General features: G+C 61.9%; 1 protein-coding gene across 1 annotated transcript; it reads right to left on the bottom strand.

Annotated features, from left to right (window-relative positions):
- Nucleotides 1–14880: 14880 nt before the first annotated feature.
- FOXO6 (forkhead box O6) lies at nucleotides 14881–51694 on the bottom strand. The gene is made up of 2 exons (XM_039564599.1): nucleotides 50582–51694; nucleotides 14881–19530 (listed from the first exon to the last, which is right to left on the bottom strand). The coding sequence occupies exons 1-2, from the start codon at nucleotides 51008–51010 to the stop codon at nucleotides 18118–18120; spliced, it is 1842 nt and encodes a 613-aa protein (XP_039420533.1). The 5' UTR covers nucleotides 51011–51694; the 3' UTR covers nucleotides 14881–18117.
- Nucleotides 51695–69573: the final 17879 nt, after the last annotated feature.

A 69573-nucleotide genomic window follows, 5' to 3' on the forward strand; every position in this document is an offset into this window, starting at 1 on the left:
GAGCTCAGCCCAGCCTCATTGTCCATCCTGAGACACTCAAGCAGCCACTTTAGGGACCATCTCTGGTCACTCAGCCCCCGGGATCACCCTCCAGACCTGCCCCCAGCTCTGCTGGACACCTGAGCATGGACACTGGGAGCTCTTTCTTCTCCAGCCAAGGAGAGCCCAGATTCACCCCTGCCGGACAGCAGGAGAGCAAGGACCTACAAAGGGCTACAGCAGCTCCCATGGACCTCCAGACACCCCTGAAATAGCAATTTTTTCCACCTGAACGCCTTCATTTCAGGGCTGTGGGTGCACAATGTGGAAAGGAGCCTGTCCCTACCCCACCAAAGTGTTGAGAACGTTGGGCTTCCAACACAAGACATCCAAACATGACATTTTTAGGGACTCGGATGCAGGTGCTCAATTAGTCATTGCACACATAAGCAAAATGTCTGAATACGGTTTTTTGGAGGAGGGAGAGACTCAGCAGCCAGGGATCAGAGACAGGTGAGCCGAGGAGAGGGGGCGGGCGGGGACAGAGGTTGGCTCTGGCTGAAGGAGGGGATGCTGGCCGGGCCTGGAGGAGAGCAGCAGATGCTGGACAGGGCTGGGAAGTGGCTGTGTCCCCTCAGCTGTCCTCATCCCAGCAAGGCTGAGGGCTCAGGCCTTCTCCCAGCTCTCCCTTCCCTCCCCTTGCTCACCCGAGCCTCAGCGGGGTGGCAGCCGTCACCCACCCTGTCAGATCCATTTCAGTGCCTCTCCTCCTCGGTTCCGGTGAAGGGTGCCTTGCTCGTGGCCGCATGATTGACTCTGAATGGAAGGCGGCAAAACAACCAAAGGCCACCCATGGAAAGCCGAGTGCCAGCTCCTGACAGCTCCCACGTCCTCCCGCCAGCTCATCAGCACGGCACAGCTCCCCCTGATGTGACACTTCTCTGTCTCTGTCAGCTGGCACGAGTCACCCTGCCAGGTCCCCACAGGAGGGGGGCAGGATGCAGGCGGGGCGGTGCCAGCTCGGATGCTGCTCTGCAGATGAGCATCTCGCTGGCTCAGGCTGCCTGGTCCCAAACCCGGCGAGGGGCAGCTGCCCCGGCTGTGCTCCAGCACCTCAGGGGTGGCTGGGGATGAGCCTCCTCTGACAGACACGAGGGTGGGCGCTGCTGTCACACAGGGAGAGAGCAGGGATGGAGGGAGAGGGACTGTGGGTATCTCATGAATGAGCGTCCCAGGCACCGCCAGAAAGAAACACAAGGTGCTGGGAGGGGATCTCGTGGGGCTTTTGGGGATTTTGCGAGGCAAAGCAGTGACAGGGGAAGGGGGAGCAGCTTCAAGATGAAAGATGGTAGATTTAGATTAAATATCAGAAAGGAATTCTTCCCTGTGAGGGTGGGGAGGCCCTGGCACAGGGTGCCCAGGGAGGCTTTGGCTGCCCCATCCCTGGCAGTGTCCAAGGCCAGGTTGGATGGGGCTTGGAGCAGCCTGGGACAGTGGGAGGTGTCCCTGCCCATGGCAGGGGTGGGATGAGCTTCGAGATCCATTCCAACCCAAGCCGCTCTGTGATTCTGTGATGCTGAGATGGAGGCATGGGGGCAGGGAAGCAGTGGGAAGTCAGAGTGAAGTGCAGTGCTCCTGGAAAGGAAAATCATTTCCTTCAAACTCACAGGTGACCTTAGCTCTGCCCCTGGGCTGCAGTGGCACGGCCGTGGTTCTGTGGCTGTGTGTCTGCAGGCCGAGGTCACACTCACAGTGACAGGAGATGTCCCCAGGGAAGCCACAGGGCCAGGGAGCCCTCAGGAGCCCTCAGGTGTCTCTGTGGTGCGGCACTGCCTGCAGGGGTTTCCCCATGGGCGTGACAGTGTCCACAGGGAGCAGCAGCTGGTGGGCACCTCTGCCCTCACTCCTGCTGCCGTCAGTGGTCCCTGCACAGCAAAGGGCCCCTGCCTGGCTGTCACCTCACCCAGGGCACCAGGGGATACACGCTGGGCACAGCAGTGCCCCAGAGACCTCCCTGAGCTCCCCAAATGCCGCTTTTCCCCGCAGTTCACTGGAGCAGCTGGGGCTTGTGGGGTGGCTTTGGAGCACCTGAGTCCTGGTGCCTCACCCAGGCCAGGATGAGCCTCCAGTGTCAGCTAGAGCAGGACATGGGCAATGTCTCAGGTGAGGAGAAGCTTCTGCAGGGACAGGGAGGACCTGAGACACCTGATCTTGTGAGTGGCACCCCTGCCCATGGCGGGGGGTTGGAATTAGATGATATTTAAAGTTGCTTCCCACACAAATTATTCCATGATTCCATGACCTGCACCTGCTTTCTGCAGAGAGGAGGTCTTGCTTTGGCTGCAGGTTCTGGATGATCATCCTTAGCCCCCCTTGGCCAGCGTGGGGCTCCCTGGGCTCTTCTGTGCCATGAGCAGAGGTTTGTTCTTGTGTCAGGCCCTTGCAGAATAAACTGTGAAATAATGGCAGAGAATTACTGCGAGGAGGCACCTGCCAGGACCTGCCAGGACCTGAGTGCTCTGTTTGCAGCCTCAAAGGAAAACTGGGGCCAAGGAAAGCACAGCTGCACTCAGTGGTTTCAAAGAGAAGTCTGGATGTGCTGGAGCAGGGTCAACAGCTTCTGTCGGTGATCTTTAAGGTCCTTTCCAGCCCAAACTGTGCTCTGATTCTTTTGTGCATTGTCAAGGACTGAGAGACACTTGGGACCCACCATCTTCAGCTCATGCTGGAAAAGCAGCACAAGAACGAACCCGTGGAGAGCCAGGACCAACCTGGCAAGAGGGGACAGGCCTTGCTGGGGTGTCCAGAACTCTTCCCCATTTGGCTTTTGTCTGGGAAACTCTTGACAGACGAGCTGGAGTCTCCAGGAGGTTGGAGAGGCCACAGGTTTTAGTGACGGGGAACTGCAGGAGCACAAACCAGAGCCAGGCATTGCTAGAGCTCCTCAGGATGGGCTCCCAGCCCATGGAAAAGGACCATGCAAGCAGCCCCCGCCTCCTGATCCCACCTCAGTGCTCCACACACCTGTGTCCTGGTCCAGCTTCTCCTCTCTCCGTGAATGCCTGAGCCTGGAGCGAAGTCACGAGCCAGAGGGGCACCTCAGGGAGGGGGAATGGCCAGGACTGTGGCAGGAGGCATTTCCGAGCTGCCCTAACACAGGTGATGGTGGGAACACCCTGCAGGGCTGGTTGGCTTCGGCTCTGGGGGGGGTTAGTGCTCCGTGTGTGTGCATAAAGCAAATGTCAATGCAAGCAGGCATTTAAAGACAAAATTGGTGTTAATAATAATGATTATGATAATGCTGCCACCAAGAATAACTGTGCAAACACTGCCAGAGCGAAGGCAGGGACGTCCTGGGTTCTGACAAGTGTCTGTGCTTGGAGAGCTGCAGCCAGTTTGGGTTTGGGAGCTGGGAAAGGGGCTCAGCCTGGAGCAAAGGAGGCTCAGGGGGGCCCTTGTGGCTCTGCACAAGTCCCTGACAGGAGGGGGCAGCCGGGGGGGTCGGGCTCTGCTCCCAGGGAACAGGGACAGGAGGAGAGGGAACGGCCTCAGGCTGGGCCAGGGTTGGATTTTAGGAAGAATTTGTTCCTAGAAAGGGTGGTCAGGCCTTGGAAGGGGCTGCCCAGAGCAGTGGTGGAATCACCATCCCTGGAGAAGAAACAACTGGACATGGCACTCAGTGCTCTGGTGACAAGGTGGGGAGTGGTCACAGGCTGGTCACAAGGGTCTTGGAGGGCTTTTCCAGCCTCAGTGGCTCTGTTTGGGCTGGGCAGGTCTGGCTGGGGCCTGGGCTCTGGAGCCCAGGAGCTGCAGCCCTGGGGATTCCTCTATGCACGTCCCAGCCCGGCAGTTCCCACAGCACTTTTGCAAGGCTGGAAACAGCCAGAGAACGCATTGGCACCTCTGGAAACCTCTGGCATTGATTTCAGGTCCTGAACAGGAACTTGTCACGAAGGCAGGAGCTGTGCTCGGTCACAGGAGGGGCTTATTTTGGCGTCTCTGTGGCCGGGATGGGTGAATGTGTGGGAACCCAGGAGGGAAAAGGGGATCTTGGCGTGTTTCTTTTTCCAGACCCTCTCTGCCCTGTCCTGCCCACCCCGGGTGATCACCCTGCAGTTGTTTCCCTGTTAGCTCGAGAGAATCACAGAATCCCAGACCGGTTTGGGTTGGAAGGGACCTTAAAGCCCATCTCATTTCCAACCCCCTGCCACGGGCAGGGACACCTTCCACTCTCCCAGGCTGCTTTCATCCAGCCTGGCCTTGAGCACTTCCAGGGATGGGGCTCCACAATTCCCTCTCATTATTACTCAGTGCAGGAGAAGGAGGATTTTTGCCATTGCCTCGGAGCAACTGTGCTCTTAAGTTTCTTCCAAGACTCACACCAGGGCTGCCTCTCTGCATGTGTGGTCTCTTGGACTGCGTAGAGCTCATAAATAAATAAGGAGAAAAGTTCTTAATCTTCATTCGAAAGCTCCTGGTATCACAATGCTGCTGCACAAAAGCCATCTTATTAGCCCCAAGTGCAAAATGCTGCCTTTTCTTGCAGAAGCTCATTAATTGCAGGTCACCATTCAACAAGAAAGATGAGGCACTTGAGTTCTTCAGGCTCTCATTAGCCACCGAGCTGAACAGTATGTGTGAAATTAACAGTCACCTGAGTACCTCTATAATTTCATAATTATTAGGCCTAATGGGTTAGTCTCTGCCAAATGGTTTTAACTCCTTCCTAGCCAGAGCAGGGAATCACATGAGATGCCAAGGCTGGCGCATTTCACGAATTTTATAACCATTTAACAGCTTTCTAGTGGAAATAATAATAAGGAGAGGAAGTTTCCAGGATCATGTACTGTTTGCATTTTTTAACATATGTTTAGCTTTTAATTATTCATATCCAGCGCGCCAAGGAAGCAGATAGCCTGTATCCCGGAGAGTGGGTGAAAGAGCTTTCTCTGCAAAGGGATTTTAATTGGTTTTAAAATGTGTTCTGCGTGTGTGTTTATATTTGCGTGTGTGTGTGAGAGCCGAGCCTTTGGTTTCTCTTCTCCTTGATGATTACATTACATTATTTCCCGTCTCTTACATTTTTATTTATCTTAGGCTTAAAAAGCAAAATCAGAGCTGAGATTTCTGTCTCTGCTTTTGAACTCAAGAAGCTTGGAAATGGCACTGCCTTTTAATGGGGATTTTCTCCTACTTGAATCCAGCCCAGGCAAGCAGCCGGAGGGGAAGGCTGCCTCTCACCTCCAATCACTAATTGTTTTCCTTGTGGTTCGTCTCACAGTCCAGAGCGTGGGCGTCTCATTCCAGGTGGGAACAAACACAGCACAACCCCCCCAAACATGGGGTGAGCCAGTGGGGGGTTCTGGCCCCGTGGCCATCACGTTGCACCCCATGGGGAACACACTGGGCAGCCCCCTGACCTCCACCCCATGGAGAACCAGCCCCTTCCCTCCTTCCATCCGTTCAACGCTGGACACAGGCACAGGGCAGGTGTTCCAGCCTAGATCTGATAGCTGTGATTTAAATTTGCTTTTAAAATCATATCTGCACCCACTCCAGAATGGCTTATACTGGGAATGCTGTGCTCTCCTCCGGGATTTAAATCCCTTTCCCACTGCTTTCAGCCTCAATGAGACCCTTAGCAGTGATGAGAGGACACAGACTGACAGCAGCAGGCCCAGGAATGAGGTTAATGGTTGGACTCGATGATCTTGGAGGGCTTTTCCAACCTTAATGATTCTGTGAGAGGTTTAAAGTCCCCCCGAGTGCCTTGTTTTCAGGGGGTGACAGCTCTGGAGGCAGGTGGGCGTGCAGGCGTTTCCCACCTCGTGCCGGGGGCTGGTGGCAGGAGCAGTGAACAAGGAGCACTTTGGCTGCCACGGACCTGCCCAGCCGAGCTCAGGTGTGACCTGCTCTCACCTGGAGAAGCACAGCACAGCCCCGAGAGTGACAAACACAACCTTGCTTGGTGACAAAAGGTGGCCTTGGCACTGTGATGGTGTCAGTTGAGCTCCTGCTGCAGCTCCAGCCCCAAGCTCTGCCAGCCTCAGCCCAGAGCTTCTCTGCTTTTCAGCTCCACCACATTTGAAGGTTTGGGGCATTTTTTTTTTTCTTCTGATGCTGTCCTGAGATTTGTTCTCATTGTGCAAGAGCTTAGGCAGAGGAGCTTGGGGCCTGCAGTGGGGGGAGCTGATGGGACCTCACAGCCCTGTGACACAGCAAGTCCCTGCCCTGATGGCCAGGGGCCGGAGCACTCGTGGCTTCAGCAGGAACCCGGAGCATCCCAAGGACCTGCCTGCAAGAGCAGGAATGGGTTTCTAAGGACAGAAGCCAGCTGGGAGATCTGCAGGCCATCAGAACAGACCGAGGCCGGGATGCAGAGGCTGGGATGGACCCCAGAGTCAGGCCCCATGAGCTACTGCTCCGTGCTGGTGCTCACTCCCTGCTCTGCCTGTGCTGGGAGATCAAGGCTGGGAGGAGGGAGGGTCTTCCTTCACTTTAGGTGCTGGAGAAACGTCTCCTTCGATGATATTTCACCTTACCTCTCCTTGCCACATCTGTCAACTTCTGCTAATTACCGAGTTTGCTATCACCCTCTGCACTGATGTGAAGGGTAGGGAAAACAGAAAAAGGAGGTTAAGGGATTCTACAATTATAAATGATGTCTGGCAGGCTAAGGTACCATATAATGCATTATAAGCACTTAAAAAGCTAACCCATTCTGTCTTCTTTCTTTGGCATAAATAATGGCTTTTTTATGAATAAATCATGCAGCCAAGGTCTCTGAAAATAGCAGGAACCTGGAGCAGAATGTCTCCATCCTCATTTTTGCTAGGACAGCAGAGAAGTCAGCAATCCACTCCATCACCACTGATAAACCGGGGCGAGTGCAACTCCCAGTAATGAAATAGGGAGATAAAGTTTCGGGAGGGTGAGCGGGGCAGCGGGATATTTCTGCCAAAGCACCGACTGCACCCGGCTCCAAATGAAACATAATGGACTCCGAGGAGATAAGCATTTTTTTCCTGCCCCATGAATAAAGCAAGACCTCATAACTCATAGACAGGCAAAGCTGCCAGCAACTTAAAAGTGCTTCCTTCTGCTTCTGGTTTGTGTTTCCTTTTAATGAAGCTGCTCCAAAGCCGAGGGGGGGCTCAGAAGTGGGGCTGGAAGCAAACCCTGCCTTTGCGCGTGTGGAGTCCGGCTGGCGGCGGGCGCTGCGGAGGGCTGGGAGGGCTGGGAGGGAGGTGCGGAGGGCTGGGTGGGCTGGCTGGGCGGTGGGGAAGGCTGGGAGGGCAGTGGGACGGGCTGGCTGGGCGGCCGCAGCCACCCCGCCCTCGGTACAAAGGCTCGCTCGCAGCTGCTCGTGCCGGGAGGGGCAGAGAGGGAGGTCCCGCTGTCCTTCCAGGCTGGGGTCCCTGCCTGTGCCCTGGGGTGGGGGATTGCTGGGGGCACGGGGGCTCTGCTCAGCCCGGGCTGCGGCTGCACCCGGCTTTTTCCCTTTCCAAAGTGTCTGTTCTCTGCGGGCAGGTGGACACCCACCCATTCCCCTTGCAAGGGTTCTTCCCACCTCACTGGTGCGGCTGGGACCACCCAGAGGGACCCACATCAAGGCAGGGCAGTGGGTTCAGAGCTGCCTTGCAGGGCACAGGGGCAGCTCAGGGTCAGGCTCCCTGTGCTCCCTGGGCTCCCTGGGCTCCCTGGGCTCCCTGGGCTCCCTGGGCTCCTTGTGCTCCCTGCGCCCCACCCCAGGCCTGGGTGCTGCCGCAGCCCCCCTCCCCCAGGCACAGCCCACCCTCCTGCTTTTGGGAGATCAGTGAGGAAAAGCTCATGCCTTAAAAACACATCCCATGTGAAGGCAGGGCAGAGGAATCTCTGTCCTCATCCTGCAGCACACAGGGATTGGGATTCACATCCACCCCGGGCACCTCGTGGATGGCCCGCAGGACAAAGGACACAGAGTGGGTCTGGGGGCTCAGCCCAGCACCAGCATACCCCCCTGCACGAGCCGAGCCTGCCGTAGCCTTTGAAGGGCTTTGGGGCTGGGCAGAACCACCAACCCCTGAGCCACAGCACCAGGTGCCAGAGCCCGCGTAGATCACGAGGTGCTCCTGGACAAAGGGACTCTGGCACCGGTCCTGACCCATGGCTGGGGAAAAGCCACACAGGGGGGAGTGGGGACAGCCCTCAGAGTGCTGGGTGGGGTGGGGACACTGGGTGCCACTCCTTCAGCTCACACTGAGACAGGAGCAGCCCTCTGGTACACAGAATCCCAGTGCAACCTTCACCTTCCTTGGACCAAGAGATGTTCTCCATCAAGTCCTTTCCATGCACAGGGCAGGGCGGGCGGCACCAGAGAGCCAAGGAACTTCAGCAAGAGGCGCTCAGCAGGGAGAGGGGCTTTGTGCTCCCAGCAGGGGCTGAGCAGCTGCCAGGTGTGTTTGCAGCAGGGCCCAGCCTGGGATGTCACCTGGGACCAAGGGGAGTGACAGCAGCCGGGGCGTGTGCTAGCAGAGACCTCTGCCTTGCCCACGGGGTTGTGGCCCCACAGGTCCTACCCAGGAATGATTTTTGATGCTGATGGGTTTGGGGAGGAGGATGCATTGCCTCCACTGACAGCATCTCCTGCAGTGCTCAGCACAGTCCCAGCCTGGCAGAGCTTCCTGCAGCATCCTGGAATCCGCAGGGTACTCGGGAAAGCCGGAATCCCACAGACTCATGGACTGTTAACCAGCAGCCACAGGCACTGAGTCCCTGCTCTGGGGCTGGGATTAAATCCTGGATTCCTGAGGAGCGGCTGCTCCCCAAAGCCAGCAGTGCTGCTGGGGCTGGGGCTGTGCAAGGGGAGGGAGAGACAAAGCTCCAGCCTGTCCTTGGAGGAGGATGAAGGGCAGATGGAGGGGAAAATGGAGCAAGGGAAAAGGCAGTTAGAAGTGACTTTTGACGAGGGCCTGGAGTGACAGCACATCACACTGCCAGAGAGCAGGGCTAGATGGGATAGTCAGGGTACCCAGAGCAGCTGGGGCTGCCCCTGGATCCCTGGCAGTGCCCAAGGCCAGGCTGGACATTGGGGCTGGGAGCAGCCTGGGACAGTGAGAGGTGTCCCTGACATGGCAGGGCTGGCACTGGATGGGATTTAAGATCCCTTCCCACCCAAACTGTTCCCTGATTCAATGACTGGAGCTGTCCTGAGCAGGGCCAAATGCAGGGACACCTTTGCCCAGCTGCCCCCAGTGCCAGCGCTCTGCCCTTGCAGGGAGGCAGCACTGGGCCCTCCACCCCTGGGGACACCTGGGGCTCTGGTTGTTCTCTGGTTCTGGGACCTGCCAAGCCCCCTGAGCAGTAAATGACACCTCCCTGTGCACACACACACACGAGAGAGACCCTCTGCCCAATTATTCTGTGGGACCAGCTCAGCCGGAGCTTGGCACAGGTGGGCACAGCCCCAAGCCCCGTTGTGCACACACACCACTGCAGCTGTGGCACCAGCACCAGCACCAGCACCAGCACCAGCACCTGCTGCCAGAGGCTCCGGCTGGAGCTGCGCTCCCTGCGAGCTCCTCCTGAGCTGGCAGCTCACCAAGCCCCTCGCGGGGCTGGGAGGGGCAGCCTCGAGATCCGAAAGCAGCCGGGGTGTGTGGGGCACGCTCACCCCCAGCTGTGCAGGACACACACACAGATCCACGTCCCCGGGGACACAGGTGCTGGCACACCCCGTGGCACCCCTCACACACCCCGCACACGCACGGGCTCCAGCGCTGCGCTCACAGGCTGAGGACGGAGGAGCTCTGCACTTTCCCAGGGTCTCCACGCTTTCCCAGCAGATCCTTCCCTCTCTGTTTTTGCCGCAGGGAAATGAAGGTTTCCTGGGGACAGCTCTTCGCCCCTCCTCCTCCTCCTCCTCCTCCTCCTCCTCCCGCTCCTGTTCCGGGTGTCCCCAGCCTGCACACGGTGTGTCAGCTGTGCAGCCCGTGCCGAGGGGGTGCCACGGAGGATGAGGAGCAGGAAAGGAGCTCTCCGTGCCCTCGTGCTGGCTCCTCTGGCAGCCCCCAAGCCAGGTGGCTGGGTTGCTTCCTTGGGCTTCATTCAGCACAAGCAGCTTGTGCTGTTTCTCCTCCTCCCTGGGGTGGGCTGCTCATTTTTGCCCCATAAGACAATGCCCTTTTTCAAAAACAAAGAAATTATAAAGTACATATGAACATATGGTAACATATATTCTAGGCTGCCTATGTGGCCAATTTTCTGTATGTTACCATATGGTGCCGCGTATTTAGCAAAAATATAACTTGACTGTTTCTCTTTCCATATGGGGATTCTTTTGCCTTAATTAATAACATTGAGCAAAAACTCTTTCTAAGGTTTCCAAGATTTCTGCAAGGGAGTATCTTATGACAGACACGTGCTCCTGAAGGCTTTCCTGCTTATTTGTCTGCACCCTTCTGTCCCTGTCCTCTCCGCGTGCTCCAGGGGCGGCTGTGGGGACATCTGCCCGTGGGATTGCTGGGAGGGGGATGCTGCACGGCGGCTTGGCCCCCGGCCTAGGGAGCCCCTGTCCCCCTCAGGACCTGGCCGCAGCTCCGGGATAACACGGTGTCTGTGGGCTGGATCCCTGCGGCTCATCCTGGAGCTGAGTTAACGGAGCAGGGGGCAAAGAGGGAGGGCTCTGGTGCAGCAGAGAGAGCACTGATGGCCACACAGGGACTGCTGTCTTCAAAGGGGCAGAAAGCGGCACACTTTGCAGCTCTCCAGTTAAGCCTCTCGAGTGTTATCTCACAGAACAGTGAAATATGTCAGAGGATCCTCTCCGGACGAGCCCACAGCCAGTGCCCCTGAGAGGAGCCAGCTGCGTCTCGGTGGGATGGGGTGGGAAGGGTCAGTGGCACAGTCCCAGCTGCCAGAGACCCTCCGCTCACCCAGCCAAAGCCTGTCAATGACACAAATCTCTGCGTGGCTCCAGATGTGTCCCTTGTCCCTCGGGGATGTTCCTGCCGTGCAGGCAGAGCGGAGCTGGCACGGGGCAGGAGAGCGGGGACAGCAGGGGAGATGCTGGATCTCCACCTCTCCCCATTCCCTGCATCTTGATGGGGGTGCCGAGCTCCCTGTCCTCCTCCTGGGATGGGACGGGGCACAGGCAGTGCCAGGGGGACTCAGCTCTGCTGTGGGATGAGCCTGTCCCTCCTGCTCAGCAGCAGCACCTCTCACCAGGCACTGCTCCCTGAGGGGCTGCCCCACTCCCACCAGCAGGCAGATCCCTCGTGGGGCTCTGCTGGAGCGTCCTCAGCCTCTCTCAGCCCCAAACCCTCCTCCCCTGTGCTGCTGTGCTGGGCCAGCTCGGCCTGCGGGAATGGGACGGGGTAACAGGGTGGATGCTTGGCTTCCCCTGCCCTTCCCCTGCAACACCCAGAGCAGCCCAGTGAAGGCCAGCTGTGGGCAGGGTCAGGGCTCCAGGGTCACTGGGAACCAGGGGCTCCTTGTCTGGGCTGTCCCATCCCCCAGCTCCTCACACCCCAGAGCTCCCCGTGTCAGAAGGAGATCACCTGGAAGTCTCCAAACCCCTTCTGCCCCTGCCTGGTCCATTCCCCCTCCTGCTGCCTCACAGCACCTCCCCACATCCCTCAGCTCAGTGTCTGGGGTCCACAGGTACCTCCTGTCCTTTGTGGAGGCCTCCTCGCTGGGATGCCTGGCACATCCTCAAGCACAGGTCCTGGGCATCCCCTTCCAGTGCCGTTAATCGGAGTCTCCCAGGCATGGGTTGAGCCAGCTGCCCTGCCCAGCCCTGCTGCCTTCAGCCAGCTCCCTTGGACAGCTGGGATGGGGGGAGAAGTCTCTCATGCCTTTGTGTAACCCCTCAAAGGGTTCCCTGGGCAGTTGGGCCATCCTGTGTAGCCTGGACAGAACAGCTGGGTCAGCTCCTGGTGTCTCGGCCGCGTTCTGCACCCCCAGAGCTTTCCTCCTGAGGACCTGAGCTGACCTGGAGCCCAGGTCTCCACCCAGCCCTGCCGCCTCCAGCTGCTGTCCACCCGCTGAGTGCCTCCCCAGCATGTCCTGGCAGAGTGGGGCACGAGGAGAGCTGGCAGAGTGGCAGTCCCAGCACCTCTGTGGCGACGGGGCACTGCCAGCACCTTGTGTGCAGCTGTTCCTGGCTCGGGAGTGCGCAGCTGCTCCCCCATTTCCTCCCAGTGCCCAGAGCAGCACACGGGATGGGACATGTGCTGAGCAGGCCATCCCTACAGCCACATGGAAATCAGCCACGGCCTGAGAGCCCCGCTGGGGACCGTGTCTGGCTGCTGGCTTGGCTTTGCAGGGTGGGTTGGGCTCGTGCCTGGGAAGGCGTTTCCAAAGGGCAGAACACCAGGGCTTCACCAGCAGCCAGGACTCCGAAACTGGCATGACAGGCTGTTGTGTCCTGGGTGTCAGTGTACCGTGACGGAGGCACTGGTGGGGTGCAAATCACAGAATCACAGAATGGTTTGGGTTGGAAGGGCCCTGAAGACAATCCGGTTGTCCTGCCACGGGCAAGGCCACCTTCCACCAGGTCGCTCCAAGCCCCACTGCAGGAGAGCAGCCCCTCTTTGGGAGGGTGTCCCTGAGCCAGGCTGCATTCCCACCACATTTCAGACCAGAATAGCCTCTGACCTCTTGGCACAAATCAAACCCCACCCTCGCAACAGGCTGCCAGCCCGGCTTGCATGAGGGCTGTGGGTGCAGAGCCTGGCGGGCTCCTGGTGACGTGGTGGCATTCGGAGCTGGCACTGGGAGAAGGTCAGTGCGTGCAGAGCAGGCACAGGTTGTCAGCACACAGCTCTGCTGAGCCTCTGCGGGGAGGACAAGCACGGGATGCAGAGAACGGGCTCCGCTCCGGAGCTGTCTGGAGATGCCCAGCACGGGGGGGCTGCAGTGCAGGGAGGAGAACAGGAGCAGGGAGCACATCCTGCAGTGCTGCTGCTGAGTTCTGCTCTGGTGAGGAGTGCACGGGAATTTCTGGGGCCCTGGGAGAAAAGTGGAGCTCGGCCTAATATTTCAAAAGGGGAAACGGGGCGACGTGGGTGATTTCAAGTCTGTCAGGCTGACATTGATCCCGGAGAAAATAGTGGAACGGCTGATACTGAACACAAGGAATAGAGAATCCAAAAGGGTGATATAATTAATGCCAATCAACAGGGATTTATGGAAAACAGATCCTGTTAAACCAACTTGACAGCTTTCTTCCTGTTGGGGTTTTTTTCTTTTTCTTTTTTCTTTTTTCTTTTTTTTTTGTTTAGAAACAGGATTACAAGTTTCTCCGGCAAGGTGAGGTTTGCTGAGGACATGGGAACAGCGACGGATCACCTGGACACTGTGTGTTTTCTTATAAAAAATAGAGGAAAACCCAACCAGCCGTGTGGGGTGGGTGGTTTAAGACCACATGTAGGAGGTCCTGAGTGGGCACACACTGACCCTGCAGGGGATTCTGCCCCTGGCCAGTCCCACCAGTGCTGGGGAGGACACACTGGGCTATGGCCCAGCAGATCACTGGGAGCAGAGAGGTTCTGCTGGGACACCACTGGTGCTGCTGGGGCAAATGTGATTTGCAGAGAGGGGAGCATCAGGCAACAGATTATCACAGAAGGGGTTAATAACACTGATGGAGAGAGTCCAGAACAGCCCATGGAGCTGCTCCAGGGCTGGAGCCCCTCTGGAGCCAGGCTGGGAGAGCTGGGGGTGCTCAGCTGGAGAGGAGAAGGCTCCAGGGAGAGCTGCGAGCCCCTGGCAGGGCCTAAAGGGGCTCCAGGAGAGCTGCAGAGGGACTGGGGACAAGGGATTCAGGGCCAGGACCCAGGCAATGGCTTCCCAGTGCCAGAGGGCAGGGCTGGATGGGATCTTGGGCAGGAATTGTTCCCTGGCAGGGTGGGCAGGGGCTGGCATGGAATTGCCAGAGCAGCTGGGGCTGCCCCTGGATCCCTGGCAGTGCCCAAGGCCAGGCTGGACATTGGGGCTGGAGCAGCCTGGCACAGTGGGAGGTGTCCCTGTCCATGGCAGGGGGTGGGATGAGGTTGGGCAGGAAATAAATTCAGCCATGTGAAGGGGAAGTTTTGGTCCAAACAGCTCCAACAGCAGATGGAAAGGGGAATTTCCAGGCTATTTCCAGGCCAGTGGCTGGGGGCTGTGCCCAGGGAGCCTCGCAGAGGGTAAGGGGGCTCGGGGCACTGGGGTGCAGGGCTTGAGCACCCACACGAGCTGGACATTCTCCCCTACCACTGCACCGGGCAGCAGTGACCCTGAGGTAGGACGTGTCTCAGAAAACATTGGTAGAAGTCAGTAAATACATTTATTTATAGACTGCCCAGGACAATGTCCAGAGGTCTGTCCAGGTGAGACCATAACTGCTCACTGTCCACAACTCCCTGACAGGAGGGGGCAGCCGGGGGGGTCGGGCTCTGCTCCCAGGGAACAGGGACAGGAGGAGAGGGAATGGCCTCAGGCTGGGCCAGGGGAGGCTCAGGGTGGATATTCAGCAAAGTTTCTTCATGGAAAGGGTTGTAAGCTACAGGCTGTCCAGGGCAGGGGTGGAGCCACTGAAGGGGTTTAAAAGATGTGGATGTGTGGATGTGGCACTTGGGAACCTGGGCTCGTGCTGAGGTTGGAAGTGCTGGGGAATGGTTGGACTCACTGGTCTTAGAGGGCTTTTCTAACCCTGATGACTCTATGGTTCTATGGTTCCACGACCTCCACAGCCCAACCACCCCCATGCTCTGGGTTCAAGCTCAGTTTCACCAAACATCACATCTCCCCCTCGGTAACTCTCCCCAGCTTCCCCAGCTTCACTTGGGGCACCATCCCATCCCTCTGAGCTTCCCTGGTGGCACCATCCCCCTCCCTCAGCCCAGGAACACAAGCACTGATGGCAGCAGCCCCACCTTATAATATTTAAAACAATTTTATTCATGAAAATATGCTGTACAATGCACTATACACAGTTCTTTACATTGCCACATACACAAACTCTAATAGCACAACCAAGAAAGTTACCATTGCCTACGATAGATGCGTGTGAGAGATGACGCCTCCGAGACCCTCCCCCCCAGTCTGTACAGTTATAAATATGAGGGAAAGGACGGACCCAAAACCGCCGGGGAAGCAAACCGGGGCGGCCCTGCGGTGTCCCCCCACACCGGCTCCAGGCAGGGCAGAGCGGGAGCAGGGCAGGAGCAGAGGGAGCTCCTGGTCCCCAGAGGGGCACTGTGGGGTGGGGGAACGGAGGGAGGGGGTCATGGGCAGGGGAGGATGAAGCTGAGTGAGGTGGGACATGAGGTGGCCTTGCTGTTTCCAGAGAGGGAACCTGGAGCCTTGGCCACCCTGCACAGTGGCACAAAGCGCTGGTGTCCCCTTCCCCACACTCGCAGTCACAGGGGGCACAGCCGTGCCAGCCACCCCCAGCACCCCCAGGGCCCGCCTGCCGCTCAGGCACGGAGCACAGCCCCGACACCCCCATTCCACCACCGCCGCCCACCCGGACACCACGGCCCCACATCCCCAGGTCCTTTGGTCCCGCAGCGGGGCCAGCCTGTGCCACCTGCCTCTGCAGCCACCCCGTCCCCCGGGGTCCCAGCCGCTCTGGGGGCGTCCGTGCCTGCCCCCGCCGCCCCTGGCCCCGCACGACGACTGAACACACGACGTTACCAACACGACTGCACCGCACACACGACAACCCCACGGTCACGAACCACGACGACAGCTTGGCGATGGGCCGTGCCCACGCAGCGGGGCAGGGGCGCGGGGGCAGCAGGGCGGGCGCGGGACAGGGGGACACTTTCCTCCTGCTGCTGGGCGGCTCCCCCGCCGCGGTGGTGGCCGGCCCGTGTCTGTGACACCGGAGGGGGCTCGGGGACCCCTGCGTGGGAGAAGCCCGTTCTCCAAATGCCCGATTGCTGCCCGGCGTGATGGTGTGCTGCTGGATCTGTGCCTGGAGATCAGATGCCTGGAAGAGCCAGGACCCTTCCCTTTCTCCCATTTCTGGGGGGCGGAGGCCCCCGTTTCCTCCAGGGCAGCCACAGCTGCCCTCCTGCCTCGGGGTCCCTCACACCCACGTGCTGAACTGGGGGGTCGGGGATTAAATAGCCATTTGCAATTGGTTTCCAAGGATTTGAAAGATGCCTGAAACGAGAGGTGGTGTATAAAAGGAATGCGGTAATGATCCTGACCAAAGAATAATCCTTTTTTAAAAAAGCATTCAAGAAAGATTATATATAATAGAATATATTAAATTCTGTACATGATCAAATAATGTAAACATAATTAATTAACTTGTAAGAATGTCTTTAGAGACTGTGCCTGCTGTGTGCCCCGGGTGAAGATGAGCGGTGGCACATGGGGCTCTTCTGTCACGCCCTGCCACAGCCATGTGGGTCAGGAGAGCAGCAGGAGGTGCCCAGCCACGGGTCCCCCTGCCCTGACTCGGGGCAGCCGTGCCGTCCCTGTTGCTGGCTGGGACCCAGCGCCTGCTCTGTGGCAGAGGAGCTGTGCTGGGGCAAGCAGGGACAGCGGGGCTGGGAAAATGTGCTGGTTCAGTGCACTGACCCTGCTGCACCCAGGGGCTGGGGGTCAGAGAGAGCCTGTGGTGCCCAGGAGGAAGAATGGCTGAGCAGAGACCCCACAGGACAGAGCAGCAGCTCAACCACCTCCTCCCAGCCCCTCCATCATCTCCAGACCAGCTGCTCCTGCTGCCCACCAGCCTGACCCCTCCAAAACCCTGCTGCTCCTGGCAGCTGTGTGGGATGGCTGGAACATCCCTGGCCCACTCCTGCCCCACAGAGCAGTGGGGTCAGTTTGGGGTCCTGACACACAGCAGGACCACGTGTGAATCGTGGTCCCCATTGCCATGGAGCCCCAGCCCCTGGCAGGTGGGTGCACCCCTCTTGCTGACAGCTCTCCTGGCACCCCAGAGGTGGGCAGTGAGCCCACTGGGACAGGCATGGTGCCACTGACCCCCCACAGCCCTGGCTGGGAGCCCTGTGGCCCCTCCCTGAGCAATGTGGGTCACCCATGCTTGGGGCAGGATGGACCCCACACTGCATCCAGAGGCCTGGCCACCACATCTCCTCCCTCCTCACACGCACACAGCCCCTCCTCGAGGATGACCCACATCACAGCCCCCCAGCTCTCATCCACCATCCAACACCCAGACCCGTGGCCAAGCCAAGACGAGCCGTGTGATGGGACACTGCCACCAGCGTTGCCCACGGCCTCTCTCTCCTCTCCTCTCCCTAAGCTCAACCCTTTCTTGCTTCCAATGCAAAAACTCAATGGCAAAAGAGTGCATGAAATCAAATAAATACGCCCCCCTCCCCGCCCCTGCGAGCCGCCCCTGAGCCCCCAGCACGGGGGACCCTCACTCCCAGCAGGACCCCCCTGGAGCATGCCCAGCCTGCTCCGGGCAGGGGCTGCAGCCTTCCCGTGGCACCCTCAGGCCCCGGGGGCTGCCGAGATGCTGCTCCCAGGGCTGCTGGCTGCACATCCGCCTCCATCACCACCCCCTTCTCACTGCTCGCTAAGGAAACCTGCCCGGAGACACACAAGGACCCGCAGTGGAGGTGGCCGGGGGCCATGGGCTCAGCAGAGCTCTGATCTCCACCAGGACTGGGGGGGTCATGAGCCCCCCTTGCCCTGGGGCAGGGTCCCCACTCCTGACACTTCTACCCAGAGGACTCATTTCCCAAGGTGGCTCAGAGAAGAGTCCCTTCCCAGGGGGGATGCCCACGCAGGGGGGGTCCCACACCACCAGCCATCACCACTCCATCACCCAGCCCAAGGGCAGATCAACTGGCACCATCACTGTGGGGCACTGAGACCATCTGGAAAGGCTTTCCCTTCCTGCTACCCCCCTGGATCTGCCTGGCTCCAGCTGCCTCTCCCACCCACCTGCCCTGCGTCCTCCAGAGGATGCTGGCAGGACCCGCAGACCGGGCACACATGGGGCTGGGGGTCCTCCCCCATCTCAGTATTTGACCCTCCGGTTTGTGTTTCGTGTTCGACCTCAAGCTCAGACCGATGGCTCTCGCCCATCTTAACAAACAAAGGCAGAAGAGAAAGGAAAAAAAAAAGTTAGTCTCAATGTTCCCCTCGTGGCTTCCCGGTGGTGAGCCCGCGCTGGGGCGGGCATCACCCGGGCACCCAGCTCTGGTTCGTGGGCTGCGGCCCCCCGGGCAGCGCGGGCACGTTGAGCCCATTCTGCGGCGGGAGGGCCGAGTCGAAGTTGAAGTCCATCTCATCGCTGTCCATAAAGTCATTCAGGATGATCGACTCCACGTCGCACTCCAGGCTCCCGTTGAACATGTCCAGGTCCAGGTCTGCTGGGAACCTGTCTTGGCCCAACACGGGGGGGTGGACGGCCCCCGGGTAGGGGCCCTGCAGCGAATCCAGCAAGCTCATGTGTGCCCCTTGGTTATTAGCGTAGGAATGCAGGTGCCCGTGGTGCGGCATGGCCGCCATGCTGCACGAGTCACTGGGCAGGCTCATAAGGCTGACAGGATTGGCTAAGGCACTGGTGTTGACCGCAGGGTGGTGACCGGCTGGTGACGGGTGGTACAACGCGTTGCTCTTCATGAGAGCGCCCGGGTGGGGCGGGTAGGAGGACAAGCCCTGCTCCCCGCCCCCGCACAGCAGCGGGTTGTGTCTGTGGCCACGGGCCGGCACCATGGGGCTGGCCTGCGGCAGGGGCAGGTCCCCCGGGACCATGCTCTCCTTGTGCGCGTAGGAGATGGAGGAGAGCAGGTCCTGCAGCGAGGCGTTCCTGTAGGAGCTGACGGGCGAGAAGGTGGCCTGCTTGTTCTCCTGGATGGTCTGCATGGGCAGGCGGCGCATGAGGCTCATGGCCGGCTGGCTGTAGATGGTCCCGCAGTAGGTGTTGGAGGCGGCCCCCATGCTGGAGCACTTGGAGTTGAAGGTGAAACTGGAGCTGCGCTGCCGCAGGGCGGCCGGGGGGAGCTGCTGGGAGGGGCTCATGCTGTAGCCGTCCTGCAGGTCCTCCAGCATGCTCTCCCCCAGGCTCTCGTTCAGGCTGATGGTGCCGGTCAGGTCGGTCAGCCGGGGCAGCTCCACGGAGCAGCGGGCGCTGAGGGAAGGAGACATGGTGCTGGAGGGGCTGGGGTACATCAGCGGGGATGAGGGGGTACCATCATCGTCCTCCAGCTCGTCCGGCTCGTGGTTGGCCATGATGGGCGAGAGGCGCCCGCTCATCGTGCTGGCCGTGGAGTTGGCCCGCGTCCGGAAGTCCGCCCAGGCGTCATACTCGTCGCTGGCGTGGGACGCGGGGCTCTCCGACCACTTGGCCTGCTGGGAGGATGGGCTGTCCTCCCCGCGCTCCTGCGTCACCTGCAGCTGCTTCTTCTTGCTGGCCTTGCCCTTGATGCGCAGGAACTTGCTGTTGTTGTCCATGGACACCGCCCGCCGCCGCGGCGTTTTGCCCGTCTTGCCGCCCTCGGGGTTCAGCATCCACCAGGAGCTCTTCCCGGTGCCCTCGTTCTGCACGCGGATGAAGCGGGTGTGCAGGGACAGGTTGTGCCGGATGGAGTTCTGCAGGGACAGCAAGGACAGGGGGAGGGTCAGCAGGGACAGCACCCCAGAAGGAAAGGGACGCCCATGGGGCTGGGGGGTGCATGGGGCATCGTGGGACACTTGGGCTGTCTGAGCCAGAGGGGTCGGGGCTGGGAGAGCTCAGCTGGCAGGTCCCTCCCACATCCCGTGGGTCACAGCCCTTGCTGCACGTCCCAGCTCTGTCTTTAGCACGTGTCCCAGGGACCTGCAGCAGCCAGGGCCAGCTCTCAGGGGACCTTCCTTCCCTGGCAGGAGCCTGCAGAGGGATAAGGTGAGGATGCAACAAATGCAGTGGCAGAGTCAGGACCACGCACAGGTCCAGGGCTTCTCCATCGCTCCCAGCCCCAGCCCACCACATGCCCAGCACATCCCGCAGGATGCTTCCAGCACAGCCTGCACCTCTGCAGAGATCCCAGCCCACTCCCCACCAGCTCCACAGGCAGAGGGAATCCCCTTGGGCACCAACCCTCTGGAGTGGATTCCGAGCCCCTTCCCCTGCCTGGCATCATTCGGGATGTGCTCCCCTCCTCCCTCAGCACCAGGACATACCCTGTGCAGGGCACGTCAGCACCACCACAGCCCAAAACAACCACGCGAGTTTGGTGTCCCCAAATGCTTGTCACCTCATGTGAGCAGGACTGGGGACCCATGAGGAGAGGCTGTGGCTCCCTGTCTGTCTGGCTCTGGTGACAGGGACACCCAGCCTGCCTGGGAGGCTCAGGTACCACAAACCCATAGCAGTGAGTCTGCAAACCCACTACAACCCCCCCTGCCCAGAGCAGGACTGGCTGGGGGCTGCTTCCACCCTGGACACTTCTGGCTCCCTCACCCACATCCAGCACCCCAGGGGGTTTCCTGCTGAGAGCAGCACTCGGTGCCCTGGGCTTGTGCTGGCAGCCCTGGCTCTGAGCAGCGCCCTGGCTGGAGCAGGGATGGGCTTGCAGGAGGCAGGAGCAGGGGGCACATCCCAACACGAGCATCCCCAGCTGTCCCTGCCAGGCTGGGGTGGCCCTGGGGCCATGCACCTTCACAGCTTTGGCCTGGGGAAGAGAGGGGATGAGGATGTGAGTACAGAGTGGGAGAGGAGCCCAGTGAGAGCAGCCCTGCGGAGAAGGTTCCAGTCGGTGAGAGGCTGGACATGAACCAGCCCCTTCCTGGGCAGCAAAAGAGAGAAGAGGCCAGCAGGGCACGGGAGGGGATTCGTCCCCTTGGCTCCTGTGGGACCCCACCTGCAGAGCTGCCTCCAGCCCTGCGATCCTCAGCACAGGAAGGACATGGACCTGTTAAAGCTGGTCCAGAGGAGGCCATGGAGCTGCTCCAGGGCTGGAGCCCCTCTGGAGCCAGGCTGGGAGAGCTGGGGGTGCTCAGCTGGAGAGGAGAAGGCTCCAGGGAGAGCTGCGAGCTCCTTGCAGGGCCTAAAGGGGCTCCAGGAGAGCTGCAGAGGGACTGGGGACAAGGGATTCAGGGCCAGGACCCAGGGAATGGCTTCCCAGTGCCAGAGGGCAGGGCTGGGTGGGATCTTGGCCAGGAATTGTTCCCTGGCAGGGTGGGCAGGGGCTGGCATGGAATTGTCAGAGCAGCTGGGGCTGCCCCTGGATCCCTGGCAGTGTCCAAGGCCAGGCTGGACATTGGGGCTGGGAGCAGCCTGGGACAGTGGGAGGTGTCCCTGCCCGTGGTAGAGGTGGGACTGGATGAGTTTTAAGGTCCCTTCCAACCCAAACCATTCCGGGATTCTCTGACACCCGCCTCTTCTCCCTGCTGACGTGCAGCTCACGGGTGCCACCCCAGCTCCCTGTGCCTCAGTTTCCCCAGAGGAAAAAGGCGAGATTCAGGGCCCAGGGAGGAGCCTCAGCCCGCAGTGTAGAGACCCCTCCCCCTGCTCTGCCCAAGGGCTCCAGGCTGGCCAGGGGCTGCTAGAGAGGGGAGGCACCTCCCCAGCCCCTTCCCAGCTGCAGGAGGGGCAGAGGGACGAGGAGCGGGAGGAGCCCGAGGTACAGGGGAGAAAGTTTGGTGCTGTTGTGGAGTACAGTGGAATACTAATGAAGAGGCAAGTGAGCTCCAGCCTCATCTATCATATTATGTAATGGCTTACTTCTCTGCACTTCATTTATTTGGAGATTGCTCCCAGGCTGGCTCCTCGCCAGCAGCCACCAAATCCAAGTCTACAGAAATCAATCTCGCGCTGACTGATTAAGCCGTGTTTAGAACTAATTGCTCCTTCGTGTGTGGGGAGAATAAATTACGGGCTTTAATTTCACATCTTTAAAATGCAACTGCAGGTATGGGCCAGCCATTAACCCCTTCCTGCAAGGCTGGAGAGGGGGCCCAGGGGGTGGTTGGGACACAGCTGCCCAACCAATGCTCACCACCTTCAAGCAGAGCAAGTCAAGCCCTGGCCAGCCTTCCTGGCAGGGAGAGTCCCCCTGACCCCTCCAGCACTTCTCCCTAAGCCACAGGACGATCCAAACTCCCCTCCATGACCGAGCTGCCCTGCAAGCAGCAGGGACAGAAGCACAGCACGTGGTTGTCACCGCCCTGGCAGGGCCAGGGCCACCAGCCAGCCCAGCCCCACGGCGCTGCCCTGCACCCACAGACAGTGGGGAGCTGGGGATGCCCAAGCTGGGCTTGCTGCAGTGATGCCCAGGCACTGCCAGGCCCCTGGCAGGAGTGGGGACCCCCCCATGGCCGCAGTCCCTCCCTGCCAGCGCTGCCGGGTCTGCTCAGCCCGGGAGGAAGGAGATGCTGCAGCCTGTGCAGCGGGGATGGAACTGCCATGCAGAGCACGGGGAGAGGGGCTGGGCTTTGGAGATGTCACAGCTGGATGGGGGTGACATTCAGCATCCTCTGCTAGGGCCCCTCCCACCCCAGCGTCTGCACAGGGCACCCTGCACCCCCCGCGGCAGGGGACAGGGCTGGCAGGGTCAGGCTGCCCGAGGGAGAGGAGGGAAGGGGAGGCTGCTGCTTCTCCTGCAGCCGAGCTTCATTAAGAGCCAGAAGACAGCAGCAATTAAGTGCAAGGTGCAGCACACCCGGCTCTCTCCTCATTAGCACCCCGACATGCTCGGCTGGCCGCGGCTCGGGGCGCACGGAGCGGGGCGGGGGCTGCGCTGATTAACAGCAGGCAGGCAGGGACCTGCTTCACCCACGGGCACCCAGCGTCCCGCAGCCCCCAGCCCCGCCGGCAGTGACACACAGGTGGGGACACACGGGGGACATCCGGGCTGGCAGCCCCCCGTGACAGCAGCTGCCTTGGCTGGGGCTTCACTGGGGTCAGGCAGGGGGTGCAGGGAAGGATGGTGCCAGTCCCAGGGCCCCCACGACACGGCTCTGCCCTGCAGCACCTCCCACAGCAACCTGCACCACTGCAGGGCTGGCCATGCCCTGCGCCCGCGCTGGGCCTCCCTGCCCGTCCCCTCTGTCCCCGTGTCATCCCTGTCACCCCTGCCTGTTCCCCCCGCTCCCACGGCCCAGCCCCTCACTGGTAACCCGGCCCCACACGGCCCCGCAGCCGCCGGTACCCAAACCCCGAACAGGGCAGGGAGCATCGGTCCCGAGGGCACACGCAGCCCGTGCCAGGGGTGACACCCGCACCGCGGGCCCCAGCGCGGCCCCGCAGCGCTGCCGCGGGGACGGGGACGCTCTGGGGAGCAGAGGGGCGGGCTGGAGGTGGCACCAGGGCTGCAGCTGCACCGGACCCCCTGTTCAGCCCTGGCTGGCACCAGGGCAGGACGAGGCTGAGCCCGTGCCAGCCCCCAGCCACCAGCTGCCGGAGGCTTTGCCAAGCTGGAAGACTCCAGTGCCATCCCGGTGCCCGTCTGCCGGGGACTGGTCCTGCTGCGGGGCCTGAGGGGGGGCTGTGGGCACCCACAGAGCCCCTCACCCCCCCAGGAGCCCTCCTCCGGCGGGCCTCATTGTCAGGGGAACAGGCAGTGTGAAATCGGTCTGATTAGCAATTAGTCCCATTGTAAAAGGATTAGCCGGACCCATTGTTTGGGAGAGTGACTTGACTGTCAATGGGCATCTGGCAGCGGCGATGATGACGATGATGATGATGATGCGGTGGGAGCCGGAAGCCATTCCCCGAGGCCGGACTCCTGAAATGAGCATCGACCCCCGAGATGAACCTCGAACCCCGAAATGAGCCACCCAGACGGGTACTGACCCCCAAGACGGGCAGCGCTGCCCATGCCCGCCCCAGCAGCACGTCCCAGGGTCCCACCTCCAGCCCTGGGGTGCCCGCGGGTGTCGGGGTGCAGGGAGTGGGGCTGAACACCCCTCTGCGTGCCCTGGGGAGAGCGGGGTGGGGGCAAACGTGTGCAATTCGAGCAAGAGCAGGTCCTGCCCGGAGCTGGGGAGAGCAAACAAGGCGCTCTGAGGATCTCCCCGTCCCTGTCACATGCCCCGCACCCCTCTGCTGCCCCCTGCACTGTCCCGGAGCTGTCACCCCTCCCTGCTGCCTGCCCAGCACCAAGAGTTTTCCGAGCAAAGCCACCAATGCCAGCTGCTCCCCACACATGCCACAGCTCACAGTCCTGCTCTCAGAGACCCCCGCGGTCAGGGTGTGTCGGGGGCTGTCTGGCTGTCTGTCTGTCCAGGCTGCTGGGCCATCCAGCAAAGGAGCCCGTTGGTTGTTAGCGGGTGGGGATTCTCACGCCGTTGACAGGAGGAAGCAGGGACAGGGACAGGGCCACTAACGAGAGCTCTGCCGGCAGCACAAGGACGGCTCCAGGGGTTAATTGATGCTTATTCACTTCTTGCACATGAAAATTGCCACTGTTGGAGGAAATATTGCAGAGGGCAGAGGCTGCTGACAGCCTCGATGGGCTTTATCCCTGGGGAAGCTGTACAGGGAGGGTGGTGGCATGGGACAGTCAATGGTAACACCGCCAAAGACATCATATTCACCAAAAAATGGCTCAGCCTGTGGGCACCAGCAGCGTCCTGGCACCGTCCCCTGGGCACGGCCAGCCCTCCTCCCTGGACTGGTGCCACCACTCTGCCCAGAGCAGCCGGTGGCCGAGTGCAGCCCAGCAGCCGTGGCACTGCCACCCCGAGAGGGGCCCAGGCCTGCCTGGCGAGCAGGTGGCAGCTGGCACATGTGGCAGCGCTGCCCACAGGCTGGGGATGGCAAGCACCCTGGGTGCTCATGACAGGGACGGATGGCCCGTGGTGGCAGGAGTGGACCCCAGTGCTGTGCCAAAGGCACGCAGCGGGATGAGACCCCAGCACCTCCCGTGCCTGCAGGTGCATCAGCCCACCCCACATCAGCCCGACTCATACCAGCCCACCCCACACCGTCCTGACCCGCACCAGCTCTCCCTGCACGGGTGGGCGAGCCCAGCGAGGGGAAGCACACGGAGCCAGCTGGGGTGGGGGCAGGGGGTGGCTGTAAATCCAGCCCAGCGTGTGTCAGGGCTCCCCCAGCCTCACACCGGGCTCCCAAGGACGGGACCCAGCCGCGTCGTGAACCCTGACAGCCCCTGTGCTGCGAGCAGCCCGTGAGCTCCCCGTGTCCCCGCTGCCCCAGGGCACACGGTGCCGTGCTGGCAGGAGCAGCTACCAGGTGTGTGGGGTCTCCTGAGCCCTGCCCCACAGCCTGTTGGGGTGTTACTGCCCCACAGCAGCCCCCATGCTGCCCTCCACAGTGCCCTGCAGCCACACAGCCACCCCACAGTCAGCCCTTGGCACTGCCCCACACACAACCCCCACACCAGCCCTCTGCACCACCCCAAAGCACCCACGCTGTGCCCCACAGCATCCCACAGCAACCCCCTGCACTGCTCCGTCAGCTCCTTGGTGCCCTGTGGCAGCCCACAGCCAGACCCCCTCAATGCCCCACAAGCTCCCTAGGCCCCCACAACGCCCTGTAAGCCCCTCCAGTCCCCCTCAGTGCTCCATAAGACAATGCCCCATAACCCTCCAGCCCCCTGCAAGGCCGCCCCATAAGCCCCTCCAGCCCCACTCAATGCCGCATAAGCCCCCCCAGCCCCTCGCTCTGTCCCAGCACCCCACCAGCAGCTGATGCCCAGGTCCCGTCTGCCACGTCCCCTCGGGGCCCGGGGCTGTCCCCGCTCCCCGGCACGTCCTTGCCCGGGGTGCAGCCGGGCAGGGGCCGCCCGGTGCCTCGGGAAAGGGCACGGCAGCGGCAGGGGGAGGCACCCGCCTCCCGCCGCGGGGTCTCGCCGGCGGCGGCGAGCGGAGGCAGCGCATTCGGGTCAGCGCTCCGGCTGAGCAGAGCGGGGCTGACGTGCTGCTAATTGAACCAAATGCCCATTAGAGGCGCGAGGGGCCGCGGCCGCCCGGCCCCGGCGCAGGTGGCTGACACGCGAGGAGCCCCGGGCGGCACGGCCGGAGCATCCCCGCCTCCCCCCCGCGCTCCGAGCACCGCCGACAGCTCATTAGGGACCGCTAATTACCCCGAGGTGTGCGCAGGGCCGAGGGACAGCTGGGGCTGGCGGGTCCCCGTGCTGCAGCCCCCTCCCTGAACATCCTCGGCCCCTCTTGTGCCGCCCCTGTGCCACCCCCACAGGGGCCCAGCGCTGCCTTTGTGGGGCACACAGACCCGCGATGCCGTGTGGGTCCGGACAAGCTCCGCTCTCTGGAACGCGGGAGCGGGGCTGGGATCCCACATCACGGGCCCAGGCTGTGCCAGCCCTGCCCACGTCCTCCTGCCATTCCCAGGGCTGGGGGATGGCGAGTCCAAGACCGGCCTCTCCTGAAGGAGAAGGTCCAGGTAGGAAACCACCACCGCGGTCCTCTACCAGGACTCGCCAGCCCCATCCCGACCCCCAAATTCAGACAGAGCCTGGCTGTGGCCGCCTGGGCTCCAGGCTGGTTTCAGAACCAGTACAGGTGTTGCGGAACTGGACAGGTCCCTGGGGTGATGCCCATTCCCTGCCTGGCCCCGTGCTGGTGCTGGCCCATCTCTACCACACATCTCGGTGGTTCCCAGTGGGTCCAGCCCCAGTAAAGCCTCGGTGCAGCCCCCAATGCACCCCCAGTGCTGCCCGCCTGCACCCCCTGGCACAGAGCTGCCCCTCACCCCTGCTGTGCACTTGGCAGCTGAGGTTGTTCCACAGTTGGCTTCGTGCCTCCCTGCCCCTCCTGATCACAAGCAGATCCCAAACTCTCCAGAGACATGAGTGACACCAGTCAAACCACCCACAGCTCCCCACACCCCCCAGCAGCCCCCCATGCCCAGCACTCGCTCCACAGGCCTTGCCCAGGGACACCAGGGCACCTGCACTCTGCAGCCTCTGTGCCCCTGCCCTGGCAGAGTCCCAGGGGCTGCCAGCCCATGGGGGGTGCTTGGATCAGCACCCAGGGCTGCACAGAGGGGTGAGACCCCCCTGCACCCCCCAGCCAGGAGGGAGCTGGCAGAGGGCACATTGGCCACAGGGGGACACTCCTCATGCCCAGGCTGGAGCCAAAGTGCCAGCGTGGCAGAGGTGGCACACACGGCCCAGCATCCCTCTCCCAGCACTGGGACTGTTGCTGTTGCCATGGCAGCCGCTTTATTTTAGCCAGCTGCCATCACTCCCTGTCCCCTTCAAAACCAGGAGCATCCTCCCTGCCCTGGGGAGAGCCCAGGGAGCACCTGCAGAGCCCATCCCTGTGCAGTGGCTCTTCCCTGCAGCCCAGAGGGGACAGACACAGCACCAGCATCTTTTCTACATCCCACTGTGGTCAGTGGGGCTCACACCAGCTCAGCCACCAGGTCCCAGTGAGGCGGCTCAGGGGAGGGGTCAGAAAACCACAAAATGTCCTGAGCTGGGAAGGACCCACCAGGATCATCCAGCCCAGCTCCTGGCCCTGTACAGACACCCCAACAATCCCACCCTGTGCCTCAGAGCATTGTCCAAATGCTCCTGGAGCTCTGGGCCGCCTCAGCCCAGGGGGAGGAGGAGGGAGGGAGGGAGGGAGGGAGGGATGGATGGATGGATGGATGGATGGATGGATGGATGGATGGATGGATGGAGACAGGATCACGACTGGTATTGAGAGATTTCAGTGCTGGGGCAACACCTGCACAGTCAATCCAGCTCCCACAAAGACACCCCTTGCCTTGGGCTTCTCCTGATGGGGCCAGCACAGCCCCAAACCCACCTTGGCAGTGCTGGGGCTCTGTGTGACACCTCTCCTCCAGCCACAGCAGTTCCCAAGCTGGTCCCAGCACAGCTGGGAGAGGTCCCATCATCCCAGTGTCCGCCCCAAGCCCTGTCCTGGCCCACCTCCCCGAGGGTCTGTGCTGCCCTGCTTTCTGGGACTGTCCACCCTTGAAGGGGTAACCCAAAGGGGCAGAGGAGGAGCCCGGGGGCGGTGGGGAAGGCAGGGATCCCCGTGCACCCTGCGTGCAGAACCACATCTGTGAATCCCCCAGGACCCTCTCCTGCCCCACGTGCTCCCCAAAGGGCTCATTAGATCAGAGCAGGGCTGTGGATAACGAGCAGGCACACGCTCCCTCCTGGGGACACGGGCAGGGCTGGGGAGCTGGGGATCCCCCTGTGGGGCTGGGGGGGGTTCTGGGAGAGCCCAGCCTTTCCCTGCTCCCTGCCAGCGGGCAGGAGCCCCTGAGAGCTGTGGGCACCCAGGAGCCAGCTGCAGCTCAGCCTGGCACCAGGCACCTCCCAGGGACATGGCCCCAGTGCCACGGTGATGGGCTGGTCCCACACCCTCCCTGGCCATGGGCTCCCTGCCTGCAGGCTGCAGGTGCCACTGCAGAGCTGGCAGGAGGCAGGGGACAGCCAGGCCCTCTGCCCACCTCCTGCCCGCCCCCCTCATGTCCTCTATCCCTGCCCTGGAATGCCACCAGAGGGGAGGGGGGTGAGCTGATGTGCTGCCCATTTCAGCTGCGTGGCCCTGGCATGGCTGCCCACTCTCCCTCAGAGCTGGAAGCAGCTGGGCCACCTGCCCTGGGCAGCTGGCATGGGGACCTTGCAGTGCCACCGGGCACAGCACCGCCCTGGGGACTTGTGCCAGATCCCACCGCCCGCCCAGCTCTTACCCAGCCCCACAGGGGTGCTGAGGGTGGGCTGTGGGGCAGGGGGTGCTGAGCAAGGGGGGAGCACAGGGTCGGACTCTGCCCCTCCCTTTGCAGCAGCAGCTCCAGCCCCAGCAGCCCAGCTTGCCTGAGGTGCCACCACAGCCAGGGATGCTCTGCAAGGTGCCTACACCCAGCTAAGGGACATCGGCCCCCCGCCTTTGGGGACAAAATGCACCCTCAGCACTCCCTGGCTGCCTGGACCCCTCTCCAACAGGTGAGGCCGGGCCAGGTGCCTTGGGAAGACCCTGTGCACCAGCAGTCACTTACCCCGTAACGCTCTAATGACACCCCAGAGCTGGCCACCGAAATAGCTGCAGTAAATCACCCGGAGCTGCCATGTAATTTTTGCATGAAATTACAGGATTTTTTCCCCTGGGTTCAATTTCCTCCACACCAAGTTCTCACCGCAGCCAAATCATTAAAGCAGCCGCACTCCCTTTTCCTCGGGTACCTCTTGATCTCCCTGCTGGCTGCCCCCCCGCTGCTGGCACTGGGGCTGGGGCTGCCTGGGGACAGCGGGTGCCCCAGTGCCCCCGGCAGTCCTGCCTGTACCCACTGGGAGAACCCAGAGCTGCTCCCAATCCGAGGCAAGGCACATCAAACCCTACCGAGAGACCCCAGGGATGCAGGAGGTGCCCCAAGCAGGATGCTGAGCCCCCGCGGGGGGTTCCAACCCCTGCAGGCAGAGGAGCTGGCTGTTCCCAGGAGGGAAACCGGCCGCCTCCTCCTCACCGCCCGCGGGAGGAAGAGGGAAGCAGCAGGACTCAGCCTGCACCATCCCGTGACCCACAGCGATGCTGACAGCCAGGGGAGGTGACCCTCCTGTGGGGTGCCGTCAAACACTGTCTCTGGGTCTCTCGGCCACCCGGGAGGGACGCAGGTCCCAGCCACGTGTCACCCTTGTGCCACTGTCCCGTGGGAGCGCACTGAGCACCGCAGCCCCCGAGCCGAGCAGCAGCAGCAGCCCCAGCCCCGGGGCGAGTCCAGCTCCATCCTCCCCTGTCTGTTCCGTGCAGGCTGTCCTGATTTCCAGCCTGGGAGCTGCCTCGGCGCTGGCCCGTTCCCAGTGAAGGGGGAGGGCTGGGCACGGAGCCAGGCACCGGGGCACTCGTGTTCCCCAGGGACTCGCTCTGCCCCGGCGGTTCCCCGCCTGCCCCACGTCCTCACGTCACCCCTGGGAGCAGCCCCACGGGGGTGCCCCGACTCCCTCTGTGCCGTGGCCTCCAGCTCCAGCCACGGGGCTTTCAAGGGGCCACGGAGCAAAGCTGTGTCCCACCAGGACTCCCACAGGAGCTGGCCCAGGCTCCCCGTGCCCTCAGGGCAGCTCCTGGAGATGAGGAGCTGCTTTGGCCATGCATGGAAAGGTGCCTTTTGCTTCTCAAGTAGAATCAGAGAACCACAGACTGGTTTGGGTTGGAGGGACCTTAAAGCCCATCCCATCCCACCCCCTGCCACGGGCAGGGACACCTCCCACTGTCCCAGGCTGCTCCCAGCCCCAATGTCCAGCCTGGCCTTGGGCACTGCCAGGGATCCAGGGGCAGCCCCAGCTGCTCTGGGCACCCTGTGCCAGGGCCTGCCCACCCTCCCAGGGAGGAATTTCTTCCTGCAAGAGAGTTCACCCCACAACCAGCAAGCACAGATGGCAAAGGCTTGGGAGAACTCAGGGCTCTCAGCCCTGAAGGGGATGGGGACGAGGACAGCAGGGACATCCCCGCCACCAAATGCCCTTGGCTGAGAGATTCTTCATGGAACAGTTTTATTCCAAGAAAAAAAATCCCAGTTGCTCAAGCAAACAAATGTTTGTCCCAGTTTGCAGGTTTTAGGCCCAGGGGGTGGAGCAGGGGAGGGTTCAGTGATGCCTCTAAGGGAGAAAATCCTCACCACGGGGACCTGCTGTGCAGAAACGTGGCAGGAAGCACTATTTAAAAAACATCTCTGAAAGTAAGGAGCAGTTTCCAGCCAGTGGTGGGGTCAAATCCATCTGGTCAAGCCCATGGCACCCCGGCAGGCTCTGGGCTGTCCCTGCTGTGCCCAAGCTGCTGTTCAGTGCTGACGGCCCAGCCCACTGCAGCACACACCGTGGGCTGGCTGCAGCCCCCTCCTCACTCAGCCTCGTGGCACAGCACATCCCCAGCCCCAGCCCTCCAGCCAGAGCCCCCCATGCCAGCACATCCTGATACCCTCCAAAGTCCTCCAAATCATCCTTGGAAGTGCCCCATCCCTGGCAGTGTCCAAGGCCAGGTTGGACAGGGCTTGGAGCATCCTGGTTTAGTGGGAGGTGTCCCTGCCCATGGCAGGGGGTGGCACTTTAAGGTCCCATCAAACCCAAGACATGGTTCCATGAAAACCCCACGTAACTCCCTTTTCTCCACTTTCACATTAATTTTTTGCACTTGTGCCCCGGAGGTGGAGGGCACCCATGGAGCCCCATGTCCCCTGCAGAGCCCACCTGGGGCAGGCAGGATCCGGCTGCCGCAGGAGGGGCACACCCAGGGTCACCGACTTGGCAGAGGGGCAAGCGCTGCCCACCTGGAGCTGGCAAGGGATGGTAACAAGGAGGCAGTGGCACGAGTTGTCACCGGTGTCACCATGTCCCTGCACGGCCAGAAACACAGCAGGAAGTGGCCTCATGCCGATGCCCCTCCTGGTCTGGGCCAGCCCGAAGGTCCCAATCTGTGTGCCGCTGCCCCACAAGGAGATGCTGTCACAGCTGAGGTGCCTCCGAGTGCAGCACCCTCTGCCACGACATCTGAGAGACATCAGACACCCCAGAGCAGCCCGAGGAAAGCAGCGCTGTCCCCCGGGTCCCTCTGCCTGCCAGTCCCTCACAGACAGGGGGGCTCAGCTGCCTCACACCCACGCAGACCCCGGGGTGAGACGTGTGGGGATGGGCGCTCCCAGCAGGGCTGAGCCTTTTGTGTCTCTCAGTCTGTGCCCGGGGCTGCTCTGTGCAGCCCCAGCCGCACGCAGACCCTGCTGGGAGAGACTGTGACACGCCGGGGGGGACTGGAGACCCCTGATGCCACCAGCCCACGTCACACCCCCCTCGGACCCCCCCGGCACACGCACACCAGCCAAAGTCACGCAAGTGGAGCAAGGTCACCACAAGGCCCCAGGGACGTTTCTGAAGCTCCAGCCCCGTGGGAAGGAGGGATGCTGAGTCCCACTCCCCAGCCCAGGACTGCGGCAGACACGGGAAACTGAGACAGCGAGGGGGTGGTGGCAGAGAGGGACGGTGCTGCAGGAGCCAGCCCTGCCGTGGCCACCTGCTGTTCCCCCCGGGCCAGCCCAGGCCACTGCGGACATCCACCCTTCCCAGCCACGGAGCGGGTGATGGCACCCTGGGGTGCCCTGGGGGGTCTCTCCGAGGAGGACGGTCTTAGGGGTCACTGGCACAGCAGATGGGGTGAGGGGCTCACAGCTCCTGTGTAGGGTCCTGGGGGTGAAAAGGGATGGGGAGTCCATCCCTGCTGTGCCCCGAGGAGCACCCACTGCAGTGCCCCAGGGTGGCAGCCACAGCTCGGGGGGCTCCTGGGCAGGAGCCCAAGGCAAAGGTGCTGTGGGAGGGGAGATGGAAAACCCTCCCTTCCCCAGCAGGGCTGAAAGAACAGCCCGCGGCCCCGCACCAGCCCTGCCCGGGATGTCCCCAGCCTGCAGCGGGGTGTCACACACTGCTCCAGTCACACCCTCGTGGCACAGCGTGCACCACCCTGCACACGGGCACCGACAGTCACAGCCCCCTGTGCCCCTCCAGTGCCCCCCATCCCCAGTCCCCTCCCGTGTCCCCTGCCCCCCCTGCCAGCTGTGCCATGACTCAGCTGACCCCTTTATTTTAGTTTGCTCTGCACCTGCTAATGACAGACACCCCCGCTGCCCCCGCAGCTCCGGGCTGGGGTCCCACCAGCCCGTGCCTACTCACAGACCAGGGAGCCGGGAGGAGGAGGAGGGGAGGCTTCCCCCACACTCAGCAGCTGCCCAAGGGTGGCCTTGAAGCCCCCCCGTGCCCCAGAACATGCGGCGCCTTGTGCCAGGGATAAAAACCTCCCGGGGGGGAGATTGCCGCACCCCGATGCCCCCAGGCACTGCCAGCACCCAGCAGCCTCCAGGCATCCCCTGAGCACAGCTCTGCCCATGACTCCTGTGGCTGAGCCCACAGACCCCTGATGTCACCTCATGGATCTTTGGTGCCACCCCATAGATCCCTGTTGTCACCTCCTGGGCTCCTGGTACCACCCCACAGACCCCTGATATCACCGGCAAACCCACTCATGCTCGTGGGGTTGCACCCTGTGAGCACAGCCCCGTCGGTGGGTGGGAAAAGGGGGACCCCCGGGACATCGCCCTGCTCGGGGGCTCGGCAGGATGGGGTGGCTGGATCTCCTCGGGGCTGGCAGGGGTGGTGCTCCCGAGGGGGTCTGTGCAGGAGAGGGGCTGGCTGCCAGCATGGCCCCCCAAAAACGCCCCAGAGGAGCTCCTGCCTGCGCTCAGCTCCCAGCCCAGCACACGGGGCAGAGCACAGGATCCACGGGGAAATCCTGGCGAGAGCTGGCTGCAGGCTCCGATTTCATCCAAGCACATTCCCCGGGCAGGGCTGACACTGCCGCCTCAGTGAGGGAATTTCCTGGCTCTGGATCCACTGCTGGAGAAAGCGCTTGGAACTGCCCATCCTGGGAGGCTCCCGGCCTCCCCTGCCCTGGCAGCCAGCACTGAACCCTGATGCCGCGGAGTTTGGGGGTGTCTGGTCCCCCCGAGATGTGCACTGGGAGTGGGGGACATGCCTTGCACTGGGAGCAGGGGACAGGGACATGCCCCACTTGGAGTGGGACGGGGCAAAGCTGTTCACAGAGCACGGGGCACACTTTCTGCCCAGTGCACTGACCCCTGGATGGGCTCATGGCATGAAGGGCATCAGCAGCTGCAGGCAAACACCCCAGCTCCAGCCTGGACTGGGATGCTGAACCCACCTCACCAGTGCCCTCCTGCCGAGACCAGTTACCCCGAGGTGACCAGGAAAGTCCAGGCATGACCAGTTGTCCTGGACACTTGCCAGAACCCCTTGGCTATTGTCCCCTTGGGAACGCTGACTGCCCACAAGCCCAGAGCCAGTCTCCGGCCCTTTGTGCAGGCACAGCAGCCCCAAGCCTTGCTTCTCCTCCCACCCCCGAGCTGCCCATGGCTCCCCACACCCGGCAGACCCACGAGGCACCCGCAGTGAGCAGAGTGTGGGCTGAGCTCTGTCGTGACACGCAGGGCTGCCTGCTCCCCCAGACCTGCCAGGATCGTGCCTGTCCCCACCACCCAAGGCCACCATGGGCCCCCACAGCAGGGCTGTCAGGTGGCGCGTGGCTGGGCACAGCAGAAGGCAGCTGGGGACCCCCAGTACCTGCCTGCCGGAGCTCCCGGATGCTGGGTTACCCGGGAAACAGGGCTGACATGGCAGGGGATGCAGGGAAACGCTGCCCGAGGTGTGCGGGATGCCATCGCCGTTGCCAGGGAAACAGCAGGCGACATCCTGCAGGTAAGGTGGGTGCTGGGTGGGGGCCTGGCAGTGCACCCTGGCTTCATCGAAAGGGTTCCTGCCCTGTGGCATGTGCCCTGGGGGCACTGAGGCTGGCCCTCCCATTGCCATCCCCCTGAGGCACTGGTGAGGCGATGAGCAGGGGACTTTCCCCTTGGGGACATTGCCACCCCACCTGGGGCTGCTCTGCTGGGCTGGTGGAGCAGCGACAGAGAAGCCACTGCGCCCCAGCTCTGGCTGAGCACTCTGCTCCCTGCTCCCCACCCTGGGTCTCCCCAAAACAACACCGAGGGACACGTTCCGCTGCCTGCAGCCCCCCCATCGGCCCACGGGCAGGGGCTGGCAGCGAGCTCACCCCAGGGAGGGAGAGCTCTGCATCCCCATGTCTCCTTCAGCTCGATCACAGCCTCTGCTTTTCCCTCCAAGGGCTCAGAAGCACCAGGAACGCCCCAGGATTTTCCCTGATGTCCCAAACTCTACCACCAGGGATGCACCATTACCCCGGGCAGGGTGTCTCCTCCTCCGAGCGCGGTTTGATCACTCAGGGTGGCAGGAAAGCCACAGCCACAGCTACTGCAGTGGTCCCTGGGCTGCACCTGCACCGGCTCGGGCAGGATACAGGGATGCTCCCCAGGGGCAGGCAGCGGGAGGCAGGAATGCTGCCAGACCAGGCACAAACCCAGCAGGACCAGGGGTAACAAGCCAGGGGCTGCCGGGGTGGGGGCAACGCGTGGTGCAGTCTCTGCCCCCCAACACAGCTCTGGGAAGGACTCAGCCAGCACAGGCAGCCCGAGGAGGACGAGGAGGAGGCGGAGGAGGAGAAGGAGGGGGAGGGGAAGCAGGCAGCCACCCTGGGGAGGCAGCGGGATCCCTGTAGGCTGCTGCAAAGCAACAGGAACACAACAACCCCCTCCTCCCTGCCCTGGGGGAGTTTGCCACCCGAGGCGGAGCAGTTTTACCTGTAATGGCAAAAATTACATCAGCCAGAGCTGCCGAGGCAGCCGGTCCCGGTGGCGCTCGAGGGAGGATCCCGATCCACCCCGCACTGCCACAGCCCCACGGGGCCACTCAGTCCCCGGGCAATGGGACCAGCTGCCCTCCTGCAGCGAGGAGGAAGTGGAGTTGCTCCGGGCCAGGCCCTGCAGCATCCTCAGGACTGTTTTCTACTGCTGATGGGTCTCTCCGGAGCAAGAGCCCCCAGTAATCCACCCCCTAAAAAACTGGCAGCGATGCTTTGGGCTGTGGGATCAGCCATCACCGTGGCAGGAGCTCGTGGCCCCAGGACCTTCCCCAGGTCCACATTGCCAGTGGGGGTGTGTGTGTCAGTCAGGGGAATCAGACACTTGGAAATAAAACTACCAAAAAAAGGTGTCTGGGCGGGAGGGTGTCACACAATGCCCAAAAACGGGCAGGAGGAACGAGTGCTCGGAGCACCAGAGCAAACCAGCTCTGAACTGCAGTGACAGTGCCCTGAACCCGGACCCAGGGGCTTGAACCCATCCACAGCTCCCCTGGATGTTAGTTTTAGGGTCTTCCGGGGAGTTGGGGGTTGCAGCAGGGCTGGGGCAGATGCTGGGGAGGAGGACAGAAGATGGCAAAGCACAGGGAGGAGGTGTGGAAGCGATGGGAAGTCACACATCCCTGCAGGAAAGCAGCTTCTCGTGACTGTTTCCCCCTGGAAGCCCATCCTGAGGGGTCTGAGCACCCGGGGTCACACCTCAGCACCACCCAGCTGGGGGTCCCCGAGCTGCAGGCACCTGCCGGTGGTGCCAGCCTGGGGACAGCGCCCCGCCGGGGGTCTCCCCGCAGAGGTGGCGGGGACAGGACACCCCCATCCCGCCGATGTCCGGGGGACCTGGCAGCCCCTCAGAGGCCACCCCTCCCCGCGGGGCCCCCAGCCGCCCCACGCGCCGCCGGCCCCCGGCTTCGTGACACGGAGCCGTAATTGAATTAGCCTGAATTAGCCGCTGCTGCCCGGGCAGCGCCGCCTGCAAACCATCCTCGAATTCCTGGGCACGGCGCCCGCTCGCTGTCTGCATCCCGGCCCCCGGCCCCCCGCCTCCTCCCACCGCTGACCCAGGGCTGGGCACCCCCGAGGTCCGGCCGGGCTCGGGGCGTTCCCTGTTACCCCGGTCAGCCCCGAGCGCGGGGTCGGGCTGCAGCGCCGGTGGGGAGCCCCCGTGCCGCTCCCCGCGGGTCAGCTGCGCCGCGGCGGCCCGAGCCAGCCCGTCCCTGCGCCAGCTTCCTCCGCTACAGAATGTACCGAGCCCCGGCGGCCGCAGCCAGGGACACGATGTGCTCCCCGCTCCGGGCCCTGTTTTTCCTGGCCGGGCTCCTGCTCCGCTGGCGGCCGGGCTCTGTCACTCAATGCAGCTTTTGTTCGCTCCTCGCTCGCCTCCCTTCACACCTCCATCCCACCCCTGCAGCCCTCCCAGAGCCCTCTGGACCCTGCCGTGACCGTCCCCAGCCTGGCTGTCCCCGGCCGTGACCGTCCCCTGGCCTCTCCCGCAGCTCCACTAGCGCCTCAATGGGATTCTCCCCTCCCCACGAGCGCGGTCACGGCTGCTGGCAGCGCCTTCCTAACCCCTCCTGAGCACCAGCTCGCAGACGCCATCCCCCAGGAGGGACGAGGTCACTGTCCCCTCCATCCTGCCCACAGCCCCATCCTGCTCGGGGCACAGGCTGGCAGCCTGTGGGTGATGGTCCATCCATAACTCGCCCGTGGGTGTTATGGGGGTACAGGGTGGATGTCCCCCCCCTCGGTGCCCGGCTCAGCACCGTGCCAGCCCCATCACTGACGCTGTCCCAGCTGTACAGCGCTGCTGCCCTGCCAGGACCCGCAGGGACCCACAGCCACAGGGCGACACCCATCCACAGTGGCGATCTGGGGAGGGCGGGAGACGGAGCTGCCCACGCGGGAGAGCTGAGCACAACCTTCAATCCTGACACCCACTGGAAAACGGGAATTTTCCACTTAACTGCCAGAGGGCAGGGCTGGATGGGACACTGGGAAGGAATTGTTCCCTGGGAGGGTGGGGAGGCCCTGGCACAGGGTGCCCAGAGCAGCTGTGGCTGCCCCTGGATCCCTGGCAGTGTCCCAGGCCAGGCTGGACATTGGGGCTGGGAGCAGCCTGGGATACTGCAAGGTGTCCTTGCCATGGCAGGGGGTGGAACAGGATGAACTTTAAGGCTCCTTCCAACCCAAATCATTTTGGGATTCTGTGATTTGAGGTCCAGTACAGGAGCTGATTTCAGCTTCCCGATCTTTAAACATTTCCTATGGTAAAAGCAAGAGTCCCTATGATCCCAAACTCCCAATATCCCATTTAACGCACTGGAGTTACCTCCTTCGTGCCCCTCTCCTGCCTTCCCCTTTCAGCCATTTCACCATCTCAGCCACTTGACCCAGCGGGTCTGGCAGCTGAGCAGTGCATCCTCCAACTGAGCCCTGGGGCAGTCGGCCTCGGGGCTGGGACCTCCCAGATCTGCAGTCCTGGGGAGACACCAACGATGCAAACCCTCCCCCACAACACCACCACCATCCCCCCATGCCCTGGCATTGTGGCAATCACCTGGCAATGCTCCCTCCATCCCTGCCCACAGCCTGAGAACAGCCAAACCTCCTCCATCCCCCCATCCCTGAATCCCGTCACTCTCCATGCCCCCATCCCTCTACCCTCCATTCCTCCCCACAGCCCAGGAACAACCAAACCTGCTCCCACTCCCTGCACCCCATGGATTAATCCTGGTGACATCGCTCCTGTATCCCCAAGCCCCTCCATTTTTGCCCCCCCCCCCTATTTTTTTGCGGCTGCTCCCTTCCCTGGCAGCAGGAGGGGGGTCTCCCCTGCATCCGTCTGGCAGCTCAGCCCCTGTCGCCACGGGGGCATTAGCACCAGAGCTGCAGGGAGCTCCCCGGGGAGAAGTAAGTGGATCAAAGGGTTTTAGCAGCAGACGGCTCCCAGACAAATCTGGATCGTCTTCAAGGCAGCCACTTGCGGCTACAAATGCACTTTCTGCCTGCAGCTCCCCAGCCAAAAGTTTCACACCGCCTTTAGTGCGTTTAACCCCTCGCTGCTCCCGGCCCCGCAGCCAGATCCCAGCTGGATGGGGGCTTGACCTGCCCTGGAGCACATCCAGCCCTGCAGAAATGGCTGCACTTGTCCAGAGACCCCCTCAAAGACGGGGTGTCCTGAGCCAGGCAGCGAAACCGGCTCAGTTCCCCATCCCTGGCACAGCGACAAGGGGGATACTGAGGCACAGGGGTGGGGAGGCTGGCAATGGTCCTGGGGCTACCTGCCTCTCCGTCCCCTGCCCGCACCACCCCCAAGCCCTGGCAGCAGATCGAAGGTGACAGACCCCCCTGTGTCCCCTCCCACGGACCCCCAAAGCCAGGCGGTGCCGAGGGGCAGCTGGGGGGCGGAAGGGCAGGGAGAGGCTCCGCTGGAGGCTGCTGCCATGCATTATTCAGGGCACGAGGATAATTGCTGGAGCCCCTGCTCTGCTCCTTCTCCAGCGGCAGAAGCAGGATTTGGGCTCTGGGGAGGGCTGGGCACAGGGAGGGGGAGTCCCAGGGACCATTGCTGACCCTGTCTCCCCGGGGTTGTGTCACCACGGGGGTGCCCCAGGGAGGCAGGAGGGGACCCCAGGAATCCTGTCCCTGCTGCGGAGCCACCTCAGCATCTTGGCTGGGGGAGCCCTGCCCCAGACCCCCGCAGCCGGGTACCCTGCTGGCGCCTTGCTGGTTAAACTGGGAGCTTTGGGGAGCTAGACTGGCCCCCCTGCGAGCACTGCCCCCTCCGTGTCTCCCCTTGCTGCCTGGTGGCAGCTGCAGGACCCCACACTGCACAGTCCATACCCCAAATCTCCCAGCCCAGCACCCCAGAGCACTGCACCCCACATCTCCCCATCTCGTGGGGTCATCCCCTGAGACCCACATGGGCAGAGAGAGGTGTCCCTGACCTCGGGGACGGGCACAGAGGTACCTGCCCAGACCCCACTGTGCATCCCGGTGGTAACCCCATATCCCCCCACACTGGGTCCCCACCTCAAATCCCCCCAGTCAGTGACAGTCTCCCCACTGGCACGGGGGCCTGGCAGGAGCTTCCCGTTCCTTGGCTGGCGCACTCAGGCTCCAGGAGAGAGGGAAAACAAGAGAGGGTCAGCCAAAAAATCCGCACGGGGGGTGAGCAGATCCTGCCGGGATCCCAGAACTGCCTGGCCAGGAACGGGCAGCGGGAAACCTTAGCCAGAAAGTCCTGGCACGTGGCAGGACACCTGAGAACATGCTGCTGGGAATCTGGGAACCCGGGAATCCTCAGCTCATCGCAGCAAGGAACAGCCCTGCACCCCCAGAGCCGTCTGAGATGCCATCCCAACTGCTGGGGCTGGTGTGCCATGGGGCCAGGGGGGTCAGGGGTTCCCCCCAGTGACACCCCGTAACCCACAGAGCACGGAGGGGCGGGGAGGCAGAGCTGAGCACACCAGCACTCGTGGGCACTGGCACAGAGTCCCAGCAAGAGGGGATGTCCCAGTGCTCAGAGTGCACTGGCCCAACTGGGAAACCCCCCACGGGGCAGGCAGCCGTGCCCCAGTCTTGGCCCCAAGGTGTGGAGCTCTCCCAGGACCAGCTGTGTAGGGCAGAGGCAGTGGGGTGTGGGTATGGGGTTTCCAGCAAGCACAGGAGGTTTCTCAGTGGGTGTTCAGGGTATGGGGTGCACGGGGGGAGAGGATGCGGGATGGCAGGAGGTGCATATGGGAAGGGGTCCAGGCAGGTGGGGTGCAGGCTGCAGGGTTTGAGGGGCAGAATGCAGGGTACGGTGTGCAGGTTTGGGGGTGCAGGGAGCAGAGATTGGGGAGCACAACACAGTGAAAGGAGGAAAGTGCAGTTCTGGGGGAACAAGTGCAGGCTTTGGGGAGCAGAGTGAGGGGTGCACGGCATGGGGAGCAGGTGCAGGACAGTGGGAGCAGGCTTTGGGGAGCAGAGTGCGGGGTGCCAGCTGCAGCTTTTGGGGTGCAGGGTGGTGGCCTGGCACGGCACAGCCCTGCCGGGAAGTTCATGCCAAGGACGCAGCCCCTGCATGCCTGGGGCCGACATTCCTGCCGCTCCCAGCTATGCCCCCCACACCCCACACCCCACCCGCCCGCTCCCCCAGTGCTGCAGGGCCGTGGGTGCCCAGGCCTGTCCCGCCGTGCCCGGGCAGGCTGGTGGTGCCCTGCCAGCCCTGCTGCTGCCTGCCAAGCCTGGCACAGCTCCCTGCTGCCGCTGCGCCCGCCCCAGGCACGTCTCCAGCTGCCCCATCCCACCTGCCTGGCACCGCGTCCCAGCCCCTGCCCCATCCCACCTGCCTGGCACCGCGTCCCCAGCCCCTGCCCCATCCCACCTGCCTGCCCCTGCTCCCCAGGGGCTGCCCACGGGGCTCTGCCCAGCGCCGTTGCAGGCAGCTGCCGGAACGTGAGGCACAATGGGCACAACCACAAGGGCGTGGTGGGTCCCAGGGCTGGGTGGGCACTGGGTTCAGTGCGGGCAGAGGGTTCAGAACCCACCCCAGGCAAAGGGGAGCACAGGGAGGAACTCAGCATCCTCCACCCCTCTGCCTGGCACCCACAGTGCTGCCACAGGCATCAGTTGGGAGCTGCCATCCTGCTTCTTCTATTTCCCTTAAAAATATGAAATCCAGCGGGAAGCAGAGCCAGTCCCAGTCAGCTCCTGCCTTTCACCTGTGAACTCCACTGCCACACACACCTTCACCACCCAGCACCAACCCAACAAGACCCGAAATGAATCCCTGCGACAGAACAGAGCCGATTTTAACAACCAGCGCCATCACTGCGTTACACCTCGGCAAGGGTGTGAGCAGAAACCCTGAAGAAGAGACTCCTTGTCTTGGCTTTTTTGTTTTCCCTCCAGCTTACAGGTAATAGCCAGGAGTGGGCAAACCCTCTTTTAATGGACTCTTAATAATGCTGTAATTTCCCTTTGCACGGAAAGTTTTCCAAACAGTCAAAGATTCAAAACAAAGCAATGATTGTTCCTATTAGCATTAAATTCTACTCTGGGAGAGAGAATAAATCAAGCAAGGGGATTCAATTCAAAACAGAACTATAAAAAATCCAATAATGATTTTTTAATATTAATAAGAAAAATATATTGTTATGCACCCTTAGCATTTAAACTTCTAATCCAATCAGCGCAAAGTGCAGAGATAAATCACAACCACTGAGGAGAAGGGAACAACCATCAAGCAGGCAGCAATAAAATGCTGTCTTACATCCCTGGGACAGGCATAGGTTTGACAGTCTTGAAAAAAAAGCCAAAATTTATGAGTCTGTCGCTCCACAAGCTTATGAATTCCTCCCCTGCATCCCGCACACACATCGCACCTGGGGCAGGGAGGGGAGGGTGGCTCTGGCCGGACAGGATGCAGGGAGGGGATGACGGCCGGTGTCCCGGCTGCCCGAACCTGGCAGTGCGGCTGGGCACAGACGGGCACTTGCCCATCTTCATCCTGCTGAAACCCGCTCCCAGCAGCCAGCGGAGCTCCAGCCAGCTGTGCCGTGGGATGGGATGGGGCGGGGTGGGAATGGGATGGGATGGGATGGGGTGGGATGGGGTAGGATGGGGTGGGATGGGATGGGATATGGTGGGATGGGATGGGGTAGGATGGGGTGGGATGGGATGGGATGGGATGGGATGGGATGGGATGGGATGGGATGGGATGGGATGGGATGGGATGTCACCCGGTGCCCTCCAAGCACAGCAGGAAGGAGCCACTGCTAAATGAGGTCACAGTATGGTCCTAAGCACGGTCGCAGTCCCGGTCTCCCCGGCTCTCCCATCCTTACAGCTCGCTCTGGATGTTTCCACTCCTGCACTATCAAACACATCAAGAGCCCGGGCAGGCTCTGGGGATGCTCCAAACCTCACCGTGCCACAGCGTGCTGCCCACGCCCCCGGCATTCACAGACGCCGGTGTGGAGCCAGGGGTACCCCGCACACCCCTCGGCTCCCCATCCCCGTGCGGGGGATGCCGGGCAGCCCTTCCCACCCCCGGCTCTGCACAAAAAGCACATGGCCAGCTACCCTCCCGCAGCGCCTGCCGGGCTGCGAGATGGCCCCGGCTTTGCCCGGGTCACAGTCCGGGAATGACCCGGCCAGGCTTCCCACGGCTCACGCTGTGCCAGGCTCCCCGCGGCTCCTGCCGTGCCATCCCCACTGAACTCATTACGGATAACGCACCACAATTCACCCCGGCGCAGCCGGGCTCTGCTCCCTGATTTATCGGCTCCGGAGGCCGCTGCGCTGCCACAGGGGCCAGCACCGAGCCGGGACGAGCCGCGAAAGGCCACGAAACGTGTCCAGAAAGCCTCAGCTCCCGCTGGATTCCCCCAAACCCCGGAGCTCAGCGCTCCTGCCGAAAGCAGCGACACGCAAAGGGAGGGAAATGCCGAGCCGGCAGCGGGAAGCAGCGCAGCACCTGCAGCTGGCGGCCCCAGCCATGCGACAGCCGAGGACAAAAGCCATCTCAGCCATGCAGGGAGTTCCCGGCCGTCTGGCAAACTGCTGACGCCACCAAGCAGGGCGAGAGGGCGTTTGGGGACAGGGGGCCGGACACGCTGCTCCTGCTCGGGAGCACCCCGGGGCCTCATTCCCGCCGGCTCCCAGCTGCCGAGCTCCTGGGAGAGGCTGGGGAGGGGGAAAAGGATTTATCACAGCTATTACAGGGCCAAACCTGACACGTTTTGGGGCGTTCCTGCTCCACTTTCCCTTCAGATGGTTTGGGCAGAGGGTTGGGGAGCAGGTGCCAGGCTCACCCCCAGGCTCCCCAGCTTGGCACCGCATGGGTCCCATGCAGCCAGTGACACCCTGTCCCAGGGTAGGAAAGCTGCCCCCAGTGCCCTCCTGGCACTGTGCAATGTGTTTTAAGGAAAAAGGCAGGGCTGAGGTGGCCATACATCCTCAGTATGGACTGACGAATGTCACTGGGAGCACCGGGATCATGGGCTGCTCCAGCCACACGAGCGGCCCGCAGGCTCAGCCCTCCTGTGGGGCAGCCAGTGAGGCCGAGGAGGGGGAACCCATGTCCTACCACCCCCACACTGCCCTGTCACTGCTGCCAGTCTGGCTGCTGGAGGAGATGCCAGCAATGCCCGGGGCAGCACAGTCACCAGTGCATGTGGCCGGGACTGGAAAGTGCTTGGGGACCTGGGGGGTGGGTGGTGCCACCACTGAGAGCAGTGCGAGGCTTTCCCATCGGGCTCCCAGCAGGACTTGGCACCCTGGCACGCAGCACCCACCCCCTGCACATTCCTTGGGGACCTCAAGAGCACCAGGGCTGGGCATGGAGCTGGCACCGCCTCACGGATGCCCGTCTCCTCCACACCCCAGGGCTGGCCTGGCTGCAGCCTCCTCCCAGTCCCACAGGAGATGAGCCAGACTCCCCGGGAGATACCGCGGCTGCCCCGAGGAGGGCGAGGGTGTGGGCAGTGTCAGGCTGCCTGGCTGTGGGGCTCTGGGGACCAGCATGTGTTCCCCAGCGGTCACTTGCAGCCCGACCAGAGGTACCCCCATGGGGTGGGTGAGCAAAGGGGATTTTGGGGAGAGGGGGGGTGAACTTTTGAACCCACAGGCAGGAGATCAGTGCATTACCTTAACGCGAGTTAAAAATAACCGTCTCGTCTCTCGAAATGAGCCTGTCTGCAATTACAGCTTGGCATGTCTGCTCCGGAGCGTCCCCGCGCTGGCACCGCGCCAGGCGCCTGCGAACAACCCTTGCCTTTCTTCTCCTCCGTGACACTGCCTCTTTTATTTTGGGGGGTGTTGGGGGGTGCTGGGGGGGTGTTTTGTGTGGTTTTGAATTGGTGGGGCTTTTTGTCCCCTTCCCAAGTAAATCAAAGGCAGCTGCTCAGTGCCCCAGTCTGGGCTCCCCCCAGCCACAGCCTGCAAAAGCCCCCAGTGCCTGTGCCCCGAAGCACGGCCACGCTGTGTCCACAAGGACATGTTGTCCCCCAAGGTCTTCGAGGACAGGGGGACGGTGCCATCAGCCCACACTCCCAGGAGGGATGTGAAGCGGTCAGTACAAGCCAGCCCACGGTGTTTGAGGGTCCTTCCCGTGCTGCCCTGGCACACCCAATGTCCATCCTCCCACAAGGCATGGGCCGAGCGTACGTGGGGAGCCCAGCACAGCCCGAGCACATGCGAGGGAACACGCGAGGGAACACGTGTCCGTGGAGACTGCGGGTGCCTGGCAGCATCGCTGCCTGCACCCCCTGCGATGTGTCCAGCCCCACAGGCAGGGGTCTGTCAGCACCAGGGGATCTGGGTAGAGCCACCCCACTGCCAGCACCTCGGGCTGTTCGGGAAACCTCCTCAGGCTGTTCGGGAAACCTCCTCGGCCCTGCAGGCCCCAGGGAGCAGGAGCTGGGCTGCATCACTGCTGCACCTCTGGCTCAGTGTGTACGAAGTGCCACCAACCCCAGTGGAAAAGCCCAAGAGCTGCCCTGCTCCAAGCCCTGCTGGACACGGAGGGATGCACAGGGTGGCACAGGAGTCCTGGGAGGGGAAGAATGAGTCCCTTCCTGACAAAGCGGGCACCAGCCACACAAACCCCCATATCCCCCCATCCTGCTGCTTCCCCCCCACCCCACAAGACACCAGCAGTCCCAGGGGTGGACATCTCCAGCGGGGGGTTGAAACAAGATGATCTTCAAGGTGCCTTCCAGCCCAAACCAGTCTGTGGTTATGATTCTGTGACACCCCACAGCACGCAGCAGCTCGGGATGCCCTGGGATGCTGAAGCATCCCTGCTGGGAGGGAAGGGACCAGCCTGCCTTGGGGGTCCCCGGGCTCCCCGCCCAGCGCCGGGTGCCTCCTCCTCCTCCTCCTCCCCGCAGCGGGTGAAAGCGAGCTTTGTGCCGGGGCTTTCAGTTCCCCTGGCTGGCACCCCGCCAAGGCACCACATAATAATGAACAGATGCTGTCCAAAATGAGCCTCAGCGGCAGACAGGCGAGCCTCCGCGTGTCCTTCCGTAACCCAAAGTGCCTTTCACCTCGGCACTAATCAGGCACCTTCGCCGGGAGCCGGCGGGAAGTGTCAGGGTAATTAAAAGTCATGTGAGCCGGGAGCAGGGAGCCCACCGCGGTGGGTGCAGGGGACAGGAGGGCAGCTGCCTCCCCACAGGCAGCGTCGGGGTGCGGTGGGGTGTCAGGGCAAGGGGAGACCCAGATCCAGCTCCAGAGCATCCCCACGGGAGACTCAAGGGCACGGTGGCTGTGAGGCTGGGGATGGACTCCAGGGACAGAGGGGACAGCCTGGGGATGGGGGTCCAACCATGCCCAGACCCTGTTGATGCATGGGGAGGGGAGATTCATCCCCTTCCTGTGGGATCCCTGGGCGAGGACCCAAGGTGAGAGATGTCCAACCCCACTCCTTAAGCCCCGAGGGCCTCCCACTGCCAGCAGCATCCCCATGAGCGTCCCACTGGGATGGGAAGCCTGGCCAAGGAGCCCAGCTCACTCCCAAAACACGCCTGGCCCGACCCACAGCCTCCCTAAAAAATATTTACAAGGCTTTTTAATTACAAAATCCGTGTCCTAGCCCAGGATGCTGGTCCTCCTCCCACCCTAGCACCAGGAAACTGCGGGAGGGATGCACACAGGGATCCACGGCGGGAAGGATGGTGAGAATGCCGGGCTGCAAGCACTCTTCTAGTCCACAGGATCTTAACTGTAGTTTATATTCCAGTGGTTATTAAAAATAAAGGGGGAAGCAGGGGGAGGAAGCTAAGAGCAGAGCAAGCTGTTCATTTGGAGCCTTTCCCTGGGGTTTAATAAAGCCCCACTCGCTTCTGTAGTATCATTTTTATGCTATCATAAAGCCGGACCATTTAGCAGGTTTGTGTTACTTCAGCAGTTAGCGCTGCATGAGAAGCGATTCCAGAAGAAGGGAGAGAGGGGGAAAAAAAATTAGAAGGCGAAAACCTCCAAAAGAAGAGAGTGAAATGAGGTGGGAAGGAGGAGGAGAGGGGATTCCTCACAGCCACACCACCGGCAGCACTGCAGCACATGGGGGCGGCTCAGGGGGGTGTGACTGGCTCCCCCATCCCTCGGTGAAGCTGGGGACAGGTGGGGAGACCCCAGCTTCACATCCAGAGGGACCCTGCATTGCTGTGGGAAAGGGCGGGGGGGGTCCCCTGACACGAGGGGATCCCGGGGGCGTTGCACCTGTGGGGACAGGAGAGCCAGGGGGGCTTCTCGAGGAGCTGAGGCAGAGGGGTTCCCCGAGGTGAAGGAGCCGGCCCTGCGTGCTCCCCGGGCTGACCGGGCTCTCCTGGCCCCGCGGCTCCCAGCCCAGGGCAGCTCTCCGGGGAGCATCGGGCTCTCCCTGCCGCTGGAAAAAATCTCCATATATGGACAGGATGGGATCCGTGACCGAGCCGAGCCAAACCGCCCCAAGGGCAGCCCTGACCGGCCACCCCCCCTCAGCCGGGGTTCCGGGGCCGTGCCCCCGCCGAGCCCCCGGTACCCACACCGCTGAGCCCAGCACAAACGGCAGCGAGCCCGATGTGCACCCCCAGAGCCAGGTCACCCCAGAGCCAGGTCACCCCATCCTCCCTGAAACTGCCCCTTCACTGCTGTGCCACCCCCAGTGGCAGCACCCACGCCCTGGGGGCACTCGGGTTGCCCTCCGCGAGGGGAGAGCCATCCCCATCCGTCCCAGGCACTGTCTTGGAGCCTCTCCAGCCACACTGGGCAAGGCTCCAGAGGCACTGTCCCCATCCAAGAGGGGATGGGCAGGGGGGCACCAGCGACAGAGCCACAGAGCCAGGAGCTGCTCCCTGGAAGGATCCTCGGGGGCTGCCCAGCAGGGCGCTCCCCCTTGGCCATAGCTCAGGGGTCACAGAGCAGCAGGGAGGGGAAACAGCCTGGTACCCCAAACCCCCAAATCCTCGAGCAGCAATGGGAACTAGGACCACACTCCCACCCAAACTCCATTTCCACACCTTTTTCTCCCTAATTCATTTCCGTTCTGCCCTGCAGGAGGACGGTGGCACTTGGCAGGGGGGTGTCTCTGCATGGCAGCCCCGAGCACACGGCAGCCCCGGCCCCCATGCCAGGCACGGCCGCCACGCTACCGACCCGGCAATAGAAAGGAGGAGGAGGTGCAGGGAGGGCTGGGAAATTAAGGTTTCAGCACTGTCAGAGCCGCATCAAACAGGCATCCACCAGCTGATGGCTTGATTGTTATATTTTGGATGTCAAACCGGAGCAAGCAGAACCCTTTAAAATGCATCAGTGCCGCTGCCTTTCTGACGGAGGGTGTTGGTTTCCCATTAACAAGAGGAAAGCGTGAGCTGGAGCAGAAAACTTCAAGCGCTTTGGAATTGATAAAATAACAACTCCCTAATTAAGCAGAACTGTCAGTCAGCGGGCGCCCGCTGCCCTGCATCGGGAAGCAGCAGCAGCTCCTGGTGCACCAGCCAGACACACCGGCTCAGCCCATGGGGGGTTGCACTTCCCAAGGATCAGCAGCCCGAGCATCCCCCGTGTGCTCTCCATCCGACCCAGACAGGTCCTGGTCCTGGTCCCGATGCTGGGCAGGGCCGAGGTGTTTGGGTTCTGTCCCTCAGTTTACCTCACCATGAATGATGTGGCTGCCCCATCCCTGGAAGGGACCAAGGCCAGGCTGGATGGGGCTTGGAGGAACCTGAGGTAGTAGGTGTCCCTGCCCATGGCAGGGGTGGAATGGAATGGGCTTTAGGGTCCCTTCCAACCCAAACCATTCCATGATTCTGTGATTTTATGAAACCATGTAATGCAATGCGCAGCCTGGTGGGGAAGGAGAGGCCTGACCCCAAAATGCAACCCCTGCCAACAGCCTTCCCCTCCAAGAGACCACCACCAGCCTGGGGCACACATTCCTGACAGGCACATCCGACACCACAGCCGGGTGCAGGTTCAGCCAGCTGGATGCAGGGAGGGGTCTGAAGGTCCCTCTGATGCCAGAGCAAGGCAGAGAGGGTTTGGAGAAGGCAAGAGTAGGATTTGAACTGTTCAAGGCCAGGTTGAACACAGCTCTGAGCAACCTGGTCTAGTAGAAGGGGATGGGATGAGATGAGCTTTAAGCTCCCTTCCAACCCAAACCATCCCATGATTCTACAAAGTCCTGCCAGAGCAGCAGCACAGCCAATGCCCATGGGGACGCTGGGCCCTCGGCCAGGCCCCAGACCCCATCATCCTGCTCTGTCCAGCACCAAGAGGCTGTGAAGGAACCAATCAAAGAAGCAGCCGAGACCTCGCTCCGACCCTGCCGTGCTGGGCAATGCAAAGCTGTGGCCTTGCCACACTTCTCCCAGGCCTGGGGCCAAGGGACGCAGCTTCCCCAGGGGTCCTGCAATCAGCCACCAGCAGCTCATTGCCACAAAACCGACTGGCCAGTGCTCTGGGGGCTCCCTCGGCAGCCGGGGGAGGGGACACCGAGGGGGTTTGGGGCAGGGGACATCCAGGAGGGACCAAGGGCTGTGGGGGAGGTGTTTAACTCCTGACACGCTGTGGCCTGATGAAACCACCACGCAAAGGAGGTCTCTGCTTGTTACCCTGGGCTGTTGCCAGCCCTCGCACCACCAGCCCCAGCTGGGGACTGGGCACTTGGAGCACCAGGAGAGGCTCCAGGGCACCCTGCTCTGCCCCAGGGCACCCCGCTCTGCCCAGCCTGGAGTGCAGACAGGTTGGGCAGGGCACTTCACTGGGCCTCAGCCCAGCTGGGGGCTTCAAACCCCAGTGCAAACAAGGGGGCACAGGAGGCTGCCAGGAGGGAAGCAGCCCCAGCAGAGCAGCCCAGGCAGCAGAGCCACCTGCCCGCAGCCCAGGCAGAGCCCTGGCAGAGGCGCTCCAAACCAGAGACGGGCCAGGAAAGGGGAGAGGATCCCATGATGGGGTGCACACAGGGGAGCCCACCTGAGCAAGCAGCCCCTGAAAACGCCCCTGGTGCCCAACAGCAGCTGGACTCTGAGCCTGTCCTCCCCCTTTGCACACCACGCAACATGAAGCCCCCAGTGACACATGTGACTGCCTGGGAATCCCTTCACTCCTCATCCCAGCCCTCCCAGCCCCCAGTTCAGAGCCCTGACACATCTCCAGACCCCATCAGTGCATGTCCCCTGCTGTCCCCACGGTGTGCGAGCATTGGGAGACCCTTCTTCCCCAGCACGCCCAGGGCTGTGCAGGTCTCACCCAGGTGGAGGTTTGAGAGGCCCCACACAAGCACCACTTCCTGCCACCTCCACAGCCCTGACACCCTTCCCGCACCAGGGGGACGCCAGCTGCCCTCAGCCCACTCACCAGGAGTGGGTGCCCAGCCTCCACACAACACCAGCTCCCACAGCCTGGATACAGGTGCCACATAGTCCGGCCTTCCTGCCCCAAAAGAGCCTCGTTTGCACCCAAGAAGGACCCCCGAGGTGGGCTGGATCTGGTTGCCCCCAACGGAGCCAGGACACGCGTGCCAGGGCCGCAGGCTGGTGTGGGAGCCCCCGGAGCCTGCTAACACACTAATCACACTGGAGGTGACAGGGGTTAGGGGAGGACTTAAGAGAAACTGGCTCCTTTTTACTGACACCATCTGGACAGAGCCGATCTCTTCCCCCTTTCCAGTGCAGAGCCCAGCCAGAGGGGCAGGGGCCAGGGTGACCCCAGACCAAGCACCCTCTGTGCCCTCACTGGTGCCGGGATGGCCGGTGCCATGGATCCCCAGCTCACAGCGACAGAGAGGGGAATACTGCCTGCGCCAGGGAATCCTAACGAGCCCACAGTGCCAGCGGAGCGCAGAGCCAGGGAATGCCAGCTTGGAGCCGCGGGGACCGTGTGCTTGCCTGCTTGGCCCCCCGGGAGGGGGACGCGGCCTCGGAGAAGGCGGGGGCTGAGGCAGCGGGGACGCACCGGGTAAAAGCCAGTCTGGAGACATCTGCTTGGGAACAGCCCTCCCTCCGGCTGTCCTGCCGGGCCGGCCACCGGCACGCGGGGACCTTGCACGGCCGGGGTCCCCACAGGCAGGGCCAGGAGAGCTGTGGCAGTGGGGTTATCATTCACTGTACCCCGGTACTCGGGGTTGTCACTCACCGTACCCCGGGGCTCGCACACCAGGGAGAGCCGCCCGCGACCCCGCTGCCTGTCTCCATCCCTCGCCCTGACCTCCCGGGGGACGGCGGCACCGCTCCGACCCTCAGCGCGAGGCCGGCGGGTGACGCAGGGACAAGCTCACCCCGTTCCAACACACAGCACCACGAGACACCAGCTCTCCCCAAAACTTGACCGAGCCCTTATCTCCCCAGCTGTGAGGACGGCGGGGATCCCCCCAAGCCTCCCCGCCAGAACCAAGCTCCGGCTGCCCCGGCACAAAGCTCCATGCTCCGGCACACCTTCGGGAGAGAGGGCAAAGTTGCGCTGGGGTTGGGGTCAGGGGGTCAGGTACCTTCCAGCCGGCGGAGCTGTTGCTGTCTCCTTTATCCTTAAAGTAGGGGACGTATCGCACCATCCAGTCGTAGATCTGGGAGAGGGTGAGGCGCTTCTCCGGCGAGCTCTCGATGGCTTTGGTGATGAGGTCGGCGTAGGAGAGGTTGCCCCAGGCGTTGCGCCGGGAGGTCTTGGCCTTGCGGAGCTGCCCCACATCCGCGCCGGGGGGCGGCGGGGGAGCGGCGGCGACTCTGCGCTCCACCGGGGCCGCCGCGTTCTCGGCTCCGTCCCCGCCGGCCGCCAGCGCCGGGGTTCCCCCCGCGCCCCCATCCTCCTCCTCCGCCGCCAAGTCGGGGTGGGGGAGAGGCCAAGTGCAGGAGCGGGGACGGCTCTGCGGCTCGAAATCCGGGTCGATCTCCACCTGATGCGCCTGGAGCTTTTCTTCCATGGTCGCCTCCCCGCTGCCACCCCACAGCCCCCCCCCGGAGTTACGGGCGGTTTCCACCCAAAAAAAAAACCCCCAAACACACAACAAAAAACCCAAAATCTAGAGAGGGAGAGGAGTGCGAAGGCGGGCTCCCTGCCCGGCTGGAGGGGAGAAGGGAAGGAGGAGCCGCTCGGTGCGCGGGTCCTGGAGGGGGGAGCCCCGAGTCCGGGGGAGCCCCGGGTCCGGCGGCTCTAGGAGGCGGCTGTGCCCGGCGCCGCGCCGGGAGCGCCGAGCCGTGGGACACGCTGCATGGTCCTCGGCCGCCTCTCCAGTCCGGGCCGAAGCGGGGGGATGTTTTTTGGTTCGGATTTGGTTTTGGTTTGGTTTTTACCAGCCGCGGAGCTCCGGAGCGGTTCCCGGCTCGGTAGCCAGCGGGGCGGCTGCGGGCGGGCAGGGCGCGGGGGCGGCCGCATCCATCGGGCTGGTGGCGCGGTCAGTCAGCAACAGATGAACCGGAGCGAGCGGTGGCGGGCGGCATCCTCGGCCGGGGACCGGCGGGCTCCGGGGCCGGGCGGCGGGGCACCTAAGCGGGGAGAAGCGGGACGGAGATGGGGGGAAGCCCTCGGCGCGGCGGGCGCAGTCTCCCGCGGGCAGCCCGGCGCTAGGTCCGGCGGCGCGGCGGAGCCATGCTGGCGGGCGGCACGCACCTGACAGCGCCGGCGAGGGCGGCGGCGGGCGGCTCCCGCCCCTACGCCCCCCCGCTCCGCTTCAGCGGCCGCGCACCTGCCCGCCGCCGCCGCCGCCGCCGCGCTGCCGCCACGGCGCGGGCGGGCCACATGCTGGGGCGGCCGCCGCTCCCTCGCTCGCTCGCTCGCTCGTTCGCTCCCTCCTTCCCTCCCTCCGCCGTGCCCGTTCCCGAATGCGGGCGCCGCCGTGACACAGGGGGAGGGCCCGGAGGGGCGGGGGGAGGGCGGGGGAGGGGAGTGCCCCCGCGCCTCGCGGGGCAGCGGCGGGGCGGGACGGAGCGGAGCGGAGAGGAGCGGAGAGGAGAGGAGAGCCCCGGCACGCGCCCCGGCACCGCGCTCCCCCCGCCCGCCCCGGGCCGCGACCCCCGCCCGGCCCCGCCGCGGCCCCACGTGCGCCCCGGGCGCCCCCCATTGTTGCCCCGGGCCGCCGCCGCCGCCTCATTGGCTGGAGGGGCCCGGCGGCCACGCCTCCCGCGCGCGCTGATTGGATGGGCGCCGGCGGGACGCTCCGCGGGCGGGGGCGATGAATGGGGGGAGCGGCCCCGCCCCGCGGGTGACGTCACGGGTGCCGGCTGCATCCGCACGTCACCCGGGGCAACGCGGCCGCGCGGAGGGACACGCCCCTTTACTACGGGCCACGCCCCTGGCCCGCCTCGGCCACGCCCCCGCGGCGCGGTCGGGGAGACCCCGAGCGAGCCCCGCCCACCGCCGCTCGGCCCCGCCCTCACGGGGGACACGGCCCCCCGCACAGCCCACGCCCCCCCGCACAGCCCACGCCCCCCCGCCCACGTTTGGGGGCGATCCCGACCCCGGTCCCGATCCCGATCCCCACCCCGATCGCAATCCCGATCCCAGCCCCCTCGGGGCCTGTCCGGCCCGCAGCCCGCCAGGCCCATCAGCCGGCTGACTCCCCGGTGATGTCCCCCCTGGACACGCGGTGACCGTGGGGTCGGACCCACGAAGCCCACCCGGGGCAGGGTCGGATGCCCGCATCCCCCCGAGGCCCAGCAGGGCTGGAGGACAGCATTGTTCCCCCCGACTCAGGCGCGCTGCGGACGCTGCTCAGCCATACACACCCCGGCACCCGCTGGGGATGAGGGTGCAAACCCCTCAGCGTGCACCCACCTGCAGCTCTCACCCAGCGCCCACTGGGACACTCGCCTGATCCCTGCCCCCTGCATCCACCTCGCTGCCTGCACCCCAACATCCCCCTCCTCCCGCATCCCCTGGGGACACACCCCTGGCACTGCACGCGCTGGGGACAGGGGTGTCTGGAGCAGCCACACAGTCTGTCCCCCACCTTTGTCCCTTCCCCACCACCTGAGGGACCCTCCTGCCTCACCCTGCCCGCTCTGCCCGTCCCTACTGCAGACGTGTCCCTGCCCACCCGCCATGCCTGGCTGGCCCTGGGTAACGCTGTCACTGAGCTCCCTGCATCCTTCTGGGCTTTGTCACCCTTGGTGCCACCACTTGTTCCTGTAACAGCGTCTTTCATGCCACAGTCACATGCAATCCTGTTCCTGCAGCCCCATTCCCGGTCCAAAGGGACGGCCTGAGGTTACCCAAGCAACTAAGGAGCTGAGGGTTGCAGCCTGGAAGTGCTCGGCCTGACAGCTCTAATAATATAATAAAGTATAATATAATCTAATAGATACAATATAATATAATAAATATAATGCAATACACAGGCAGGACTTGACAAGTGCTCTGTTTCACAACCCGTGGTGATGGCTGCAGAGGCTCCAGCTGCTCCTGGAGGCACATCCCAGCAGCTGGGGGCTTGGGGGGGGTGTGTTCCTGACCCCCTGCCCGGCAGCTGGGGACCTGCTGACCCCACATCTGCCGGTGCCGCTGCTCCGGGGAGGCTGAGCCAGGCTGGCACCAGAGCAACCTTGGGGCAGACCTGACCCCAAAATCCCCTAACCCTACAGGCCCCAGAGTGGTGCCAGCCCCCACATCTCCCTTGCCTCCCTCCTCCCCGGAGCATTTCTCCAGAGATCTATCCCAAATTTCCCTTGCTGTGGTTTACACCCATGACCTCCTTCCCCTGCCCAAGGGCCCGCCATTCCCTCCTCTCCCTGCAGCCTTTTGCCCACTTGGAGCCCAGCGGTGTTTTTCCCTCAGTGTTGCCTTTCTTAGTCAAAACCTTCCCACATTTCTCACCCTCTCTCCCAGCCCTGTTTTCCCAGCCCAGCTCCCCAAGGCCGAGCCGAGCAGAGGGTCCCAGCCTGCACAGCCCTTCCCGTTCTGCTCCATGGGTGCCTCTCCCTCCTGGTGCTGCCCCGTTTCTCCCTCAGCACTTCTCCTCCTCCGCTGCAGCAGGTGCCTCCCTGCCCTCACCCTGAGCCACCTTGCCCCTTGGGGATGGCACTCAGAGCTCCCTGCCCACACTGCCAGGTCACCCTGGAGCTTTAGCAGCTCCTAATGCTGCAGAACCACTGGTCTCGCTCACCTGCTGCCTCAGTTTCCCCACCTGCACAGCAGGGCCAGCCCTTGCAGGCAGGGATGGCCTCTGGTGGGGAAGGTGACAGGTTGGATGGCTTTGTGGCTCCTCGCAACCAAAGCTGCTCCTGTCCCACGGTGCTCCCGTCCCTGGCTTGCCCAAGGCTCATCCCTGACCTCCTCACTCATCCCCACGCATGTGGAGCAGCGCATTCCTGGGTGCAACGGCCCTATTCCCGGGTGCAAGGCACACACAGGTCTGGGATGCCCAGAGGAGGATGTTGAATCCTCTGCCCCCAGCAGCAGCACAGGGCTGGCTTCCAGCCCCTGTTCCCGAGCACCTGGATAATTATCACTCAACCTCCTGGCACCAGGCAGGAGCGTCTCCATCAGCCACGCTGCCACCAGCCCCTTCGAGCTGCACCCCCTGCTCAGCCATCACCCCATGCGGACAGATAGGCCAAGGGGCAGAGCTGGGGGCACCAAGCTGCCACATCTGTCCCCCACACCCCAGGGTTCCCTGGTCCCAGCCGCCTGGTGCCAGTGCCAGGTGCTCACTGAGGAAGCTGGGGGTCTGTGGGGTAAGAGCTGGAATTTCAGAGATCTTTCTGAGTCAATGCCCTCTCACACCTCTCAGCTGCTGCTCCAGCCCTGCTTCTCCGGAGGCAGGGATGAGCATGGGCACAGAGCATCGGGGGGAGAGAGCAGGGCAGAGTTGGCAGGGCAGCAGCAGCAGCAGTGAAGGGGTGCTGGGCAGTTGATGCTGCAGGGTCTGGGTACACAAATCTCCGATGGCCACAGTCCCAGGCCTGACAGAGCTCAAATATCATTTGAACAACGCTCTCAAGGATGCACAGGGTGGGATTGTTGAGGTGTCCTGTGCAGGGCCAGGAGCTGGACTCGATGATCCTTGTGAGCTCCCTATCCATAACTCAGGATATTATGGGATTTTATGATCCTTCCCATGCCAGTGCAGCCCATGCCAGATGCAACTCCCTGCTCCGTCCTTTCCCTGGTGGCTTCCAGCAGCCTCTGGACAAAGGTGTCCAGTGGAATGCTGTGCTTCCCCCTCTCTGCCCATCTGGCCAGGAAATGGGGCTCCTCTGCCCCCCAGCTCTAGGGCACGAACCAATTTGCTCCCGATGATGATGATGAAGCCATTCAACACTTTGGTTTATTGTGTGCAGTTCACACTTCAGGAGAGGGAGGGAAGGGGTGACATGGATGTGCCCAAGTTCGGTAAGGTGCCCAAGCTCGGTAAGGTGCCCAGCACCTCCATGGTGGGAAGGATGAAGCTGAAAGGGAAAACAGGAGCTCAGAGGGGATGGAGCAGGCAGATCTAACACCTCCTGCCCTGCACGTGTGAACTGCTCCTTGCCAGTGAGCGTGGCAGCGAGGGGGGCTGGACCTGCCCTGTCTCACACAGCGCTGGAGCTGTGTCCCCCAGCACTGGGTGCATGGACTGGTGGCTGCTCCAGTGCTCCGGTGCCTGGGGGCTGGTGGAGGCTTCAGTACCTGCTGCAAAACTGGTCTGAGTGGTCGCAGGATGGTGTGAACGGGGGGACCTCCAGCTCCTCAGCATCTGCCACACACTGTTAGGGTTAGGGTTAGGGTTAGGGTTAGGGTTAGGATTAGGGTTAGGATTAGGGTTAGGATTAGGGTTAGCTTTAGGATTAGGTTTAGCGTTAGGATTGGGGTTAGGATTATGATTAGGGTTAGGATTAGGGTTACGATTAGGGTTAGGGTTAGGAGGGCAGGGGGTGCTGCAAGAGCAGGGTTTGGGCAGAGCTGGGGGATCACACCCCCCCTTCCTGAAGGGAGAGGGGCCAGTTGTGGGATGAGAAGAAGGAGCCACAGGATCAGGAGGAGGTGGAGAGCTGCTGCCCCAGGCATCTCATCACAGACTGGATCCCCAGAGGGCAGGGCAGACTGAGCTCCTTTTCCCCCGCAGCCCTGGGCAGAGCCTAGGCTTGTTGTCCTCACCTGGTGCTTGTGTCCCTCCCGTCCCATCCCTCCCCTCCCCACCCCACCCCACCTGGCCAGCAGTATCTCCATCTGAACTGTTCCCACAAGAACCCATCATGCACCCTCTACGCGTTCCCCCCACCCCAGACAGACACCTGAGGGCTGCTCTGAAGCCCCCGTCCCCTTCACCATCCCAGCAGCTGCAGTGTCCAGGGCAGAGCCCCAGTTGGAAGCAGCTGAGCCATTGCTGGGTCCCTGCAAAGGCTGGGATGGGGGGGAAGTACCAAGGCAGCCCCAGCAGCATGTGAGGCGCCTGCTCTGCTTTGGGAGGCAAAGCCACACGTGCAGCACATCCTGTGAAATGAAAATTCCCCCAAATGCTCATTCGGGCCTCGGAAATGCCACGTGTGACGCTCCCGCGTCGCCTCCTCCCCGGGATGTCGCGGCGCGAGGAGATCTCAAGCAGCGCCTATTAAAAAGTACTTTCACGGAACATAAAGTGGAAGTTAAGTGAAGGAAATGATAAATTCAAAATGAAATATTTTTACTTTCCTGAAATGAACTTCGTGTTTTGACATGATCGGAATAAACATTTTGACACTGCTGAAACAAGAAAGTCAAAGTGATTCTGCGAGGCTTCTTCCCGGGAAAATGGCAGCGAGATCGACAAGTTACCAGGGAAAGATTTGATTCCAATAAACCCCTGTTTTCTGATGGAAAACCATCCCAGGCAGTGTTTTCCTTCAGCCCTGTGCAGAGAACAGGTTTCCAGGTGAGACCAGCACCTGACTCGCTTCCCAGAACCGTAGCAGGGAGGGAAATCTGCCTTTATCCTGCTGGGAAAGGGAGGGATGGGATGGGATGGGATGGGATGGGATGGGATGGGATGGGATGGGATGGGATGGGATGGATGCACCGCTGGGCTGGATTCTCCACTGGCCCATCAGGACTGATGCTGAACCCTCAGTCCATGCACAAGGCACAGGTGTCCTACAGCAGCAGGGTTTGTCCCCTCTTCCTGGACATGCTCGAGGTGACACCATGTCAAACCGAGGGCGTCACAGTGGGATTGGATTTCCATACTTCTATTTGGGGAAATTTCATTAATTTTTTTTTAGTTGAAAACCCAAATCATTGCATTCTGAAGGGCTGGAGTTTTGCTGAAAAAACAGACAGATACTTTAGCAATAGTCCCATGTAGCTGATGGCTCCATTTTTCAAGTGATACCAGTTGGGTGGGAAATTTCTGACCAACCTTTGGCAGAAAATTTCCGGTCAACCTTTGGTGCACACTCCAGGTATTGGATTTTGCTCCAGAACTGCATTTAGGGAAAAATCTGTTCTTTAATAATAGTAATGTCTAATGATAGCTTTCAATGCTAATTCTTGGCAGCAATTCCATGTGATTAAACATACCTTTGCTGGCTAGAAAATGGTGCATGTCGTGCAACAAGTTCATGCACCCTCTAATCTCCCCTTCTGGCACAGCCACCGTGGCCAAGCACGAGGGCAGGGAAATCTGCAGCCCAGCACTCAGTTCCCTGTCTCCACACAACCAGGCTGCAGCAGCTCCTCTGGGCTCAGCATCACCCTGACAGCTCACAGACACTTGCCACAGCCCCCGTGCCCCCAGGCAGAGCCCCCCAGCCACCAAGGGAGGACCTCCTGAGCAAGAGGCCTTAGGGGATGTGGTTGATTGCTCACACTGGTGTCCCACAGGTGAGGGCATGAAACCCTTGCCAGAGGCTCAGGTCACCAGCAGGGCTGTGCCAATCTCATTGGAAGCATTTATGGTCAGCTGAGCTCCTTCAGGACCCCCCTCCACTTCCCAGGTCTGTATGGAAGAGGTGCCCCGTGTTCCTGGTGCTGCTGACCTGGAGGCAATCACCAGCATCATCCACCTCCCCCTGTGCCTCTCGCTGGTGACCAAGGACAGATGAGGGAGGTGACTCGTGAGAGACCAGCAGTGACTGGGGGAGGTTGGTGCTGTTGGTGACCAATGTGGGGGTGAGACAAAGGGCCCCCAGCCCCAGCATCCCCCCAGGCACTGCACCAGGGTCCCCAACATCCCTGCAGGATGGCATCCGTGCCGGGGGCTTGGTCAGCCCTGAATTTGGGAGATGGATCCCTCAGACTGATCAGCCACAGCTTGTGCGGTAGCTTCAGCCTCCCTCTGCATGTAGAGGCAGAGCCCTCCTCTCCAGTTGCATGCTAATGCAGCATCCCGGAGTCCCTGCGTGCTCGCTTCCTAGTTAGGCTCATCTGCCTGAGTGAACTGAAAACTGTTAAACACATTGAGTGTGTCAGACCAGATATTATCAGAAATAAGACTACCTTTCGCTGGCACCCACAGCTCCCAGACACACAGCAAAGAGATATTTAAATCTTTTCCAGCTGTCTCCCATGTTTCCAGAGAGGCTCAGCTCTGACAGGTCTTTTAACCCTTCCCTTCCCTTCCCTTCCCTTCCCTTCCCTTCCTTCCCTTCCCTTCCCTTCCTTCCCTTCCCTTCCCTTCCCTTCCCTTCCCTTCCCTTCCCTTCCCTTCCCTTCCCTTCCCTTCCCTGATTGTATTTTGGTTTTCTCTTTCCTCTCCTGGGCTCCAGGAGTCCCCGCTGGCCTGGCCCAGTTCCCTGCCATCCCATCACTCCTGCGGGCTCCTCTCCACCAGCACCAGAGGTGTCTTCCAGTGCCCTCCACCTCGCTCACACATCCCACAGCCATCCCAGTTGGACACAGCGCTGGCAGCCCCAGGTGCCCACATCCAGCTCTCTCCCCTCCAGTTTGGGATCCTCCCCACTTAACTCTGGCCTTCACAATTCAATTACCACCCTGAAGCCTCTGGGCTGCCGGCGCTGTCCCTCCCCACCCCGGCTTGGCCCTGCCCCAGCGCCTCCTCCTCGGCTGCCTTCCCAGAGCACAGACTGAATGCGCCGTTTCACGAGGCTGCCTTGAAGCAGGAGCAGGATCCAGGAGTAAAACCCCGTTTGCACGGCCAGCGTGTTTGAGAAGGGCCATCTGGCCGGGCTCGGCGTCCAAGCCCAATTTGCTGGATGGTTTTGAAGGTCACTGAGCAGGGACTGAAGGCACTTCCATATTTTCTCATAGAAATAACGGCATTTCCAAGGCAGAGAGCAGGAGCACATGGTGGCAGGAAGGACCTGAAGGTTGATCTCACTGTCCCTGCCCAAAGGGGAGGGGAGCGGGACACGGGAACACAGGCACACACAGACACAGGTGCAACACGTGCACACCTTGCTGACACCCCACACGTGTGGTCTCCTGTGCACACAGGATGCTCCCTGCAAGCACTCACACACACCTGCACCAAGGACAGAGCTCTCCCAGCTGGGAAAGGCTCCATCCCCCAGCCAGGATGTCCTGCTTGCAGCCCCCAGCACCCCTGCTCTGACAAGAGAGCTGGGTTCCCTCTGGAAGCAGAATCCCCCCTCTGGAAGCAGAGCCCTCCTGTCCATGGGCTCTAAGAGAGCACCTTGTGTCCCCACAGCAGTCGGGAGCAGGATGGGAACATGCCAAATCCTCTGAGATCCTCAAAGACCCCTCACTCCAGGTCTTCCCATGCCTTTCCACAGCCAACCAGCCTTGTCCTACTCTGCACAGACTGGGATCCAGCACTCAGCACCCAGCTGCAGTGCTCAGGACCTTCTCCCAGCCACGCTGGCCACTGCATGGGGACCGCCAGGACCAAGGACCAAGGGGCAGCACTAAGGGTCCCTGTTGCTTCCCTGGAGAGCCCTGGAGGAGAGCGCTGGGCTGCCACTGCTCCTCGGTGCTGGCCAGGTGCCACATGGCGCCAGCTACAGCCCAGCCACCTCCCTGTGCCCCTTGGAGAGCAAAGGCCCCGGGCAGGAATGAAGCATCTGCAGGAGGCAGCGCTGCCACTTTTGTGGGGGGGGAACGTGGTGTCCCCCAGTGTGTGGGGTGAGGGGTGGGGAAAGGCGTGGGGACAATGTGAGCATGGTCAGTGTCTGGCCAGTTTGGAGCATTTCCCGGTGTGGCCAGGTGACACTTTGCTGCAAGGGGCAGGTCACTGCCACCAAAGGCTCAAACCTGGCTCCTGCAGTGACCAAGGGAGCCTCGCCCAAGCACAGCACCAGACCCAGGTGGGTCCAACACCCCCGAGGTAACCGAGAGCTGACAGCATCCCTGCACCAGCACTGCATGGATCCCGGGAAACCTGAGGGGACGTTGGCCAGGGCCCCTGTGCCCCTGGGACGCGGCAACGGGTTCATGCCCACGCCCGCTCCCACACCCCCCAGCTGGTGCTGAGCGTTCCACTTTCCCCGGGCAGCCCTGCTTGGAGAACAGGAGGTCCTGGCAGGACAGGGCGTGGATGGGGGAGTCCTTCCAGAGGCGAGGATGCAGTCGGGGATGACATGGCCCCAGGACAGCCTGCACCAATGATGGCCTGTGCTGGGGGCACAGAGGGCTGGGTGCTGGAGGGCTGGGGGTGTCCCAGTCCCTCAGGACCCCTCTGTGAGGCAGAGGGCTGAGCTCCATGGCAGGGACAGCCCTGTGGCCCTTCCTGTCGAGCTGGTGTGGGCAGCCCAGAGCCTTCCTGCTGCACGTTCAAAGAGAGGGGATTCTCCTCACTGGGGCTGCCTCCAGCTCACCAAATGGAGCTGAGTCCTGTGCCCAGAGCAGGGGCACCCCAGCCCTGTCCCAGCCCACCTGCACCTGGTGCCCGGTCCCCACCTGGGCTGCACTGTCCCCTTGTGCTGTGTCACTCCTTCCCCTCCTTTTCCCGGTTGCATGGGCAGCCTGTGGATGCTTGGGGAGTTCCTCCTCCGTATCTCCCAGTGCCATGAAGCCCAGCCAGAGCTTCAGCAAGCAGCAGTGCTGCTGGAGGCATTTCTTGCTTCCAAACCGCACACCTGGGCTTGAGGCTCAGGCCGGGGAACATCCCTCACCTGCCAGACCCCAACTCGGGGTCAGGGCCGCCCCTCCTGCCGGGAGCCCACCTTCCCCAGGTGGTCCCTGCACCCGAGTGGGAGGGAGGTGCGGTGCCAAGCGCCGGCATTGCCGGCCCGGCTGCGGCACGGGCAGCAGCCCCGAGCGGGACCCGCCGAGCGAGGAGGGGAGCGGGGCGAGGCTGAGCTCAGCGCAGAAGCGGGTGCCAGAGCCTGCCGGGAAGCCTTAGGCGGGTGCTCCCATCTCCGGAGCCTCACCCCGCTGGGCAGGACGCGCTCCCGCTCCAGCCTCCGACAAAGGCACCGGCACAGGGGGCTGCGACCCCCACGGTGCTGGGCGAGGGACTGGGAGGCCACAGACTGTTCCTCAGGGCTGTGGAAAATTACAGACCCTTTTTTTTTTTTTAATAAGGGTGAGGTGAGTTTGGTTTTTTCCCCTGTTTGTGCAGGTATTTGTCAGAGGATATTTTTAAATGAGCTGAAGTCAAGCAGCGCGGGATCCGAACGGCCTGTGCTGCAGCATTCCTGTGGCTCGGGCCAGCGGGGACCTGCTGACCCGGCCGGAGAGGTCGGCCAGCGAGGACGTGCCGTTCCCGGCCTCTGCCCACGGGGAGGAGGAAACTCGGCGCTGTCCAAGAGTGCCGGAGGAGATCTCAGCTCCTCGGACGCTCCCAGCAGCATCCTCTGCTCCAGTTGCTCAGCCGTGCACAAGGCACCGCTCCCGAGACATCCCGAAAGGCCAGCCCGGAGCGAGCCTGGCCCCCGCCCCGACCGACACGTGGCTCAAAACCCGCAGCCCTGCTCACCACCAGCTCCTTTCCACAGCTTTCCAAACAAACAGCCCGGCCTCAGCCCTCGGGTCCGGGGTGGGAGGTCCCACCCTGCCCAGAGGGACCCGGTGCATGTGGCCACCTGCTCCCTGACAGCCTTGTGGGGCGGGGATGGCCGGGTCAGTTCCTGCTGCTTGCCTTTTGCTTCTAGCCTGCAGGATTTGCAACCTTCTGCCATCCCCAGCCCCTCCTTTCCTGCCTGCCTCAGTTTCCCCCAAGCCTGGCGTAGTTTGCAGGAGAGTGCAAGGGGCCATGGTAAGGTGGGCTCTGCTGGAGCAGAGGGGTGACAGGGGAGCCCCTCGTGCAGGACCCCCGGAGCTCCTCCTCACTGCACACATGCTCCAGCCCATGCTGACCCCATGCAATCCCCTCTCGAGCCCTGGTGGGTTCCCAGCATCGAGATACACAGACAGGTACCCCAGGACCAAGGGTGGGTTGAGCATCTCATAGGCCAGGGAAGGGTCAGGTGGACCCCACGCTTCCTGACCCAACCTTTGGGAAGCGCCGCCTCCAGCCAGACTCGGATGGAATCCTTCTTGTTGGATTTGAGCCCGTGTTCCTCTCTCCACCCGCCCTTCTCCCACACAGAGGGATGGCAGCCAGGTATTTCTGGGGTTATGGGCTCCAGCCAAGGGCCAGGGAAAGTGGGTGCCATGGGCACCATGTCCTGCCCTGTCTGGTGCTCTTTCCAGTCGTGCAGCCATGGGAAAACCCTTCCTGGTTTGGAAGGGTGATGGAGTCACTGCCCTGCTGAGGTGGTCATGATCATCCTGGAGGGACAGAACAAAGGGGAATGGCTTCCGACGTACAGAGAGTAGGTTTAGATGGGATATTGGAAAGAAATTCTTAATTGTGAGAGTGGTGAGGTGCTGACACAGGGTGCCCAGAGAAGCTGTGGCTGCCCCATCCCTGGAAGTGTCCAAGGCCAGGTTGGATGGGGCTTGGAGAAATCTGGGACAGTGGAAGGTGTCCCTGCCCATGGCAGGGGTTGGAGGTCCCTTCCAACCCAAACCAGTCTGGGATTCTGTGATTCCATGAACTCTAAGCACCAGTGAGTGTGGGATGAACTGTTCTGTACCAGGTAAATCTGGATTTAAATACTGCAGCACCGCTGCCCCGGGATAAAGAGGGAGGAACTGGACTGCTGTGGACAAACTGGTTCAGCAGTTGAGATGGGAAGCTGGCAGGGAACACCTGCCAGAACACCTGCCCTGGCACTGAGCCTCCCCCTCAGCCTCTCCTGCCCTCTCCAGCAGCTGTAGCAGCACCCGGGCCAGCAGCACTGAGCCCCTGCTTGGCAGATGATCTTGCCCTGGACCAAGCAGGGCACCATCCCCACTCCTCCTCGTGACAGCAAATGGGCTGAATCACTCCTCCACCTCCTGTGCCTCCACCTCAACACTCACGTGCTCCCTCATTTGTGTCAGACGACTTCAGGATGTGCATCCCCAGGAAGACCCCTCTCTGTGAGCAGGGTTGCCGTGAACTGTGTCCTCACTCAGAGGAAACCGTCATGAGCTCAGGCATGGGCAGCTCCCAGCTGGTGGCACAAGCCAAGCGGTCAGTCAGGGGAGAACCACAGAATCCACAGGTTGGAAAAGACCTCCAAGACCATCAAGCCCATCCTTCAACCAAATCCCACCATGCCCGCTGAACCATGTAACAAAGTGCCACATCTGCTGGTTTTTGAACTCTTCCAGGGTCAGTACTCTACCCTGGTCATCCTGTGCCAACTCCTGACCACTCTTTCAGCAGAGAAATTTTTCCTAATATCCAGCCTGAACTTCCTCTGGCACAACCTGAGAACTGCCACGTTTCTCTCACAAAAAGCAAAGCAAAACCCCACCCATTTCCTTATTTCTCGCAGTAGGACAGATCTGACAGTGCCAGTGCAGCCTTGTTTAGGGTTACTGGCACAGCTGGGGAGGAACCCCACATCACAGTCACTGTCCCCTCCCCTTGCAATCCATTTCACACCTACGTGATGTCCCTACACAGCAGCAGCTGCCCCACTCCCAGGAGATCCCAGCACGTGGCCAGAACCAATTGATGGGTCCAAACGGGGAGCACTGGGAACTGGGTCCTGCAGATCATCTGCTTCACCATGTGAGAGTTACAGGCAGCACAGAGACACCCAGGGTTCTGAAGGAGAGCAGTGGGAATCTCTGCAGGCCTTTGGCAGGTGGAGAGGACACCGGAGAGGAAGACACCAACGGGTTGGAGCTGCTGCAGGCGGCATCCGAGCCCCCAGCCAGGGATGGTAACGGTACCGCGCTGTGTTCCAGCCTGCGGAGCTCTGCACAGCCCCCCAGCCCCCGCCCGCAGCACAGCTGCTGTCAGACCCCCAGGGGTTGCTCAGAGTTACAGGACCCCAGTCTGTGCTGGTTCAGGGGGACACTGTCACTGCAGCTCCCGTAACAGCGATGGGTGTGGCACAGTGGGGAGGGGGGCCAGCACTGCACCCCCACAGCCTCTGCTGAACTCGCAGCATTAGCTCTAAATTAGCTCTAAATTGATGTCAGAGGTTGTTCATTGACCCCCTGGATCATCCCTTTCAGCTGGTGCAAGCGGTGTCCTGGGAGTACCTGCAGGATCATGGAGCAAACACTGCCCAAAGCACTTCTACAGGAGTTCGACGCCCCGACCACCACAGTGGACACGTTCCCCTGGGTGGAATGCACATCCACTCTGGCAGACACCTCTAAGGAGGCACGACAGGGTTGGGAAGCTCTTCAAGTGCTTTCAGCAGTGTCCCCCAGCAAACCCCCCCAGCCCTGTGCGCAGGAGCTGCCTGTTCGTGCCGGGACGCGCTGGCCCCGCGCCCGGGGAGGGGAGGGGAGGTGAGGGGGAGGGGAGGGTGGTGCCGCACTTTCTCTGCCACGGAGCAGCTGCAGCCAAGCTGATTTCTCCACACTGAGCATCTCCACCCTGGATGGTGTTGCCTCCTCCCACTTCCCCAGGGAGCTTTTTCGGGGGGGTGGCAGGTGCTGTGGTTTTGGTGGTGTCCCAAAGAGGACAAATGCTCTCCCTGGACTGTCAGAGAATCACAGAATATCCTGAGCTGGAAGGGACCCACAGGGATCATCCAGTCCAGCCCCAGGCCCTGCACAGACACCCCAAATCCCGCCCTGGGCATCCCTGGCAGCGCTGCCCAAACGCTCCTGGAGCTCTGGCAGCCTCGGGGCCGTGCCCATTCCCTGGGGAGCCTGGGCAGTGCCCCCCAGTTCTGGGGGAAGAACCTTTCCCTGCTCTCCAGCCTGAGCCTGCCCTGGCCCAGCTCCAGCCGCTCCCTTGGTGCTGTCCCTGTCCCAGGAGCAGAGATCGGAGCTGCCCCTGCGCTGCCCCTCAGGAGCAGCTCTAAGAAAGCTGCCACCTCCTCTGGAAGTGGCATTGATACCTTTGGTTGCTGCTCTGTCCATCCAGCCTCCGGGATGGTGCTTTTAGCTCTCTCCTACCAGGATTTTCATCAGTTGTCCTCAGGATCTCCCACATGGTGCTCTGTGGCCACCTCACACCTGCACACATGTGAGAGGACATTCCTGGAGACCCAGACCACAGGGCTGAAGGTGCTTAAGAGAGTTCAAACACCCTTCCACTCACACTCATTGACTCCAGCTTGATATCTTATCTGGGTCTAGGTCTTTCAGCAGAGCAGAGTGAATCCAGAGGAGGCCACTGAGGTGGTCCATGGGCTGGAATGTGTTCCACTGTGTGAAGAGGCTGAGGGAATGAGGTTTGTTCAGCCTGGGGATGAGAAAGCATCAAGGGGGATCTCCACAGCCACCTACAAGGAGCTCACCAAGAAGGCAGACCCAGGCTCTCCGCAATTGTCCCCAGCAGGAGGACAAAGGCAACAGACATGAACCAGAACAACTTTGGACTGGGTACAGGGGGGGAAATTTCACCACGGGGAAGGTCAAACCTGGCTGCGAGTTGCCCAGAGAGGCTGTGCAGCCTCTGTCCTTGGAGGCCTTCAGGACCTGACGGATCTTGGAAAAAAATCCCTGTGCAGCCTGGTCTGACCCTGCTTGGAGCAGAAGGTTGAATGAGAGACCTTCAGAGTCCTTCCACCCTCAATTTTCCTGTCATACTGTGCTGCTGCAGGTGGGGTGGTTTTCTTTCTCTGTACAGTTTTCCCCTTATTATATCTTCTGTCTGAACTCCTTAAAAAGCCATTTCACTGTTGAAGGAATGTCTTGGGAATGGCTTTGTGCTTTCACTTCAGGAGCATTCAAGATTGTTTCCATTTTCTGGTGGCTTGGGGGATTTTTCACACCCATGATTGATAGTGTGCCACATGCAGCAGATGCACGAGCACTTAAGTTGAAAAGCAAAGCAACTCCAACCCACAGAAATGCCACAAGTGACACAGTCCACAAAACCATGACTGTGCCTTCTTATCCATATTCAGGCTGCAGGGTATTTAATTACGAGATCCCAGATTATCAGCACGCACTCCTGCCTGGTTCAGTGGAGGAGGAATGATGTGTCTGGAATGACAAAGCTGTTCAACACTTTCTTTTCCTTGGTGCTCGTTCAGTGAATCACAGGATCCTACATGTCCAAACTTTGATAGGACCCGAGCTAGAGCTGGGCCAGGGCAGGCTCAGGCTGGAGAGCAGGGAAAGGTTCTTCCCCCAGAGGCTGCTGGGCACTGCCCAGGCTCCCCAGGGAATGGGCACGGCCCCGAGGCTGCCAGAGCTCCAGGAGCGTTTGGGCAGCGCTGCCAGGGATGCCCAGGGTGGGATTTGGGGTGTCTGTGCCGGGCCTGGAGCTGGAATCCATGATCCCTGTGGGTCCCTTCCAGCTCAGGATGTTCCATTCGTTCTGTTCTGTTCTATTCCATCTTTGTGCTGAGCCAGGCAGAAGGATCCTGTGTCACTCTTGGCATGACCGGGACAGGAACCGCCAGCTCTGTACTGACAAGGGAAACCATCAGAAGTGTCAGTTATTTCTGCCTTCCTCCATGCAGCCTCTGGTCATCTCACCTCTGCTCCACCCTCCCATCTTCCTCTAGAAAATTAGTCTTTAATCCCGGGGATAGGTCCTGGGAAGCTCCTTTGCAGAGGGGGACCGGGCTGCGGGGCAGTGCCACATGAAGGGTGTGGCTCTGTGGGGTGCAGAGGGATGCAGACCCCAGAGCTGGGTCATCACTGCCGAGAAGGGAGGTGGCCAGCCCCTGCACAGCCTGGCACTGGCGCCTCCTTGGGCCCTGGGCTCGCAGAGGGGACCCAGGGCCGCTGCAGCCAAGGGTCTGGGCCAGACCCTGCTCCTTCCCTGGGCAGAGCAGCGCCTGTCCCGGGGCTGGAGCCCGCGGCTGTGCCAGAGCTGTGCAGCTGCCTGGCACCCGCTCGCCATACGGGCATGCGGGGAGCGCGGGACACGCGTCCTGCCCGCCTGGCACCGCGCCTGGCAGGCCAGCTCGGGGCAGGAGCCAGCTGTCTGCTCCGAGCAAGGAGCGGGCAGGGAGCTGGCCGCACTCCACTCAGCGGAGAGCAATTGAAAAATCGCTGGAAGGCTTCCACTGAAGGGGAAAAAAAGGTGTCAGTGAAAACTTGTTTAGCCAAACGGGCTTCCCTGGCACGAGGCTGGGGCTGGGCATCTCCCCACTTTGCCATGGTCCTCGGCCAGTGCCAGGCGGGCAGGCACAGGCAGGGAGCAGAGGGAGCTGGCACGGGCAGAGCCGTGAGATCCACACTCGAGGCCAAGCAGCTCCCCACAGCAGGGACAGGGACAGCAGACCACAGGACAGCTTGCTCTGCCACTTATTGATTTTTATTTATTTTTTATTAACTACAAGTGTTTTCTAGTGCTCAGCATCATCCTGGGAGCAAAGGTGGAGGAAGGGGCAGGCCCTTCTGAAGAGCTTCTGCCCCTCTGTGCACGCACTGCCTGTCCTGCCTGCAGTGCCCTGTGTGCCCACCCTGCCCTGCCCGCCTGCCCAGCGCAGTGAGGGGCTCCCAGCACCACCAGGAACCACAGCACTCGCTGCTGGGCCCCAGAGGCACACACCCCAACAGCTGGTTGGAGGACAGGTCCTTTCCAGGGGACAAGGCTCTGAACCTGGGGGTCACCCAGCATGGGGTCAGCATGAGGAGGGCTCCAGCTCCTTTTGTGTTCTGTGGGGCTCAGAGCCAGCCCAGCCCTTCAGGCTGCTCAGGATTGAGAATCTTCTCTTGACTGTCCCTGGGTTGTTCCTGCAGCAGCTGGGGTGTCTCCCTCCATGCAGGACCCACTGGAGTTTCTCTGTGTGGGTGGGGGGTCTCCTACCCATTTCCACAGTCCCTCATGCTGGACACCGTGTCCCGTGGATGCTCCCACACAAGGTGCTCAGGTGCCTTCCTAGGCCTGGAAAAACACCAGTGTAGTTTTGGTAGCCAAATTTTGTAGCCCAGTTTTGTAGCCCAATCCATGGCTCCTGCCCTGGGGTTTGTCCTGGTAGCTTCCTGCTTCATCCCCCACCCCAAACCTGCAGGGGTTTCACCAGGGAGAGCCTCCCTGCTAAACAAGGCCGCCTGCTTGACCGGTCAAGGCACCGGCTGCTTGCCAGAGCCCTCACCTCCCTGCACCCCCTGCTCCAAGGAGGTTTCCCTCTCTGCTCCATGAGCATCCATGCCATCAGCAAGGACAGCTTCCCTGCAGGCAGAAGCTTGGAGCAGCCCCTGCCCCAGCCTGGCGCCCCTGCCCAGGGCCACGGGCCAAACTGGCTGGGCAGACCCCGGATCAGCCAAGCAGATGGACTCAGATGCCAGCAGCCAAGAGGCCATGGAAATCCATGGCCCATTTGGAGGGCAGGATTCCCATCAGCGCGTATCCGTCTGGCTGGGCATGTTCCGTAGGCAGGGGAATGCTCAGCTGCTAATCCATGTAATCCTGCTCTAGGCTGGATTCATTTTAAAAAATAAATAAGTGGCTGAGAGCAGTTTTTGGACCATCTGACTCAAGTGCTGGGCTCTGATGGTGAGAGGCAGAACCACAGGAGTCTTATTTACATTGATTTTCATGGAATGTGCTGCTTGGATAAAGGAATTAAAGGACTACAAGGAGAGGGTAACGTGCAAATCAGGCGGGGGCATCCCAGTCAGCACATGGGATGTGAGATCTGATTACCACTTGCCTGGGCTTTAACCCCTGTTTGCTGCACCATTTTCATATTCACACGCAGAGCCCAGGCACGCATACAAATGAAACAGGCTGCTGGGCCCAGTCTTGGAAATGTTGGTCAAAGAACAGAGAGACACTGGAATGAAACACCCAAATCATATTGCACCCAGGAGCATCCATAGGGTTGTTTCCCCCATGGTGCAGCACTGGGGACTCAGCAAATCTGCTGAGTGCTGGAGCATCCCCCAGGATGGCAGGATCCTCTGGAGCAGGTGGAAAGCAGCAATCTGTAGGTGTCAGGGAAAGAGTTCTCACCCTGGCAGAGACGGACAGGCGCTGTGGTGACCCAGGCGGCCACCTCAGAGGTGTCTGCTCCATTCACCTGGGGCAGGACCTGCTCTTGGCAGCACCTCTGGGGTGTGGACCATGGTCTGGTTGGTGTCAGCTTCTTCCCCACCCCAGGATGACCTCGGGAAGGGCAGCGCCCAGTCTGGTTGATCTGTGTTAAAGAAAATAATGTATCATCTCCAAAGCAACTTTGCTTTGCTCCCAGGAGCAAGGCAGCTGTG

This window comes from Corvus cornix, chromosome 23 (assembly GCF_000738735.6).
Source record: "Corvus cornix cornix isolate S_Up_H32 chromosome 23, ASM73873v5, whole genome shotgun sequence".
NCBI classification, from domain to species: Eukaryota; Metazoa; Chordata; class Aves; order Passeriformes; family Corvidae; genus Corvus; species Corvus cornix.

Bases quoted from the DNA above. Each gene is read 5' to 3' on its own strand.
- FOXO6 (XM_039564599.1), bottom strand. From the start codon at position 51,010: ATGGAAGAAAAGCTCCAGGCGCATCAGGTGGAGATCGACCCGGATTTC. The intron at 19,531-50,581 runs GTACCTGACCCC...CTGTCCCTGCAG, and splicing joins ACAGCTCCGCCGGCTGGAAG to AACTCCATCCGGCACAACCT.